General features: G+C 40.4%; 1 protein-coding gene and 2 pseudogenes across 2 annotated transcripts; 2 read left to right on the top strand and 1 right to left on the bottom strand.

The window, feature by feature from the left end:
* Positions 1 to 14,905: 14,905 nt before the first annotated feature.
* Positions 14,906 to 33,619, bottom strand: TM4SF18 (transmembrane 4 L six family member 18). 2 transcript variants are annotated; one of them, XM_046004001.1, is made up of 6 exons: positions 33,408 to 33,619; positions 33,126 to 33,320; positions 30,218 to 30,307; positions 21,666 to 21,808; positions 18,496 to 18,676; positions 14,906 to 17,664 (listed from the first exon to the last, which is right to left on the bottom strand). In XM_046004001.1, the coding sequence occupies exons 2-6, from the start codon at positions 33,300 to 33,302 to the stop codon at positions 17,650 to 17,652; spliced, it is 606 nt and encodes a 201-aa protein (XP_045859957.1). In that variant the 5' UTR covers positions 33,303 to 33,320; positions 33,408 to 33,619; the 3' UTR covers positions 14,906 to 17,649. The 2 variants fall into 2 exon arrangements, with proteins under 2 accessions (XP_045859957.1, XP_045859956.1); XM_046004000.1 differs by having other exon boundaries at positions 33,412 to 33,617.
* Positions 33,620 to 42,946: 9,327 nt separating this feature from the next.
* Positions 42,947 to 43,535, top strand: LOC123940721 (annotated as a pseudogene).
* Positions 43,536 to 66,021: 22,486 nt separating this feature from the next.
* On the top strand, positions 66,022 to 66,132 carry LOC123941023 (annotated as a pseudogene).
* The last annotated feature ends 5,957 nt before the right edge of the window (positions 66,133 to 72,089 follow it).

Genomic DNA, 72,089 nt, shown 5'->3' with positions numbered 1-72,089 from the left:
TCCTTTACTCTGTTTCCTTCTGTTATATTTGTGGCATTTCTGGGTCTCAGCGACCTGAAAACTGCTCCAACTACACTGGGTTCTGATTGCAGTCACCCAGCTTCTAAGAGCTTTAGATGTACCAACTCACAATCTGAACAACACCTCTACAATTCTTTAAATATTTATTTATTTTTAAATTTTTTTTTCACATTTGCTAATCTTTTAATCCTTGCATCTAAATTGCATTCCAACATTCACACAATACATTCACAGCCATCTCATCTCTCCCTCTGAGACACTATGAAAGGAAAGCACAATTATCACCCCCATTTTACATATGGGAAAACTGAGGCTAGAAAGAACTTCCTGAGGACAGTATTGGGAACAGAGTTGAAGCTAGAGTTAGTTCATTATATAAAATGCACAGTACAAATGTGATTTTTTTTTATAGTGTATAACAAAATGTGTCAACATTTAGAAGATCTACATAGCTCAGTGAACCATTATGTTCCGAATGAACACTGAATAACATAAAATCATGCATGGGTAAGTGATCCACTCAAATACAAGACAGATCAACGAGTTATAACATAACAGATTATGAGAAGTTCATTGATCTGTTTTCAAATTTCATATTGTAATTACCATCTAGGAACTGCACTTGTTGAGTTTGAGAGTAGTATCAATGATGAATTTCCATGACTCTCTGAAAAAGCTGTTATAGGGCTGATTCCTTTTCCAACTACCTATCTGTGTGAAGCTGGATTATTATTTTTCTTTTGGTGTACTTGAACATTTTTAAAAATATTTAAAAAAAATTTTTTATAAACATATAATGTATTATTAGCCCCAGGGTACAGGTCTGTGAATCACCAGGTTTACACACTTCACAGCACTCACCATAGCACATACCCTCCCCAATGTCCATAACCCCACCCCTCTCTCCCTACCCCTCTTCCCCCAGCAACCCTCAGTTTGTTTTGTGACATTAACAGTCTCTTATGGTTTGTCTTCCTCCCAATCCCATCTTGTTGCATTTATTCATTTCCTACCCCCCAAACCCCCCATGTTGCCTCACTACTTCCTCATATCAGGGAGATCATATGATAGTTGTTTTTCTCTGATTGACTTATTTCATAAGCATAATAACCTCTAGTACCATCCACATCATTGCAAATGGCAAGATTACATTTCTTTTGATGACTGCATTGTATTCCATTGTTTGTATATACCATCTCTTCTTTATCCATTCATCTGTTGATGGACATCTAGGTTCTTCCCATAGTTTGGCTATTGTGGACATTGCTGCTGTAAACATTCGGGTGCACGTGCCCCTTCAGATCACTACATTTGTATCTTTAGGGTAAACACCCAGTAGTGTAATTGCTGGGTCATAGGGTAGCTCTATTTTCAACTTTTTGAGGAACCTCCATGCTGTAGAGTTGTTGCACCAGCTTGCATTCCCACCAACAGTGTAGGAGGGTTCCCCTTTCTCCTCATCCTCGCCAGCATCTGTCATTTCCTGACTTGTTAAGTTTAGCCATTCTGACTGGTGTGAGGTAGTATCTCATTGTGGTTTTGATTTGTATTTCCCTGATGCAGAGTGATGTGGAGCACTTTTTCATGTGTCTGTTGGCCATCTGGATGTCTTCTTTGCAGAAATGTCTGTTCCTGCCCTCTGCCCATTTCTTGATTGGATTATTTGTTCTTTGGGTGTTGAGTTTCCTAAGCTCTTTATAGATTTTGGATACTAGCCCTTTATCTGATATGTTGTTTGCAAATACCTTCTCCCATTCTGTCAGTTGTCTTTTGGTTTTGTTGAGTGTTTCCTTTGCTCTGCAAAAGCTTTTGATCTTGATGAATTCCCAATAGTTCATTTTTGCCCTTGTTTCCCTTACCTTTGGCAATATTCCTAGCAAGAAGTTTCTGCAGCTGAGGTCAAAGAGGTTGCTGCCTGTGTTCTCCTCAAGGATTTTGATGGATTCATTTCTTACATTGAGGTCCATCCATTTTGAGTCTATTTCATGTGTGGCATAAGGAAATGGCCCAGTTTCATTTTTCTGCATATGGCTGTCCAATTTTCCCAACACCATTTGTTGAAGAGACTGTCTTTTTTCCACTGGATGTTCTTTCCTGCTTTGTCGAAGATTAGTTGACCATAGAGTTGAGGGTCTATTTCTGGGCTCTCTATTCTGTTCCATTGATCTATGTGTCTGTTTTTGTGCCAGTACCATGCTGTCTTGATGATGACAGCTTTGTAATAGAACTTGAAGTCTGGAATTGTGATGTCACCAACTTTGGTTTTCTTTTTCAATATTCCTCTGGCTATTCGAGGTCTTTTCTGGTTCCATACAAATTTTAGGATTATTTGTTCCATTTCTTTGAAAAAAATGGATGGAATTTTGATAGGGATTGCATTAAATGTGTAGATTGCTTTAGGTAGCATAGACATTTTCACAATATTTATTCTTCCAATCCAGGAGCATGGAACATTTTTCCATTTCTTTGTGTCTTCCTCAATTTCTTTCATGAGCACTTTATAGTTCTCTGAATACAGATCCTTTGCCTCTTTGGTTAGGTTTATTCCTAGGTATCTTATGGTTTTGGGTGCAACTGTAAATGGGATCGACTCCTTAATTTCTCTTTCTTCTGTCTTGTTATTGGTGTAGAGAAATGTAACTGATTTCTGTGCATTGATTTTATATCCTGGCACTTTACTGAATTCCTGTACAAGTTCTAACAGTTTTGGAGTGGAGTCTTTTGGGTTTTCCACATATAGTATCAAATCATCTACAAAGAGTGTTAGTTTGACTTCTTCTTTGCTGATTTGGATGCCTTTAATTTCTTTTTGTTGTCTGATTGCTGAGGCTAAGACTTCTAGTACTATGTTGAATAGCAGTGGTGGTAATGGATATCCCTGCCATGTTCCTGACCTTAGTGGAAAAGCTTTCAGTTTTTCTCCACTGAGAATGATATTTGCAGTGGGTTTTTCATAGATGGCTTTGATGATATTGAGGCATGTACCCTCTATCCCTACACTTTCCAGAGTTTTGATCAGGAAATGATGCTGTACTTTATCAAATGCTTTTTCAGCATCTATTGAGAATATCATATGGTTGTTGTTCTTTCTTTTATTAATGTATTGTATCACATTGATTGATTTGTGGAGGTTGAAACAACCCTGCAGCCCTGGAATAAATCCCACTTGGTCATGGTAAATAATCCTTTTTATGTACTGTTGGATCCTATTGGCTAGTATTTTGGTGAGAATCTTCGCATCTGTGTTCATCAAGGATATTGGTCTGTAATTCTCTTTTTTCATGGGATCCTTGTCTGGTTTTGGGATCAAGGTGATGCTGACCTCATAAAATGAGTTTGGAAGTTTTCCTTCCATTCTACTTTTTGGAACCGTTTCAGGAGAATAAGAATTAATTCTTCTTTAAATGTTTGGCAGATGGGGTGCCTGGGTGGCTCATGGGTTAAAGCCTCTACCTTCAGCTCAGGTCATGATCCCAGGGTTCTGGGATTGAGCCCCACATCAGGCTCTCTGCTCCATGGGGAGCCTGCTTCCTCCTCTTTCTCTCTGCCTGCCTCTCTGCCTACTTGTGATTTCTGTCTGTCAAATAAATAAATAAAATCTTTAAATATGTGGTAGAATTCCCCTGAGAAGCTGTCTAGCCCTGGGCTCTTGTTTGTTGAGAGATTTTTTGATGACTGCTTCAATCTCCTTACTGGTTATGGGTCTGTTCAGGTTTTCTATTTCTTCCTGGTTCAGTTGTGGTAGTTTATATGTCTTTAGGAATGCATCCATTTCTTTCAGATTGTCAAATATGCTGGCATAGGGTTGCTCATAGTATGTTCTTATAATTGTTTATATTTCTTTGGTGTTTGCTGTGATCTCTCCTCTTTCATTCATGATTTTATTTATTTGGGTCCTTTCTCTTTTCTTTTTGATAAGTCTGGCCAGGGATTTATCAATCCTATTGATTCTTTCAAAGAACCAGCTCCTAATTTTGTTGATTTGTTCTATTTTTTTTTTTGTTTCTATTTCATTGATTTCTGCTCTGATCTTTATTGTATCTCTTCTCCTGCTGGATTTAGACTTTCTTTGTTCTTTCTCCAGCTCCTTTAGGTGTACAGTTAGGTTGTGTATTTGAGACCTTTCTTGTTTCCTGAGAAAGGTTTGTATCACTATATATTTTCCTCTTAGGAGTGCCTTTGCTGTGTCCCACAGATTTTGAACTGTTGTGTTTTCATTATTTGTTTCCATGAATTTTTTCAATTCTTAATTTCCTGGTTGATCCATTCATTCTTTAGAAGGATGCTCTTTAGTTTCCATGTATTTGGATTTTTTTCAAATTTCCTCTTGTGATTGAGTTTTAACTTTAGAGCATTGTGGTCTGAAAATATGCACGGAATGATCCCAATCTTTTGATACCAGTTCAGACCTGATTTATGACCCCAGATGTGATCTATTCTGGAGAATGTTCCAGGTGCACTAGAGAAGAATGTGTATTCTGTTGCTTTGGAATGGAAGGTTCTGTATATATCTGTGATGTCCATCTGGTCCAGGGTGTCATTTAAAGCCTTTATTTCCTTTTTGATCTTTTGCTTGGATGATCTGTCCATTTCAGTGAGGGGAGTGTTAAAGTCCCCTACTATTATTGTATTATTGTTGATGTGTTTCTTTGATTTTGCTATTAATTGGTTTATGTAGTTGGCTGTTCCCATGTTAGGGGCATAGATATTTAAAATTGTTAGATCTTCTTGTTGGACAGACCCTTTGAGTATGATATAGTGTCCTTCCTCATCTCTTATTATAGTCTTTGTCTTAAAATCTAATTGATATGATATAAGGATTGCTACCCCAGTTTTCTTTTGATGTCCATTAGCATGGTAAATGACTTTCCACCCACTCACTTCAAATCTGGAGGTGTCGTTGGATCTAAAATGAGTTTCTTGTAGACAGCATATTGATGGGTTTTGCTTTTTTATCCATTCTGATACCCTGTGTCTTTTGATTGGGGCATTCCCATTTACATTCAGGGTAACTATTGAGGGATGTGTATTTAGTGCCATTGTATTGCCTGTAAGGTGACTGTTACTGTATATTGTCTCTGTGCCTTTCTGATCTACTACTTGTAGGCTCTCTCTTTGCTTAGAGGACCCCTTTCAATATTTCCTGTAGAGCTGGTTTGGTGTTTACAAATTCTTTCAGTTTTTGTTTGTCCTGGAAGCTTTTTATCTCTCCTTCTATTTTCAATGATAGCTTAGCTGGATATAGTATTCTTGGCTGCATGTTTCTCTCGTTTAGTACTCTGAATATATCATGCCAGTTCTTTCTGGCCTGCCAGGTCTCTGTGGATAAGTCTGTTGCCAATCTAATATTTTTACCATTGTATGTTACAGACTTCTTTTCCCGGGCTGCTTTCAGGATTTTCTCTTTGTCACTAAGACTTGTAAATTTTACTATTAGATGACGGGATGTGGACGCATTCATGTTGATTTTGAGGGGGGTTCTCTGCATCCTCGATTTTGATGCTTATTCCCTTTGCCATATTAGGGAAATTCTTTCCAATAATTCTCTCCAATATACCTTCTGCTCCCCTCTCTCCTTCTTCTTCTTCTGGAATCCCAATTATTCTAATGTTGTTTCGTCTTATGGTATCATTTATCTCTTGAATTCTCCCTCGTCGTCCAGTAGTTGTTTGTCTCTCTTTTGCTCAGCTTCTTTATTCTCTGTCATTTGGTCTTCTATATCACTAATTCTCTCTTCTGCCTCATTTATCCTAGCAGCAAGGGCCTCCATTTTTTATTGCACCTCATTAATAGCTTTTTTAGTTCAACTTGTTTCGATTTTAGTTCTTTAATTTCTGCAGAAAGGGCTTTTATTTCTCCAGACAGGGTTTCTCTGATATCTTCCGTGCCTTTTTTGAGCTAGCACCTTGAGAATTGCCATTCTGAACTCAGATCTGACATATTACAATGTCCATATTGATTAGGTCCCTGGCCTTCGGTACTGCCTCTTATTCTTTTTTTTTTTGTGGTGAGTTTTTCTGCCTTTTCATTTTATCCTGATAAGAATATATTAGGAGCGAATAAAATACTAAAAGGGTGGCAAAGACCCCAGTAAAATGTGCCTTAACCAAATCAGAGGAGACCCCAAATCGTGGGAGGGAGAAAGGGGGTAAAAAGAAGTTCAGGGAAAAAAAATTAAAGAGAGAGAAAAAAAAGAAAAAAGTAAAAAAGAAAAAAATATATATATACTAAACTGGTGACTAGAACAAGGTCACCCACTTAATTTTGGGAGTATTTTGGTCTCTTAGAAGAAACGACCTCCCAAAATTTTAAAGAATGAAAAACATATATAAGGGTAAACATGATGAAGGGATGGAATATGAATATAAAGATGAAAAAATATTTTTTTTAAATTTATAAAAAAGGGGTTGATAAGTTGGTTGGGAGAATAAAGAAAAAGAAAGTGGAGAGAATTTGCTCAGGCTGGAGACTAGAACAAAGCCCTGTGCTAGATTTAGGGTATATTTTGATCTATTAGAAGTTGTATCCCAAATATTTTTAGAAGAAAAAAGCCCTATGTGTATACAAAAAAATAAAGTTAGATACAATGAAGGATAAAATGTGACTATAATGAACTTTCAAAAAAGATTTTTTTAAATGTATTGTTAAGAAAAACTAGTTAAAAAACATTAAAAGAGGAAAGGGTAAAAGTTTAAAAAATTTAGCAGAAGGAAAAAATAAAATTAAAAAAAATTAATTAACTTTGCAAGACTAAAGAATCATGGGGAGAAAGTCATGAATTCCATGCTTTGCTTACTCCTCCTCTGGAATTCCTCTGTTCTCCTTGGTGAGTGAACTTGGTCATGGCTGGATTTCTCGTTGATCTTCTGGGAGAGGGGCCTGTTGTAGTGATTCTCAAGTGTCTTTGCCTGAGGTAGAATTGCACCACCCTTACCAGGGGCCAGGCTAAGTAATCGCTTGGGTTCGCTTTTGGGAGCTTTTGTTCCCTGAACGCTTTCTGTAGAGTTCCAGAGGATGGGAATGAAATGGTGGCCTCCCAATCTCTGGCCTGGAGGAGCCAAGAGCTTGGGGCCCCACTCCTCAGTGCACCCTTGGAGAAAAGCGCTCAATCACTCCCGTCTCCCTGGCCTCCGGCTGCGCTCTGAGCTCATCCAGCTTGTGACCAGCTTGTGACCTCTGTCTCTGGCACACAGCCCTGCCTGGAGTCTCCGAAACCCACAGATCCCTGAGCTCTTCCAGGGGAGTCTCCTCGGATCTTGTGGGATCCCCACTCACAGAGCAGTGACTTTGTTAGGGTCCATAATCAAAGGAGCGAGACTGATACAAAGCAAAGGTCAAGCAAAGTTTTATTTCATGCCAAGCATCGAGAATCAAACTGACTGGTCAGGGCCATCTCTTACAAAGAGGCGACCCTTCCCCACCTTACAGACTAGCTTTTATAGAGCAAAGGCCATGTGGTTGAGCCTGGCTACACACAGGTGGCCAATGAGATTACAATTTACCCTAGCCTATCACCTTGGCCAGAATTGGTACCCAAAAGGAGGGACCCACTCTCCCTGGTAGCTAGGGAGACAGTATGCGTGCTCCACTGATTGGATGTCTCCACCTGGCCTGACCTGCCCTTGTATCTGGGCTTTGCAAGTAAGTTCCTCTGGGAGGGGCAGGGTCAATCTAAATTTACTGCATAAACAACAAAATGGCTCCCTCTGGCTAAGGAGACCCTTACATTCCCCCCTTTTCTTTGGAGATTTGTCAAATCTTTGACTTTTCAGCCAGTTCTATGTTCTCCTGTTGGAAGGGGTTATATTGAGCATGTAAGACTAACATTTTTATCGCTCTAATTTTCTTTTGTTCAAATGACATTAGCGCATTTATAATGCAGGGGCCAAAAAGTAACGTTAATGCATGGTTGGCTGATGAGTTAGCCATTCACCACTTTGTATAGCCTTTTCCATTCTTCCTAATTCCGTTCATCTAATTTCCTACCTATACTTTACATAAACAGGTAACAATAGGAGCAATAATACACTAACGGGTAACAATAGGAGCAAAATAAACTCATAGTCTTTGGAGTCTTAGCTTTAGTTTACAGTCAGCAGGGTTCATTGACTGCAGCTTCCATCTCTGGGGGGCATCCTTGTCCTCGGCTCTTTTGACGTGACCTGTGTGAATCCAAGCCTTGATGTCTTCTACTTTTATTACCGTGGGGGTGGTCAGGATGACAGTAAATGGTCCCTTCCAGCAAGCCTCCAAGTTTCCCATTTGATGGTGGCATATCCAAACCAAGTCCCTGGGTTGGTAAGGATGTGGCTCCACCTCCGTCTCCATCCCATGTATGGAGCTTTTTTTAAGACAGACTGCAATGCCTGCAGTGAGTGGAGTACAGACTGATCAGTCATTTCTGCTATAGCAACCTCTTGTAGCTGAGGGCAGACCAGGGGGTGGGGAGGGGGGGTCTCCTGAACATTATTTCAAATGGGGTCACCTTGTTTAAGTAGGGTGTACACCGCACCCTGTGGAGGGCGAAAGGAAGGAGATCTACCCATCCACCGCCAGTCTCCAGAATTAGCTTTGTCAAGGTCTCTTTAAGAGTCCCATTCATCCTCTCTACTTGCCCGGAACTCTGAGGCCGGTAGGCACAATATAGTTTCCAATCAGTGCCCACAGCCTTGGCCAATGCCTGTCAGACTGAACTCACAAATTCAGGGCCATTGTCTGACCCGATTGTAAGAGGCAGCCCAAACCTAGGAATTATTTCTTCTAATAGCCTTTTGGTTACCACTCTTGCCATCTCATGTTTGGTGGAAAAAGCCTCTACCCAGCCTGAAAAGGTATCTACAAAAACTAACATATACTTGTGCCCATATTTTCCACATTTCATCTCTGTAAAATCTATTTCCCAATAAATTCCTGGTTCCTTATCTCTTTCTCTTTTCCCTCTTCTCATTCTAGTTCCTCCCATGTTAACTGCCTGGCATCGAGCACATCTATCAACTACATCCTGAACCATACACCCTAATTTAGAAACCTGGAACTGCTTGCCTATAAGCTCCTTGAGTTTGCATGTCCCCAGATGAGTACCCTGATGTATCTGGTCTACTAACTTCTTACCTAGTCTTCGAGGAAGAATTAACTTTCCTGTTTTAGTCTTAGCCCAGTCTCTTTCATAGTCCAATTTAGCCCATTTTTGTAAATACTTTAAATCTTCCTCTGAATAGTCCGGTTTTTCTGGTAGGGCTGGAGCTGGGAGTGTAACCAGCTCTTGCACTGTCTCTTGGGCTGCTTGCTTTGTGGCTTGATCTGCTAATTGGTTTCCTTTTGAAATCAGATCAGTCCCCGTTTGGTATCCCAGGCAATGCAAAATGACCACCTCTTTTTGGTCCCAAATAGCCTGGAGGAGAGCCAATTTTCCTTCTGCTATTAATAGGCCCCTTTCTTTATAAATAGCTCCATGTATATGGAGAGTAGCAAAGGCGTACCTGGGGTCCGTATATATGTTGGTGGTTTTACCTTTGGCCATCTGCAGTGCCTTAGTGAGTGCAATCAGCTCCACTTTCTGTGCTGAGATTCTGTGTGGCAGGGCTGCCGTCCAGAGTCCTGCTCAGAGGAAACTACCGCAGCCCCTGCATACCTCTTTCCATCGACCATGTAGCTACTCCCGTCTGTGAATAGAGTCATCTCCGCATACGGGAGGGGAATGTCTCTGAGGTCCAGCCTTATTCCTGTGACTTGGGTTAGAACCTCCATGCAGTCATGTGGGTGGTCAGCCAGCTCCTCTGGCAGCAGCGTGGCTGGATTTAGCGCCGCCGGGGGCTGGAAGGTCACTCCTGGCATTCATCATCCATTGGTCTGGTGGAGTCTGGAGAAGGCCCTCGATAGCGTGGGTGGTGGTCAAGATGAGATTTTGATCCAAAGTCAATTTACTTGCATCCTTGACCAGGAGGGCCATAGCAGCAATTATGCAGGCAAGGGGGGAACCCAGCCACTACTGGATCTAGTTTCTTGCTAAGATAGGCTACTGACCTTTGCCAAGGCCCCAGAGTCTGAGTCAAAACTCCTTTGGCCACCCCAGCTTTTTCATCCACATGCAAGTGGAAGGGCTTGGTAACATCTGGGATGGCCAATGCTAGGGCGCTCAGTAAGGCTGTTTGTAATTCCTGAAATGTTCCTTCTGCCTCAGCTGTCCACTCTATCATAGCGAGTCCCCCTTTTGCCAGTTCGTAGAGAGGTCGGGCAATCTCTGCAAACCGTAGTATCCACAGCCACTGTCCAAAGAAACTCCCTCACTTGTCGGGATGTGGTGGGGTGGGGGTATTGGGTGATCACCTGTTTCCTGGACTCAGACAGTGAACGCACTCCCTCATGAAGATCAAAGCCTAGAAAAGTGGTGTGGCTGTGACAGAGCTGTGCTTTCCTTGCTGACACCCAATACCCTTTTTCCTGCTTCCTGCAGAGTCTGTAAGAGAGCTCTAGTCCCCCCGCAAGCATGACTCATAGTCCTCAGTGGCTATTAGCAAGTCATCAACATACTGTAACAGAGTGACTCCTGGGCTGGAGGTTCTGTACTCACACAAATCCTCATGTAGGGCCTCGTTGAAGTTAGTAGCTGAGTTTTTGAATGCCTGGGAAGTCTTGTCCAGGTGAGCTGGCCTTGGAATCCTTCCTGTGGGTCGGACCACTCAAAAGCAAAGAGGGGCTGAGACTCCCTTGTTAAAGATATGCAGAAAAATGCATCCTTGAGATCTAAGATGATATAAAGAGTTCTTTTGGGGCCCAGAAGGGAGAGGGGGATATAGGGGTTAGGCCCCATTGGGTGGATATCTTCGACCCATTTATTAACTTCCGGCAAGTCCTGAACAGGCTGGTACTCCCCATTCTGGGCCTTTTTGACGGGCAGCCATGGCTGTTGCTTTTAATTGTACCACCACTGGAGGCTGTCCCTTGGCCAAGCCAGGGGGCTTCCCTTCTTCCCAGAATTGGGGAAACTCGACCTGTAGAGTTTGGAGAAGGCTCCCTTCTCTTGTCTCCTCTGGTTCTGAGACTGACTCGTCCATTTATGTCTTTCTGTGCCATTCACCCCTTGTACCCAGGCTTCCTCTCCAGATAGTTTTCCCAAGGGTTTCAATTGATTTCCCCTCCACTTCAATTTTACCCGAGGTTTGGGGAGGAGCTCCGAACCATGGTCCCTTCAGTCTCTCGAGGCCAGTGTGGCTGTCTTTCTTTCGGGGCACTCCCTGGCCTTTTTTCTTACAGTAAGCACACTGATCTGAATCTAAGTCTTCCCGCCTGCCTTCTCTGTGCTTAGGCTTTCCCTTCCATTTACCATCCCCTGCCTGCCTCATGTATGCCAAAACCTTCCTCCTGTGCATCCCTGTTGTTAAACACCTTTTCTGCTATTCCCACTAACTCAGTCAGATCCTTCAATTTCCTGAAGTTTCCTCCCTATATCTGGGGCTGGCTGACTGGCAAAAGCAAGATCGTCTAAACTAGCTATCGTGCAACTTCCCTGAAGTTTACCTCAAGTTGTCTAGCTTAGGTAAACAAACATTTACTTTTACATATCTGTAAGTTACAGATAACTTAAGAAAAAGTTTCCCTAGTCTGGAAGAGCAAACATTACAGAACCAGTAATGTTTAAAACAAGACAAAACATTAAAAGACACAACATTACAACTTTCTTCAGTTCATCTAGTCCCATGTTGCTAATTCTGGTTTAGTCTGAATGCAGCTTTTACTTCTGGAAATTCTTACCCATTTAAGTTCCAGGATTTCAACATATCAAATACCTGTATTTATTCTGAAAGTCTTCCCATATGAATTCCCTTTAAGGCATAAGTCATTTTACAAGAGAATTCTTAGAAGGCAAATTTATGAATCAAAACATGTTCACCAACAGATTTTAAAAGCACAAACCCAGTTCCAGCAACCAGCGCTCTAGCATTTTATCCCATCTGGTTAAGACCTAGATGTCCAACAAATTTAATTCCATTTGTCATCCAAGCAAACCTTTAAAGTTTCAGGTTACCAAAGACTCTGAAAGCTACTTTAACAATTACCCATTAAAACTCTGAGACAGACAATTAACCATCGCTTTTAGTCATCTCTTTGTTAGCAGATTTCACGGTCCACCTGGGCCCACTCCACTTTGAATGTTTACCTGAGACATGGGTGGGAAGATCCGGAGTGGGGGGTGTTAGGTCCAGGGGGTGCTTTCTTGTTTCCTGACAGTGAAGAACAGAACAAAGTGCCACCAGAAGGCAGAGAAAGGGTTCCCAGTTCTAGAGCTCATCAGCACCAACAGAAGAGCAGACGCCATGCTTTCCCGTCAACAAGGGGGAGGGGCTAAGCAGTCACCGTCGGGCCAGAGAAGACAAGAATTTCCCCGAAATAGAGGGAGTTTCGGCAGCTGCTTGGGAATATTCCTTAAAGTCTCTGTCTCGAGTTAGACTAACCACAGTTGGCTCCAGTTATAGCCATTAAAAGTCAGAGTCCCCTCACTCTCTGCTTGCCCCATTTCTTCAAACACAACAAACAACATAACAGACAACAAAAAGACAAGACAAAGGCAACTGCAGGCCCAGCGGTCCTTACCCAGAACCTGCCACCGGTGGGGACTTTCTTGATCTTCTGACCGCCCAGGGGGACTCCAACACCCTGACCGCCCAGGGGGACTCGAACCCCCTGACCACCCAGAGGGACTCAAAATCCCAGTGACCACCTAGGGGCACTCGAACCCCCTGACTGCCTAGGGGGACTCGAACCCCCTGGCAATCTACCAGTGGAGGGAAGGGGTATCCCTGCATGCACTCCAGCCCTGAGGAGCATGGCTGCATCCAGCTTCTCCCCGGTGGGCCCTACCCTGGAGCTCTGCAACAAGACAGACAGACAGGATCCTGAGATCTTACCTCCAGAGGCTTTTCCCAGAAATTCTGATGCTGGCTCAGTTCTTGTCGTTTGATTGGATGAGCTCCCAGTGTTAGGGTCCATAATCAAAGGAGCGAGACTGATACAAAGCAAAGGTCAAGCAAACCTTTATTTCACACCAAGCATCGAGAATCAAACTGACCAGTCAGGGCCATCTCTTACAAAGAGGTGACCCTTCCCCGTCTCACAGACTAGCTTTTAGAGAGCAAATGCCATGTGGTGAGCCTGGCTACACACAGGTGGCCAATGAGATTACAATTTACCCTAGCCTATCACCTTGGCCAGAATTGGCACCCAAAAGGAGGGACCCACTCTCCCTGGTAGCTAGGGTGACAGTATGCATGCTCCACTGATTGGATGTCTCCACCTGGCCTGACCTGCCCTTGTATCTAGGCTTTGCAAGTTAGTTCCTCTGGGAGGGGCAGGGTCAATCTAAATTTACTGCATAAACAACAAAATGGCTCCCTCCCGCTAAGTAGACCCTTACAACCTGTGCCATGGATCACAATAAGATAACCCAGAGTTGAGAGCTCACTCCTCAGTTCCATCTCTGTAGCCGGCTTCCCCACTCTAATACCTGGAAACTCTGTGACACTCAGACACCCCAATCCTTCTGTGACCCCGCAGGACCTGAGGCCACGCTGTCTGCACATGGGCTTCACCCCGACTTAGCCTCTGGAGCCATGTCCCTCAGTGGAGCAGACTTTTAAAAGTCCTGATTTTGTGCTCCGTTGCTCTGCCGCTTGCCAGGAGCTGGCCCCTCCCCCTGCAGTCTATCTTCCTGTCGCTTTGGATTCACTTCTCCGCTGGTCCTACCTTTCAGAAAGTGGTCAATTTTCTGTTTCTAGAATTGCTGCTCTTCTCTTCAATCTCCTGTTGGATTTGGAGGTGTTCGGAATGGTTTGATAAACTATCTAGCTGATCTCCTGCTACCTGATGTTGTCTCAGCCTGCTACTTTTCCACCATCTTGACTCCTCCTAAATATTTATTTTTTTTTAAGAAGGGGAGTGGGGGCAGAGAGAGGAGGAGAGAGGGAATCTTAAGGAGGCTCCACAATCACCCCTCCATGGAGGCAGATGTTGGGCTTGACCTGGGTTGGGGTGGGGAGGGCAACTGATCTCATGACCCTGAGATCATGACCTGAGCCAAAATCAAGTCAGCTGCACAACTGACAGAGCCACCCAGGTGCTCCACAACTCTATTATTACTCCTCTTTTTCAAATTCAGGAACTGAGGCACAGACACTGTAACTTGACCTGGATCGTACAGCTAATAAGGCAGAGTCCAGATCTGAATCTGAGCATTCTGACTCCAGAGTACATCTTTAAACCACTACATTATAGACTTATAAATCACATCCATGTGCCAAACACTGTTTTCTGATATATATATGCATATATATAATATGTAAATAAGATTATACAAATTAGTATATACTCATTAAATCTTCATGGATACTATAGATCAAAGAAACAACCAAAAAGAAAGATACTGAGGGGCTGAATGACAAAATTAACAACTTCACCACTGGACACTGTAGAATATTGCACCCAATATTTGGAAAAATATATACTTTTAAAGAACATAAAATATTTACAAATAGTAACCATTCAACATGATTAAAAAATGTTAAAAGTATCAGAATCATATAAACCACATTGTATAATCACAATACAATTAAGTTGGAAATCAATTTAAAAAAACCCCAAACTCACATATTTGGGAATTTTAAAGCACATTCAAGAACACATAGATGGGGGGCATCTGGGTGGCTCAGTGGGTTAAAGCCTCTGCTTTCGGCTCAGGTCATGATCCCAGTGTCCTGGGATCGAGCCCCACGTCGGGCTCTCTGCTCCGTGGAGAGCCTGCTTCCTCCTCTCTCTCTGCCTGCCTCTCTGCCTAGTTGTGATTTCTCTCTGTTGAATAAATAAAATATTTAAAAAAAAAAAAAAGAACACATAGATGGAAAAATAAAGAAAAGTAGAAAAATTTTAAACAACTAATAAAGAAAATACAACATTTCAACACTAGGGAGAGGCAACCAAGGTGTCACTTAAAGAAAAGGTGTATATAGTCTTAAATACTTATTTTAAGGAGAAAAAAAGAAAGTTTGAAAATTAATAAGCCAGGCATTCAATTTAAGAAGTTAGGAAAATTACAATGAGATAGAAGGAAGGGAAATAAGAAAGAAATAACAAATATAAAACCATAAATGCATAAAATAGAATTCATTCTCAATTAGAGTTAGCTAATTCTAACGTTCAGGCTCTCTTAGAATGAGAAAATGAAAAGAACAATAAAAAGGACTATCACACACTTACCTTCATGCTTAGTGCTTTCCTATATTAACATCCTTAAGCAGATTTTACAGAAAGGATGAGAGACTACTTCCTTTTAAATGGTATTTTTTTTCTCACTATTCAAGTAACACATTTTCAAATGAAAATTTGAAAATATAGAACAATGTAGGGAAAAGAAACACAAGTCACAATCCCACTATTAGGGGATAATTATTAACTACTAACATTTAGATATTGTTCTAGTCTTTTTTGGTCTGTATCTGAAGATTTGCTCGTGTCTACATGTAATCGTATTATTAAAAAATTGATCTCACAGTGCACACATAGATTTGTATACAGCCTTTTTTCCTTAAAACTGCATTAGCGGATGCTCTTTAAATAAAAAATGTGGGGTGATTCTGTTAATATTAAATATACTGATACAAATACTCTACTGTATTTGGCTGCAACCTGTTCTTAGACAATGTTGCCAATTCTGGGGTGGAGTTGTTCAGCCGACATCTACTCATGGTCCACTCGGTATGGTGCCATATCGAATCTAAACAAGACTGAGACAGTCTGAATGTGTCAGACAAACTGGTGGGGCTGACTTGTCAGAAGTCTGTTTACCAGAAGGTTAAGGAGTCATTGGGAGAACTAAGAAAAGTGAGTGATGAATATGACAAGTTTATGGGCTTGGTGGAGTAATCAGATACTCTCTGTATGTAAGCATCACTTCTCAGCCTTTAATTACTTTCCTGACAGCAATGATTGGGTTGATTCACTCCTGCCTTCCTTGAGATCAAATTCTCAAGCAAGAAGGACCACTAATCCCATTTTGCATGGTGTTTCACTCTTGGCTAAATCAGAGCTAGTTGGGTGATGATAGTTTGCCAGTGGCTTGGGTGCCCATCCCAGTTCTTCTAGCTGAGTCCAGACATTGAGGTCATCTGATATATAACATGACTTGCTTTCAAGACACTTATATCAGCAAAGTTTGCAGTCAGGGCAACTTCCTTTAAAGGAGAATGTGGGCAGAGTAGGCACCAAGGATAGAAGCATGTTTCTTCTTTCCCCAGGCTGCTGCCCAGCTTTGGCACAGAGCAGGTACTGACAGAGCATTGTTGACAGTGTTCATGGAGGAGAGCAATAGGGAAGTGGCAGAAGTGTTATGGTCCAGTGGGCCTATGGTGGAGACAGGTGTTCAGCATAGTAACCACGAAGGGCGGACAGGTCTGGCATGAATATCTAATGTTGAGTGTCTACCATACTTTGTGCTATGTCCTAAGGAGGATGGGAAAATATATAACATTGCTGCTGTTCTCAAGGAGGTCATGGTAACTATAGGGTACAGACAGAAAGTTTCTAAATGTTTCACTAAAAATTTTTTTTCTATTAGTGTAGGTATTGGTAACTCCCTATGACATAGGTCATATTGACTGGCCAATGGTCACTTTCTTTAACCCATTGAGCATGCCCTCGACTGCTCATTTATTTCAAGGCTACCTCTTGTAGCCCACCACACTCATCATCAGGAGTGAGAAAATAAGGCTAAAGGCTCAGTTAGATTATATAAATTTATATAATTTATTTTGTCTTTTTATCTCAGTACTTTCATTATTGAACACTGATTGAAGCATTATTTTAAGATGTTTATATATACTCAAGGTGGGAAAATGTGGAAAAGCATATATTTAAAGATTGGATAAAAGCAAGCATTTTTAATAGTAAAAATTATGAGTTTTAAAATATGTTTTAATTATAAAAATGATAATGAAAACTTGGGAAATAGAGAAAAGTAAGAAGGGTCGCCTATCATCCAGACAAATGACAGTTGACATTTTTCTGTAAATCCTTCTAGATTGAGTTTTCTTCCTAAATTTTGATTATTTGGTGTTTGTCTTAGATGGTTTGTTTATAATGTGAACATAAATTTGTAATCTGCTTTTTTAATTAACATATTCATAATCTTTAAAATATAATTTGTAATGACTGTGTAACATAATTTGTAGTGACTATAATATGACAACTAATGTATTACTCTTGACTTAATCTTTCCCTGAAAGTTAGACTTTCGGGTATTTCTAATTTTCTAGAATATTAAATAATATTGTATTATTTGTATTTGCATGAAGTTTTATCTTTTATTCTTCTTTTTTCCATAGTATAGATTATTGGGAATGGATTTGTTTGACCAAAGAGTATGGATATTTCTGAAGATCCTAACACATATTACTTAGAAGAAATTCCAGATATACGGTGACATAGCGGGCACTTCCAGTGAGGACTATAAATGTTATAAGAGGCTCAAAAAACACCAAACGGAGAAATCACCATCATTTGAATATTGACTTAAGGTCTATATAGTAGATATGAGACAGATAGATGGCATATCTTGATAATGGAAAATATTCTTCTTGTCATTCAAATGATTCCAGGCTATAAAAAAAGAAAAAGAAAGTGAATGAAGTAGTAAATTTGGCTTGATTAATGATCCATGACCCAGGTATCAACTTAAATTTGTAGTGCAAATATGATGAATTAGGAACATTTCTACTTGAAATTTCTAGGAAGGGTATATATTATTTGTTGTTAAATAAAATGCAAGCTAACTCGTTCGTGATTTCTCTTCACTCTGGACTTGCTGGGACTCTTGAAATTGCTTAGCAATTTTAGTCATAACTAAATTAACATCAGTATTTTAGCAGATGAAACATAAGTAGTTTAGAAGGGATAAAAACGTATTTCTCCACTTTAAAACGAACTACTAATGATTCAGTATAAAGCATGATTAATAGGTTAATGTAACAGCATTCAGAAGAGAAATTATTTCAATGGGATAACGTTGTGAGCCTTCAATTATCTTATGAACAGTGAAATTCTCAATAAATAGTAAGGCTTCTTTGTGCTTTGGGTTATTTCCACACAGAACACTACACTGTGGCTCATTCAAAACACTTGTGCAGTTTTCACCATTCAGGACTGAGTACAGATTTTACAATTACTCCATTGATTCAATCTACATAGGCAAGCCAACAGACACATTGGAGATATATATATATATATCTGTATATATATATATATATATATATATATATATATATATATATAAAATAGCTCTATATATAGAGAGAGAGCTTGAGTAAAGATGAGGGCAGGAGGGATGGAATGAAAAAGATGGGAGGCTCAAAACCTTTCAACCAGAGTCATTGGATCTTGGGTGGTGGGGGTAAAATGGAGGAGGTCCAGGTGCCACTGGTGGTCTGTTACCTGGATGATGACCGAATAGGTTCCACACAGTATCTTGGATAACTGAGTGACTACTCTGATGAGGCAAACAAGCACCTGAAGTCCACTGAGAGCTATGAGAATGGAAAATAAAATGATGTTCCACTCCACTACATGTGCGGGTTCCAGGCACTCAGTCCATATGCTGGAATCTGTAAGAAAACTGAGAGAGAGAAGGAATATAGTCAACAAGACACATGGCTAAGCCTAAATACTTGGTCCCAACAAGAGGGCTACAGATGTTTGTGTGTTTGGGAAATTAATATATATGACTGAAATACATAATATTATTCAATGTGAATTAAAACATTTAAAAAATCATTCAGATACATATATGGAGTATATAACATGCACAAAGCATTGGGCTATGCTTATTTTATTTTATTTATTTATTTGACAGACAGAGATCACAAGTAGGCAGAGAGGCAGGCAGAGAGAGGAGGAAGCAGGCTCCCTGCTGAGCAGAGTCCGATGAGGGGCTCAATCCCAGGACCCTGGGATCATGACCTGAGTCACCCAGGCGCCCCTATGCTTATTTTATTTTTTGAAGATTTTATTTATTTATTTAGGGGTTAATATGAATATTCGGTGAAAGGTGTGTGAGAATGCTTTGGAACCTGTAAAGCCCGATACAGATACAATTTCCTGTTACCATTTCCCTAGACCCACTCCATACATCCTCATACTCTGAACTCTGTCTCAGCCACCAGGGAAGCTAATCCCTTCGAGATCCTTACTCCAGATTTCCCAGTACACACTCTGCACAGATCAGCCAACACTTGGAAGCGAGATAACCTCCACGGTGTTGATTTTTCTCCTGGGCTGTGGCACTTATTTATTCTTTGTGTAAACCACAGAGTAGTAAATATACTAGCAGGGTCTGGAAAGAATGGAGATGCTATTTCTGATACTCCTTCCCTCCACAACCTCTTTATAGAGCTCTATCACAGCATTTACTTCCTTATATTGTAAGGCTGTCTAACCGGTATCTGTATATATTCGCTCACTAAGTTGTGTACTCTGAGAGCCCTACCATGATTTATACAGCCCAGAATAGCTAGGCCTGACACCTAAGGCTGTGCTTGGCACATTGCAAAGACCAACAAATGCTTGTTGAATGGACCAGATTCAGGATCCCCAGCAGTGGCCATATCTGTGACGGAGCCTATGGACTACCCAGCAGATGGAGGCATAAGAGATTATGCCTGGTAACGATGTTAATCATAAAATCCAGCTTATTTTAAGAATTTAGTAAATCTAATCTGTGCTTGCTTCCAGTTAATTGTCAATTCTGTGAGGTAGAAATGATTTACAGAGGCTCGGGGATATCCGTTTCAGGTCGTACAGTTTGGAAGTAGCAGATGGACGACGTGAACCCAGATGTGTATAAGCATCAAACGCCTGTGCTCTGAGGGCAGTGTTCACTCTAAAGCAGCCATCTTAGAACATTCTGTCAGGTCTGTGTGAGCTCCTAGAGGGAAGGAAAACTGTGCAATTTATCTTTGGTTCTCTAGCACCTAATTCAAGGCCTGGACAGAGTTGATGTTCAAGAAATAATTGTTGAATAAATGTACAAATGAAGACCTGATTTGTGAGACTTTAACATTAACACTTGTTCCACCCAGAATTGGCCAAGGCTTGGAAATTTCTCTAGGAGACCAGAGACTTCACTTCCCTTTATGGCTTCCAATGTTTTATCTCCAAACATTTGTCTGTAGCTGGAGTCAGGTGAATACAGATATTAAGAGAAACTTTCAAAAGTAATGAAGAGCAATGGAGGGGCATGTGGGCAGTCTGAGATCTTGCTCTGAAAGGGAAATCTTCTTTGATTTGGGGGTCAGGGATGTTCAGGGGGTGACGGCACAAAAAAATGATTTTTTGTACCCAGTGGGACCTTCTTCATTAACGTCTCCTTTCCTGAGTCCCTGAAGGGCTTCAAAATGCCTACGGTTATTTTCTAGGTTCTCCTGACCTATGAGAGAGCTCTGCTCACAGAATGTGGCACCTGGTGGAATATTCAGGACAAGGCAGCTATGGACACAGAAGCAGATTTGCAACCCAGGCCTAGCTGAGCACGTAAGACTTCAAGTTGATGTGGGCTTGAACAACAGAGCCGGTCACAGGACGCTGAGAAGAGACTTCCACTTCCCTAGGGAGTGGTCCAGACACTCCCTCCATTTATACCATTAGAATTCTGGGCATAGGACAGGACTGGGAAGGATCTGATGGACCTCGCCTGCATCTCTTTCTGGGCCCTGCGGCTTCTAGAGCTGTCTCTGCAGGTGCTGGCGGATACAATGCCAGTGCGAGGTGTTCTGTGATCTGGGACTGGGTTCCTCAACAGCTAACTGAATCACCAGCCCTCTAAGTTAAGGCTGCCTTCCTAGACTTCTCTTCAGTGCACACTAGATCTTTTCCTGGCTCCCTCACAAATGCCTGCGCCTGGTTATGCCCCCAGATCTCACCCTGTACTTGGCTGCTCATGCTGCCTGGTTCTATCTGTGCTGTCCCTGATGGTATACCATCCAAGGTCACTGAGATTCTCTTCCAGCCAAGCCCCTTCCCATCCGTAACAGACCACACTTCCAAACTGGCCACACAGCAAGACTGGGGTATTAGAACCATTCAATTCTCAGGCTCCAATAGCTGCCAGACCACAATAACTACAAAGCTTCGCTCTGAAATTCAGGAGAAACACAACTTTCATTTGGATATCTCCACATCAACCTCAAAATAGTGAATGCATATGACATTAGAAGACTGGCAGGGGTGCCTAGGTGGCTCAGCCGGTCGAGTGTCTGCCTTCTGCCCAGGTCATGGTCTCAGAGTCCTGGGATCCACCCCTGTGCTAGGCTCTCTGTTCAGTGGAGAGCCCGTTTTTCCCTCTGCCTGCTGCTCCCCCTGCTTGTGCTCTCTCTCTCTCTTGCTCTATTTCCAATAAATAAAAAAAATCTTGGGAAAAAAAAAAAGACTGCCCCCCCAAAAAAAAAGAAAGAGAGAAGAAAAAGCATCTAAACAGAGATCTATGTAGGCAGAAGTTGGTCTGAGTATTCCCACATGGAACCCCAAAGTGATCATGGAAAATGATCATGAGCATGAAGCCATGTGTTTCTGGCTTTCTGAGCCCCTTGATATGGAGAATTATTTCTTACCGTCCTGCAGTGCCTTCGAAGACGTACTCCCAGCCATCAAGAGTGCGGCAGTATGGACCCTGAACGAGGCCTAGAGCAGATATGACCAGGCAGTATCCAGAGAAAGCAATTCCAAGGGCAGAAAAGATCATTGACAGCAGTGTCTAAATTAAACATAGAAGAAGGAGGTCAGAAAAAAAAAAGAAGGAGGAGGAGGAGGAGGTGGAGGTCGGTGCCACAGAATGAGACAAGGGGATATTGTGGACAAATGATCATATAGGTACCTTCCCCTACTTGTCCAAACCTACTGCATGCAGTCTGTGTGAACGCCCACAGAAAAACAAACTTTTAATCCAAATCCATCTGATCTTTAAAATAAGTTTTAAAATGCCTTTTTGTGTGGAATTCCACAGAGGATACTAGTTAATTGACTACATTTCTTCCTTTCTTCTGGAATTTTGGTATCAAAATAATGATCAAAAATTAATGCAGGGAAGGGGTGTGACTGATCAATCTGTATTTACCAAAGACGTTATTTTCTAGGTCAGGTGGGTTCTCTAAGAATCAGAAGCTAGGACCTTGACTTTTCTCATGTGAAGATGATATGTGGATACATTCACTTACAGGAATATGAGGGGAAGCATCAGGTGTTAGCCTACATGGCCATATTTATGTTCAAGTGAGGAAGGGATTGATGGGGAGGAGGGTGTTTGCCTTGGAGGAGAGAGAACAAGCAGTGTTCACAGGCGGATGGGTACAAGCAGAATTATAAAGTAAGTAGATTCGTGTGATCTAAGAGAGGGTTCCTACAGAGCATTAGAGAGAAGTTTATGAAGACCAGATAGACATGTTTGCTAATGCTGGGGAAATGGAGTTGTTGGATACCACCCAGCCCTCGAGTTGCTTACAAAGTTAGTGCAACTTGGTACCTGCAGGCAGAAGGTGGCTTTGAATGCTGGTTCAAGGAGGGATGACTTCATCCTTCAGGACAAGTAGCTTTCCCCCTCCCCATAACCTTTTACTACATTCTTTTTCAAATCCACTGAAAAGTTGAACATATGGTATAGTATACTATAGTCAATGTATCTTTGTATACTTTTTATCTAGACTCACCTGTGAATATTTTATTATTTTTCCTTGCTCTCTCTCTGTGTATGTATATATCCATGCACATGTATTTATTTATTAACACATTTTTGTTGCCAAACCACTTGAAAGTAAGGTGTAGATACTGTGATATCTTGCTCCTAAACACATCAGAACATATCTCCCCAAAATAAAGATATTCTATTATTCTGCAACCATGTTTTACTTTTTTGTACAAGATCCAATGAGCATTTATGCAAAGGATTACATCTCTTTAATTTCCTTTGGTGTACATTAGTCTTACTGCCTCTTTGTTTTTTTAGAATATTAAATTGTTTTTGAACAATCCCAGCCAGTGGTCTTATAGAATGTCCCCCACATTTTGGCAAGAACACCTGATGGGCACGAGAACATTAGGGACCTCCCACTGTTATTTGTGAGGCTTTTGACCTTTTGGTTAATAACATGGTATTCTTCAGGTCTATAAACATACATTTTCCACTTTGCAATTAGTAAATAATTTGTGAGGTAATACTTTGAGACTGTGTGATATCTTATCCCCCAAAGACATTTCAACCGATGGGTTTACCATCCACTGGTGGCCCTCATATCCACTGATCACGGATTATCACAATGACTGGTTGCAGGGTGCTGCTTATCTCATTCTATCATTTCTTCTGCATTTATAACTTATTAATTTTCTGCACAGAAGAACTTCCATTTCGTTTCTCTCTTTCTCTCTTATTGTGTACTCATGGATTTTCTAATTCAATGTGTAATCATTCATAACTGCTATTATTCTCTTAGATGCTCTTTGGTCCAAATATGGCCAGCGAGACCATCCTGCCAAGACAATTCCTGTGCCCTTCGAGATACCCCTATCATTCCTTGAATACTTCCTTGCTTCCCGGCACAAAATGTACCAAGCCCATTTTGAATTTATAAAGAACCAGAATAGCTCTTTTTCCAACATGCCATGTACTTGGTTTTCGAACAAGGAACTGACATGAACCAACATATAATTTGGAAAGATAGCTCTGGCGGTGACGGCATGTCAGCTAGAAGTGAGAGAGCCCGAAATAAGGGTTCCATGTGGAGACTTCAACTTGCGGTGACAACAACATGTCCAAGAGGAAAAGACATTGGGGAAGAAATAAGTACCTGGAGATAGACTGAAAAAAGAAAATTCCAGAGTTTGGGACTGGAACACAAAGGACAGAAATAGGGATGCCAAGAAGGGTAATTTGCTTTGGGAGACAATTTAATTTAGTTTTAGAAATGTTGCTTTCAAGTGAGAGTAGAACAGCCAAGCTAGTTGACAATAAATTCAAAACTTGACACTAGAAAAACTGAGAACAACAAACCTGTGATTTTGGGGACAAAAAGTGATCTTACATTATATATATCTCAAATAATTTAACATTATTTTACTGACTATAACATTAATACATGCTCATTATGGAAAATCAGAAAAAAAAATATTTTAAAAACCTGGGGGCGCCTGGGCGGCTCAGTGGGTTAAAGGCTCTGCCTTCGGCTCAGGTCATGATCCCAGGGTCCTGGGATTGAGCGCCGCATCGGACTCTGCTCAACAGAGCCTGCTTCCTCCTCTCTGTCTGCCTTTCTGCCTACTTGTGATCTCTCTCTGTCAAATAAATAAATAAAATCTTTAAAAAAAATCTGAAGAAGAAAAGAACAGGTCTGGTTTTTTCCCTATTGGATATTAATTCACTGGCATCTTCACATATGATTAAAAGATCTTTCAAATTATATATCTCATATTGATTTTAATAGCATGTTGCCCCATCATGGGATGGGACAAGCTATATTTTTAACAGATTACTGTTCGTTACACTTCACAAAGAAAATTTACCTATGCACCAATGCCATCTTCCAAAAAGGAAGAAGGATGTTTCAAAAAGATTGAGCTCCTTGTTTACCAAATATGCTCTTAAGCAATTCACTGGAAAGATCAATGAAGAATTTTTTGATTTGGTGAAACTGGCAACCATAGCATAACAAATATATATTTGTGTACATATACAAATTACAGTGTAATGAGTGGATATAGTTGCACAATTGAACCTTGAAATAAATCAGGAATAAGAATCTCTCTGAATGGGGCGCCTGGCTGGCTCAGTGGGTTGAAGCCTCTGCCTTCAGCTCAGGTCATGATCTCAAGGTCCTGAGATTGAGCCCCACATTGGGCTCTCTGCTCAGCAGGGAGCCTGCTTCCTCCTCTCTCTCTCTCTCTCTCTGCCTGCCTCTCTGCCTACTTGTGATCTCTGTCTGTCAAATAAATAAACAAAATCATAAAAAAAAAAGAATCTCTCTGAGTTACAGTTTCATGTTCTATTAACTGTAAAAGAGGTAGATGATTATACTACTTCCATAACAGGGATATTTTAAAGATTAAAGGACACAATGGATATAAAAATTATTTCAAATTATAAATATAATCACAATATCATCTCTTATTCCAAGCGCCCCTATCTGGCCAGTAGTTGTTTTCCAGAGATAACAACCCACAGGATTTTGGCAGAAAATGAGACAACACAGAAGAATGAATAGCAAACAAGAAGTTAGTGAGGTTCAGGTCACCCCCAAAATATGGCACTTTAGCATACTGAATATCTTAAACTGAAGGAGCTTGAGAAAATGGCAGAAGCAGGATGGTCACTCTGACCCCTCCCAGCCCCTTCACCCTTTTTCTCTGAAAGAGCTCATAAAACTCTGGTGTGCAAGTTACCCACTCTGTACAAGGAGAAAAAGGAAGAGACAGGGGTCAAAAAAGCTGTGAAAACAAACCTCGTTAAACTAAACCTTATCTTCCTTTTTACTTCTCCAACATTGACCACCCCTAGCCCAAACACCTCACTCTTGCCAATTCTTTACAAATTTGTTGCTGTTTCTTGCTACTCTGGTCACTTCTTCAGGTCTTCATTCTCTCATTAAGGCCCCCATGTATGCATAAAATTCAATAAAATATATATCCTTTTCTATTGCTCACCTGTCTTTGTCAGTTTAATTTTCAGACTGAGCCAGCGACCCTAAGAGGGTTGGGTAAGACTTTTTTTCTGCTACAATATCTGGCACCCAACACGGGGCACCATTGCTTGGGGGACACCTTCCTTGGTGCAGGAGCTACAGTTAGAGATGCTGGATCTGTGAGAAAAGCCACAGAAGAATTCTTGCCATGTCAGTTTCTTGGATCTCTGCCTATTGGGGACTGGTCCAGGGTAGGTGGTAAGAGTCGTTTCCTTTTCAGATTCAGATTGGCGGGGAAAAAACGTTTGTAAAGATTAGTTCTTTGGACTGTGACTCTGGTTAAAATTTGGTTTTGAGTTATCCCTTGGTTATTGATCCTTTCCCTGCCAGGGACAGCTGTCGATTTCCTGTTTGTCTTTTATTTATTGTTCTGAGAATTTGGCTTTCTGCCTGTCAGCCATGCAAATGCCAGTTCTTGAAAGCAGCCAGTTGTCAGGCTGTGGTCCCCCCAAAATCTGCCATACAGAAATTTGGCCTGCACCCCACTGCAGCTAGCATCCCACCAACTGTAGCCAGCTTTCAGGAGGAGTTGTCTAAGTTTCTTTTGCTACCTTGGGGAGTGATTCTGGATCTTAGGAGGGCTGCATCTTTTGTACTCGCTTTGGGGACATCTCTTGCATCCCTGATTAAGTTTTGGTTTTGGTTTCGAGTCATTTGGTTTAAACATTTGAAATAATTTTTAAGGGGCTATATGGTCTGAAGTTGGCCAAATTAAAGGTTGATATTCACATCCTGATAGAAATTTTTAAAATTAAGTTCTTCTCTCCTGAGCTAAAATGGAGCTCTGTCCACAGAGGGAAAGAAAACATGTGGAAGGTTTTGTGAAATAATTATGAGAACATTACGAAGACACACCACTGTTAATCTAGAACCCAGAAATATTCAGACTTCCATCTTAGTTGGAAATCTTCTCCCAAATATAAAGAAGCAAATTGAAAATAGTGCAGTTAGATGGGTAGGTCAGGATCATTCGGGCTGTGATCCCCCTCTTTGAGGAATTAAAAAACAATTGCCTTTGTCTTACATTTTTATAAAATCTGTCAAAAGAGTTCTATCCTAATTGGCATAGAGGTAAACGAGTGCTCATATAAATTAAGTATTCTTAAATACAGAGACTAATCCAAAATAAATTTTTTAAGTTCACACAATCCGGGATAATCTTTGGTTAAATAAGGCTATTTTTAAAATTGTTGGGAAAAATAAAAAACAAGCATATCTTCAGAGTTGTCAGCATTAAACGTATCATAGTCATACAATTTTATTTCTACCTAGGATTAAAAGTCAAACAAATGTAGTATCTCTACTAGATCTTTAACAATATAAAACTATCAATTCAACCTAGAAACAAAGCAGACACTAAAAAATAAATTGCTGAATGTATGTCAAGCACAGCAATTGAGAGAAAGAGAGAAAAAGTATGTTTAACTTTTTGGATACTTTGTTTCTACAACATTTGATGCTTGCCCAATATATATGTCACAAAATTTGTTAACAAGAAAAATAACTTAAAATAATGGCTAACTTTGTCTATTGTGTCATGAAATTTGCATGAGTAATCTGCACATAGTTAAGAGCAAGCTCATTAAGTATATGGGTGATAAAAGTTTATAAGTGAATTTTTCAACAATGATTGTTTTATAAAATCCATTTATTTTAAAATACCTTCCAATATCTTTTTGTTAACTTGAAACCTTAAAGTAATACAAGTTGTACTAAGCAAAGTTAAATAATGGTAATTCATTGAATATGTAAGTCATTTCCAAATAAAATAAATTACTGAAACATTGATTAGTGAACATAACCCGATATTTGTCTCTCTTTCAAAGAGGGAGTAAAGATATTCAGGTCTGTTAGTAGATATGTTTTGTGCCACACTGAAAAATTGTACGATGAAGAAATTTATGCTTTAGAAATTATGAAATAGCATACTCAAGAATTTGCCAGTCAATGAGATGTTGATATCTATAACATTCCACAACTGCTTACTTCCTGGTTTTCACCAGAAATTAAAGTTTCTTTTTTTTTTTCAAGATTTTATTTACTTGTTTGACTCAGAGAGAGAGAGAGAGAGAACGAGAGAAGGAACACAAACAGGGGAAGTGGGAGAGGGAGAAGCAGGATCCCCTCTGAGCAGAGAGCCTGATGTGGGGCTCGATCCCAGGACCCTGGGACCATGACCTGAGTCCAAGACAGATAATGACTGAGCCATCCAGGCACCCCCAGAAATTAAAGTTTCTAAGAGTTAAGAATTCTAATTAATATATGTAATTAAAACTACTAAAAAAGGGGGGGGTGCCTGGGTGGCTCAGTGGGTTAACCCTCTGCCTTTGGCTCAGGTCATGATCTCAGAGTCCTGGGATGGAACCCCACATCCCACTCTCTGCTCAGCAGGGATCCTACTCCCCCTCCTCTGCCCCATCTGCCTCTGTGCCAACTTGTGATCTCTCTCTGTCAAATAAATAAATAAAATCTTGAAAAAAAAAAGACTACTGAAAAAAAAGTAAACTACTAGAAATAAGAAGGGAACAACTCTGCATACAAGAAAAAAAGGGAGGCATTTTGGTTAAAAAAAAAAGGTATGAATTACAGAGATGTGTTTTTGTTGAGGGAAAAGGAAACTTTCTGGGGAAACTTTTGTCCTCTGTCAAGTGAGTCTTGGTTGACCTCAATTTCCATTACAGAGCTTCTGCTGTGCCAAACCTGGGCAGACTCACATTTAGCCTTCAAGATGAGCTTTATTTAATTTTAATGAGACTTAATTGCCACCATGTTGTAAAATGCTCCATATTTTTACTTCCTGCTGAAAACTGAGAAACACTGCCCATTTTGTCATGATAACAATTGGCTGGACTTGAGCAGATCCCTCTCTTCCTTAAACAGAAATTGAACTCTAATGCTTATCAGGCTCAGTTCTTTCATTTCCATCAGGGGGTTGGCTCCTGGGGCATATAAACTGGGACTCCTATTCTAGAGTCCTACCTTGAAAGAACCAACCAGGGAATCCAGAGAATTCCCTCTCCTGTCCTCCTGCTTTTCCCATTGAGATGCCAGCCATTTCCTTTGATCTGATTGTAAGACGCCATCCAGACTCCACTCTGCAGCGTCCATTTATGCCGGAGATGCTGATAGTGAATCAAGGCAAATTGAACACATTTATTTTTATTATGAACCCAGTGGCACATACGGTTGTTTTCTAGAGATTCCCTGAGTATCAGAAGTTAATGTCTACCGGAATCTATTGTTTCACCTAGGCAGTTTTGAAAGCTTTCCATAAGTATAATACCGGCAGTTACTGGAGGCAAATACATACACCCACAACGCACATGCGCATGTAGGTGCACAGAGCGTCTTTTAATTCTTCAGATCTTCTCCACCAGGAGCATAGTTCTAAATTTAACAGCTAATTAAGTCTTCCAACGCCATCTGTCATAAAGCTGGACATGTCATCTCGGCTGCCCATTTAAATCTGGTTGCCCCTTGGACCAACTAGCTCAGGGTGTCTGGGGGTGGAATTCCAGCTCCAAACTCTCAGATGATTCCAATCTGCAGCCCCAGTGGGTAGCCACGGCGGCCAGCCACGGCAGCCACAGCAGGGCTGCAAGACATGCCTACCAGGCCTCTGGGAAATTCCTTTTAGTTAATACATCACACAATCTCTCTGAGTCAGGGATAATTCATATAAGTATGAGTAACAATGATCTAATTCACTGGGTAAGTGTGAAAAAAATGTGCTATGCAAATATGATTAAAAGATGATGACCCTGAGGAGGAGAAGGATAATGATGGAAATGTAGGAGCCCAGCACCTGCCTGCTGAGCACAGGTTTAGAAAATTTGGTTGTATTATTCTCTGTTGATTCTATTTAAATTATTTTTGAAGCCCCGTTAAAAAAATATATATATTGTGTATATCCAACACATGGACAAATCTAATCATTATGCTGACTGACAGAAGGCAGATACAAAAGACAAATTCTGCATAATTCTATTTACAGAGAATACAAGCTAATCTATAATGACATAAAGCAGATCAAAGACGAATGTTTTAGGGGTGATAGGAATGTTCTGTGTCTTGATCGTGATGGTGGTTGCTTGGGTGTATTTGGCTGTCAAAACTCATGAAATTGTATAATTTTAATGGATGCCATTTATTGAATGTAAATCAGACCTCAATAAATTTGAAAAGGGAAAAAAGTAAACTCATATTATTTTCTAACTCCATGTGTCTTTAAACCCTGAACTTCTGGAAGAACATCAACAGGACAAACGTGGAGGAAAGACAGGAAACAAAATGGAAGATTTTTTTTTTTAGTAAACTCTTAGGCTCTGAGTTGAAAGGGTCATGGAGAGGGGACAACAGTGTGAATATTTTCTCATTTCTGAGTGAGAGGAAAGGAAGCAGAGCCTGCTCAGCCATCCTCAAGGTACTATTGCTCTTACCATGTATTTTTTGCTGCAGTTTTCACTCTGGCAACATTTATAGTTGTTATCATTCTCCAATGCAAGAAGAACTGTTGCTACTATAAGCATCTGTAGTAGATGAAGAGATGAAGAGAGGAAATATCAGAAATGGAATACTAGTCATAATCAGAGCACAGTGATTCTGAGCAGGGACTGTGGGGGCAAGTGGACCTGGGTTCAAAACCCAGAGATGCCATTTTCTAGCTTCATCAGCTTGAGAGTCTTTCCCTATAAAGTGATGTTGGGAACTCACCTCATTGGGTGGTTAGGAGGTCATGTCTGTAAAATTTTGAACATAGTGCTTGATTTATAGTAAGTGATTGTTAAATGTTAGAGCTATTATTGGCATAGTTATCAGTCATCAAAAACTAATGATTAAGCAGTAAATGGTATAGACATGGGAATACCACCCCGCAGCAAACCTGCATTTCTCACTGACTCAGTTGCAGAGGTCAAAGGAAAATCATTCACCAGACTTTGATGTTTGCCAGCCTCTCTCCATTTACTGCTCTCTGGGAATGCAAGTGAGAGGTACAGTTAATCGGAATTACATGTCTTAATTCAAAGTAAAGCCAGTTTGTTTTGCTCAAGCATTCAAATCATCTCAGGTTCAGATTTTCAAGTGTGTTTTGTCTCTATCCAGCCAACAGACTGGGAGAATTCAATGTATTCTACTTCTTTTTCTTTGTATCCTAAGCAAAGTGCTCAAGTTCTGTAAAGAACATGGGTTTCTTTTCTGTTATAGTTCCTTGTTTGGGCAGGTATGGACCATGAGTTGCTTCTGACAAATTCTCCACCTATCCTTTACTCCCAGTGTTCTGGACTGAATCCTGAAGCAGATTTCATTGTTGTTTTACTATGTATAGTCAACATTTCCAGTTTCCAAATTCATCAGCTTTCGCTTGTCTACTTATTTATTTATCTACATCCCTCTTCTTTCTCTTAAAAATATTTGATGTAGTAACAATCATGTTTTGCAGGGATTCCCCGACAATGGAAAATAGAGAACTGGTTCTTTTCTAAGTTTTATATTTTACACAGAATATAAGCCAGAGTCTTTTATTCTCCTCCTTTCAACACCATTAATAATCACAGATTTTAGTAGATTCTGATTTAGTCTCATTAATGCGTTGCAACCCTTCTATTGATTCCAGTGACATACTGAGGGAAACAATGACGAGAGAAGGCATAGTACACCAGGTACAGTAACTAGCTTCATTACAGTACTAGTGGGAAATAATTAGACCTAGACCCTAGAGTCCTGTGTCAAAAGAGAAATACAGGCATCGCTCGTGTTGAAAAAGAAACTGCTTTCTTTTTTTCATTGTGAAATTATAACTGGAATACAGGGCTCAAGCATAATGGAGGAACATTACCCCAAATCCCACCACCCGCACATGTTTTTATGTATATACTCCCAGGGTATTACCACATGTGTATATTTTGCATTGTTGTAATTGTAACTTATTCACAATTTTTTGTATCATTTCTTTTTTGCTTAACACAAAATAATATGCATTTTGCATGTTACTGCATCTTCATAATTATCATTTTCAACTCCATAGGAGGTGAATGTTCCACAATTTATTTGACCAATTCTATGCTAGGGAGCTCCTACAAATTACTTACTATTATAAATGCTGCTGCCATAAATATCTGTGTATGTGTATCTTTCCTTTTTATGGATTATTTCCTCAGAATGAATTTTCAGGTTTAGGATTACTGAGTCAAAAGATATAAGCATTTTCATGGATATTAATACAGCATATTGAAATCTTCTCCAAAAGGTTTGCATTCACTTACAGTACAATCACCAAACATTCATTACGTACCTCTCTATCACATAGCAACTTCAATAGCGTTGATTATCAGTACTTTAAAGTTAACTAACTTCATGTGCAAAATAGTAACCAAAGGAAAACTGCTTTTCATCATAGTTATTCAAATATTATAATAATTAAGCACCCATGAAGATGTAAAGATAAATTGTAATCCATTGTCTTTTATGTCTTTGGTGATATAGTAAGCTTATAGTACACAATGTGCTATTTTTAGAAATGATATGATCAGGAAAAATGTTTTTTCCTCTGGCTTGTCAACATGATTTACTATCAGCTTGTTTTTAAAGAGCACAAATTCATCAGGAAAACAGTCTTGGATTCTTACTGTAAGTAATTAGATCTTGTTTCAAAAATACCCCCATTATGAGGGGTATAATATCAGACTATTTAATTATGATCTGGCCCATTCTTCTACAAGTATTTATAATCACAATATTCGTTGGCTATCTAATACATATCAGCCTCCATCCTGGGCACTTCCTTCATCAGATTTTGTTGAATCCCACAATTACCCTAAAAAGTAAATGCCATCACCAGATGAGAACCCTGAGGCTCAAAGACATTGAGTCATCTGATCAAGGTCTCATGGTACAAATGGCAGAGCTTGTATTTGAACACAAATTTGTCTGAATCTCCCAATCTCTGCTTTTCCCATGTGGTCTCGCTATCTCTCCAGTCTAGAGAAATCACGAGGGCAGATAGAAACTATTCTGGAAAATAGCTCTGCCACTGGACATTAAACAGCTTAAACCAACACACAGGGTTCGTGAGGACATAATATTTCGACCGGCTGGCACCCCACAGAGTTTCATTAGGTCTAATTTCCTGCACTGCTGAAGTCACATAAATCAACAGCTTACCGAAGACAAAGCTACCCTCCCAAACCCTCATGGACTACCTGCCTCTCTACCCCAACCCATCTTCCAAATCCCAAACCCAGGATTAGTCCAGTGATTTTTCCATTACTCATTATTTCTGCTAGAAACAAGACAAAGCTTAGTAAAAAACACTCCCTCTGCAACCCAAGTCTCCGAAGTCACACTTACCATGATACCTGAGAAACAGATTCCTTCAAAATACCACACGTAGTTGGTGAGTTTATTGCTGGATGCATAGGAAGTTTGCCCATTTGGGAAATACAATAATATGTTCACAATTATGCTCCAAAGTGCAAGCGGAATCAGCAGACCACTTAGGCAGCCTCCACATTTCCGAGACCCCATTTCACCCCTGCTCAGAACCTGCAGGAGATTTCAAGAGTGTAGAATTACATAAAGCCTAATTTGCTTCTACCTGTCCCCCCCCCTTTTTTTTTCTTTTGAGATTACCTACCACGTTCTGGGTCAGAGCCCTTCACCTCATATTCATGAGAAGCCCAGGGCTCGGACAGAACTGCAGCCCACAATCTCTGGTGAGAAATAGTGGTTTACTGTTTGGAGAACAATAGACAATGATCCAGGGCTGAAGAGCTGAGCTGGTCTTCATCCTGTGCCAAAGGAATGCGGTGTTTTTACTGCATTTTAAAATAAGTCATTTTCCTCTGGATTACAGCATGAAAGCCTTAACCCTGAGCATATTTTAAAGAAGGAAGTTGGGGCGGGGGTGGGGTTGGAATCAAATATGGCAAATTTTATCCACCGGCGTAACAGGGGGGTTAAAGAGGAAAATACCAAGGGAATTTATGCTAGAACAGACTGTGTGGTGTGTTGACTTTATGTGTCTGCCCTTCCTTCAAGGTTCTTTATTTTGTGCTCACTATTCACCAAGCTTTGTTCCAACTGCGGGGGGCACAAAAAGGACAAAGACAGGGACAGGCTGGTGGGGGGAGAAAAACAAGACTTCCCTGTGGGTGAGTTTACTATCTAGGGACAACTTTCCTTCCAAGAGTTCATCTCTGCTATTTCCACCTCTCTGAAAAATAATAACAGGAAGAAATTCGCATCTCTCTTGCTGCTTAGGAAAATGGGGAAAAGAATTTGGGTAATTTGGTTAAGACTTTTTGAGTAAGAAGTTTGAAACAAGGATTTAAGAATTATTGCTTCCAAATGATTGCCCTGAATCGAAAGAGCCACAGAGCCTCTCCAATTAGGATGATATGAGGAAAGGATTAAGGCAAGGCATCCTTACCCTGCCTGTTTTTTTTTTTTTAAGCTTTAATTAATTTATTTATTTGAGAGAGTGTGTGCATAGGTGGAGTGGGAGTGAGGGGCAGAGAGAGAGGGAAAAGCAGACTCCCTGCTAAACTCAGGGCTTGATCCCAGGACACAGAGATCATGACCTGAGCTGAAGGCAGCCACTTAACTGATTGAAACACCCAGGTGCTGCCCCCCTTTTTAAAGATTTTATTTATTTATTCGAGAGAGATTGAGAGAAAGAGAGAGTAAAATGACACTATTATGTTAAAGATGATGTGGACAACAGTGATAAGGAATGCAAGGGTTGCCTGACTGTGTTGCCATCCCTTTCTATTGGGAAGATCAGAACCCAACTCAATTTAACTTTCTTAAGTCTCAACTTTCTCATCTGTGAAATGGAAATTTTTTAAAAAATGATACTTTTCCTAAAAGAATAATGTGAGGGTTAACCAAGATTATGTGTGCAAACCACAATGTCAGGTGACATAGAAGGAGTAGGCAATAATTGGGAAACATTGTTAACAATAAAAAGAGCAGTTATAGGGACACAATTGTCAAAATAGTACAAAGAATAGAAGTAATGTCTGTTTATTTCCTTCTCTTGATACCCAAAGAGTTCAGTGGCATGAGCTCTTAAAATCTTGATCCCAGAAGTATTTACATTAGTTTGTTAGTATCCTCCAGAAAGTATTAATATTCTATAATATATATACTTTTAATTCAAGGGAATAAAAACTTATTTTATGTGAATAATGTTAAATTATATTATATTCATATTTTTTTTCCAAGAAATTGAGATCCTTGGATCTGCTTTTGGATTCAAACAATCAAACTTGGAAACTAACAGTCTTATTCTATGATGGGTTCCAAAGGAATTTCTTGGCACCCCTGGTGACTATGATTTTTTTCCCTAATGTTTTTGAGCAAAGTGCATCACAAAGTTTGGTCATTAGATTTTTTTTCTCGAGGGACAGAGAAGCAAACTAAAATCATATTTACCAGAACCCTTTGGATGATAGGGAGAGTAACAGTTTTGACTGAATATTTATTAAGCACCTCCTATGTGCCAGGCACTTTATTCTAAGTGCTGGGGAGAGACAGATCCATGAAGGAGACAGTCCAAAATGCTTGTCCTTATAAAGCTTATATTCTATTGTGGGGAGACTAATAATTAAAAATATGTATGTATAGCTTGTCAGGTAGTGATAAGTATGGCTAAAATAAATCAAGAAAAGGGCAACTAGGAGTGCTTAGAGAATGTTGATGGAGACATCATTTCAAAGAGGGTGGTCAGGAAAGACCTTAAACAGAAGATGACATCTGAGTAAAGATCTGAAGAAAGTGGAGAGTGCAAGCCATGTAGGGAACTCAGGGGAGAAACGTTCCAGGCAGAGAGAATGGCAAGTGTACAAAAGCCCTGGGTCGAAGTGAATCCTGGCGAGGACCACTGTGGCTGGAGCCAAGCGAAGGAGGGGAAAAGTAGTAACATCTGAGATTAGTTTTGAGTAGGAAAGTGACTTGTTTTTGTGAATTGGTTGGAAAGGATCTGGTTTAAAGAAAGGAGATGAGTTCTAAAGTCATTTCAACAATCCATGGCTCAGACCATGACAGTAGTAGCTGAGATGGTAAGAAAAGGCTGCCTTCTGTGTGTGTGCGTTTTTAAGATTTTATTTTATTTTACATAATCTCTACACCCAGTGTGGGGCTCAAACTCACAACCTGGAGGTCAAAGGTCACATGCTCTACTGACTGAGCTGGCCAGGCACTTTAAGACAGAATCAAAAGTATTTGGTAACAGATTGGATTGAATATAAGAGAAAGAGAGGCAAAGATGACTACATGGTTCATAGCCCAAGCAACAGGAAGAAAGAAGTTGTCATTAACTAAAATGAGCAAAACAGCAGGTTGAACAGGTTTGGGAGGGGGAAGATAAAGTGGTAAGTTTCAGACATTCTAAGTTTTGAGACACCTATTAAAATCTAAGTGATGCCAATTAGGTAGTTGGATATGCAAATATGAAGTTCAGGGGAGAAGTCTTGGGTAGAGTATATAAGAGTTGTCAGCATTTAAATAGTATTTAAAACCATGAAACACTATGAGAATAAGAGTGTAGACAGAAAAGAGGCCAAGTACTAAATCCTGGGAAGTCCAATGAATTGCATTTGGAGACATGATGGGAAGCCAGGAAAGGAGCCTGAGAAGTGGCCAGTGAGTCAGAAGAAAAACCAGAAGCCTATCCTAGAAGTTGAATTTCTAGCTGAGGAGGAAGTAACCAACTGAGTCAAATGTTGCCTATAGAGCGAGTAATATGGGAGGATTGAGAGTTGGCTATTGGGTTTAGCAACATGGAAGTCACCAATGACCTTGATAGAGAAACTGGTTGGAGAGCTAGACATGGAAGGCTCACTTTAGTGGGTTCAAAAGAGAATGGAAAGAGAGGAGAGGAGCTCTTTTGGAGAGTTTTACTGTAAAAAAGAGCAGGAAAATGAAGCTGTAGCAAAGTAGAAGTCAAGAGAAAAACTTTAATGGGAAAAATTGTAGTATGTCTGTACAATGATGGGACTGTTCTTGTAGAGAGTAGGGGAGGGGAGGTGGGGATTGATAATGCAAGACAGAGAGAGGGGAGAATTACCGGAACCTGTCCTCATTTACATGAGAAGGGATGGGAGTATGTGCACAGAAGGAGGAGCTTGTCTTAGGTACAGCATGGGCCCCTCAGTCCTTGGCACAGAAAGAAGGCAGAACAGACAAGATTGGATTTGTTTTCTCAGTGAAACAGAGAGAAGGTTGATCAGCCAAGAATGAGAATGGAGGGGGAGACTGTTAAAGGTTTGGAGAGAGAGGGAAAGGTATGAAACAGTTGCCTAGGATGGTGAATGGTTGGGATCAATGTGGATTGTTAGGAGACACTGAGGGCCCATTGAGGTCATGAACAAACAGTGAACTTAGGCAGGATGACTGAGTGTTTTTCCTGGTGAAGTGCAGGTGCAGAGGTGTGGGCAGAATAGTAAGGAAGCTGCAATCACCAGGACTGGGACTTTCCCAGGAAAGTACCATGAAGAGAGAGCACAAGTATATCAAGAATATATGTAAGAGGGGGTACCTGGGTGGCTCAGTGGGTTAAGCCTCTGCCTTCGGCTTAGGTCATGATCTTAGGGTCCTGGGATGAAGCCCCTCATAGGATTCTCTGGTCAGCAGGGAGCTTGCTTCCCCCCTTCTCTCCTTCTCTCCCTTCTCTCCTTCTCTCTTCTCTCCCCTTCTCTCCCCCTTCTCTCTTCTCTCCTTCTCTCCCCCTTCTCTCTTCTCTCCTTTCTCTCCCTTCTCTCCTTCTCCCTTCTCTCTCCTTCTCTCCCCCTTCTCTCCCCTTCTCTCCCCCTTCTCTCCTTCTCTCCCTTCTCTCTCTCTGCCTGCCTTTCTGCCTACTTGTGATCTCTGTCAAAAAAAAAAAAAATAAAAATAAAAGAATATATGTAAGAGGGTGATTATAATAATAGACCATGGAATGCAGTGTGAAAAAGGCAAGTAAGGACATGAGAGAATGTGAGGAGAGTGCAAAAGAGGTTGCATTTGAAGATTGTGTGTCCCAGTGTGGTTGAAAAGTTACTGGTTTGGGGTAGCAGAAAGACAAAGAGCTGGAAAGATAGGCTTTAGTGATTGAGAAGTGGGATGCTGGAATTTAATATTAAAATGTTTCAGAAATTGGGGTGCCTGGGTGGCTCAGGTCATGATCCCAGGGTCCTGGGATCGAGCCCCACATCAGGCTCCCTGCTCAAAAGAGAGCCTGCTTCTCCCTCTCCCTCTGCCTGCTGCTCTGCCTACGTGTACTCTCTGTCTCTGTGTCAAATAAATAAAAACTTTAAAAAAAAGTTTCAGAAATTGATGAAGACAAAATCTAAAGGTGTATTATGGGCTGAACTACATTCCCTCAAAATTCATTATGTTAAAGCACTAATCCTTATAACCTTAGAATGTGACATATTTAAAGTGGTAATTAAGTTAAAATGGGGCTGGTAGGGTGGGCCCTAATCCAATGTGACTGGTGTCCTTATAAGAAGAAATTTGAACACACAGAGAGATACCAAGTGCACCCGGTGCACAGAGAAAAGGCTGAGAAAGTAAGTACAAGAAAGTAGCTCTCTGTCAGCCAAGGAAAAAGGTCTCAAGAGAAACCAAACCTGCCGACATCTTGATCTTGGACCTCAAGCTTCTATTACTTTAAGAAAATAAATTTCTGTTGTTTAAGCCCCCTAGTTTGTAGTATTTTGTCATAGTAGTCCCCATAGACTAACAAGGTATGACCATGAAAGTGAGAGGTGAGGTAGGATGTGAGGCCAGAGGATGGAAAAAGAAATTGAGAGGGTTTAGTTGAGATTTTACAAATTTTTTTATTGCTGATACTTTGTACTTTGAAGAAGGGTGACTAAATACTTTTTGTTAAAGTTTACAGAGAGTGGAATCGTTGAGGATTTTCCATCTTCTATCAACACTATGGCTTCTAGTAAATTTCAATACCACTGAGATGAGCAGTCATTCCCAACCTGGGTGTCCCTCAAAGTAATCATGATGAATTGACATGTAATACTCACTAGATGTCTTTTTCATGCTAGAAACTGTGCTAGAAGATTTCACATATATTAAAACAAAAAATGAGTTCAATGACATTAAGGTGAAAGCATTATTAATCTCATTTTGCATTTGGAAAAAAATTAACATAAGAAAAAAAGTTTTTCAACTTGCCCAAGAACTTGGAGTTAAATCCAAGACTTTTATATTCTTTGGACTCTTCAACTGCCCTTGCCTGATACACTTCCATGTATTAATCCCTTCCTCTTCATTGCAAATAGGTTTTGGATGTGGATATTCTGATGCCTGGGTAGTGGCTGCCTACAATGTTATTTTGAAGACATACTGGTAACCAGATAGGTTAACGAGATAGATAAGTGCTGTCTGCTGTGGACATAGGGTCAGGGAAAGGCAGCATGCATTGCTAATACTCCCCAGTCTTAGTTGACCCCAGAAAGATGTCTCTAGTGATGATTTTATGTCACAGGTAGTTATGAAGACTTGAGGTACAGGACAAATTGCCATTTGGAAAACCATTCAGTAAGGGTGATGGTGACAAAAGTAATGAAGAGGATATGACAGACTGGAAAACCTGATAAAACTGTGGAAAGGGGAGTTGAGTAATGACCTTATTTTGGTGATCCCGTTAATGAAAACATCTAATGAAGTCTCCCCAGACAAGGAAAAAAAAATTATTTGATTTCATTTCTAAGAAAACTCTTTTTTAACCTGCCTCCTGAAAAAAAAAAAATATGTATGCTCATAAAGTAGATTACTGAAGCCACTTGTCTCCAGTAAATTCCCAGTTTTCTTGCCAATGAATTCTTACTAAATCAGGATTTTCTTGCTGGTCCTCCAGAAACCAGGGAGAGTCACTGGGCTGCTGTGCTTACTGGCCATTTCTGGCCTTGGCTTCCTGTTCTAAACAGCAGAGCTGAGGAAATCCGCAGGATGCTTGCTACCAGGGGACAAGATGACTCAGGAGGAAACACTCCACCTAAAATAGTCTTGCTGTGCAGCCCCTGAGTCACTTTGGAATCAAAGTAAATGTGTGATCCTGGAATTAATCCCACAGGTGATGGGAAGTGGAGAAGAAGGAAGTATCTGGAAGAAGTTTATTCAAAAGAAAAGTCTGCCACAGAAATGAAAATTTAACTGCAGAAAAGGCTACTATTCAGGGAGAAATTTCATCCTAGATGTTCAAAGTATACGAATTGCGATTTTCTCCCATGACCATGGGCATAAAGTTGTTGTCAAGGCCCAATCTAGCAACCTACTGGAAGTGGATATTTCCTTAAAAACATGCTAGGAAAGCAGCACTAGACAGCTGTGTAAACAGAAATGGGCCATTGGGCTACAATAGCCTTGATTTTTGTCTTTATAATTCTTTCTCAGAAATTATCTGGCCAAAACATTTATGGTGCTGCTAGATGCTACGTTTATCTTGAATTCATGGTAAACATCTAGTGTTTCATCTACTGAAAGAGGGGAAGGAGTATCCAACTCAGATTCAAAGCTCTCCAAGCAATATTCTGTATTTGGTATGGCCCCTCAAACCTTTGTCTTACCTTCCCTTTTCGCTCCTCATCCTGGTTCTGGTCCTCACAATCTACTTATTTATTGCAACTCTTCCCAATGAGCGCCCAAAGAACTGAACTGTAGTCTATCACTTATTCTTTAAGTGTGTATTGAGAAATTACCATCTAGCAGGAAGACAAAGAACACCCCACCCATTTTTTCCCCCTCAAGATGCTCGGAATCTAATGGTGGAAAGGAAAAGTTCAACAACAGGTTTGTAATACAAAGTTGTCAAATCTCCCAATAGATTTAAACATGGGCTTCTTGAAATTACAGCAAGGCAGGGAACTTGAATGGAGCTAGGGGCTCACAGGAGATTTCTTGGAATGGCAGGGACACAATTGAGTCATCAAGATGAAGAAGCTGGCAGCTGGACAAATGCAGACTCAGTCAAAGTTAAACATTCACATGGTAGAGAAATGCCATGTGTGAAGCTTGATTGGATCCTGGCTTGCAAAACAACAAGGTGAAATATATTTTGAGGACAATAGCAAAAACTATTACTACAAAGAGTATTAGACAATATAAGAAGGTGTTTGAATTTATTTAAGGTAAAATAATGATGTAATTATGAAGGAGGTTCTAATTTTTAGGAGATACGTACACTTAAAATGTATTTAGCAAATGATTTAGTAAACATCTGAAATCTGAAATGGTTTAGCAAAAGGAGGAGGAGGAGGAAAAGGAGAAGAGTATGGGAAGGATTTTCCTACAAAGGGGCACATGGAACATTCCGGGGTGATGGGGAAATATTTCATATACCATTTTTATCATGGTGGTAGCTACATAGCTGCAGACATTTATCAAAGCTATGCACCTACAAAGGGTGAATTTCACTGTATAGAAATTGGATATCTCAGTGAGTATACCTCACTTCAAACAAAAGGAAAGAAAAAAGGATAACAGGACATGAGAACTGAATGCATAGAGAATAGGAGAAGGAAAAGTGAAAGATGTTTTGGTAATCAAGAAAACAGATATGCTAATACAAGTGGAAATGTCAGAGGATAGTACCAGGATATAGTCAGTTAACTGCTGCAAGAATAAAATGAGCAATCAAGTTATAACCAGGAGTAATTAAAAATGTATTAAAGTATTTTCATCTAGTTTTATGTTACTACTTTAGCAGCCAACTTGGAACAAGTATGAGGAAAATGTAATTAACTTTAAAAAGTGTATAATGGATTCCCAAGGAGAAATTTATGTTCTAGGGACATAAAAAGTGTGTGTGAGTGTGTGTGTGTGCGTGCATGGGTATTCCTATCTCAAAATATTTGATGATAGAGGCACCTGCCTGGGTCACTGTGTTAAGTGTCTGCCTTTGGCTCAGGTCATGATCCCAGGGTGCTGGGATCAAGCCCCACATTGGGCTCTCTGCTCAGTGGGAAGCCTGCTTCTCCCTCTCCCACTCCCTCTGCTTGTGTTCTCTCTCTCGCTATCTCTCTCTGTCAAATAAATAAAAAAAATTTTTTTAAAAAAATCTGATGATAATCTTCTTTGGGTTATGTTTTTCACTGATCTTACATGGTTTTTAAGAGTTTATTTAGGGGCACCTAGGTGGCTCAGTGGGATAAGTCTCTGCCTTTGACGCAGGTCATGATCTCAGGGTCCTGGAATCGAGCCCTACATTGGGCTCTCTGCCCAGTGGGGAGCCTGCTTCTCCCTCTCTCTCTGCCTGCTGCTCTGCTTACTTGATCTCTCTATATCTCTGTGTCCGATAAATAAATAAAATCTTTTTTAAAAATTAAAAATGAAAGTTTATTTATTTGAGTGAGAGAGAGAGAGAGAGCTAGTGGTGGGGAGGAGCAGAGGGAGAGGGACAAACAGACTCTGCTGAACACAGAGCCTGACATGGGGTTCAATCCCATGACCCTGAGATCATGACCTGAGTCAAAATCAACAATCTGAGGCTTAACCAACAGAGCCAACCAGGCACCCCTAATTTTACATGTTTTTTTAAATGATTAAAACATATGCAAAATGCTTTCTTGATTTTAATTATTAAAAAAACACTATTTTTTAAAATGAAGCATGCATATAATATGGTGGAAGCAGTAAGCCTGGAGATAGTTTGGAGAGAATTTAGGAAGGTAGAATCTTTTCCAGGAAGTGATTTTTCAGATAAGATAGGCTTATACATGGGCATATGGACCTCTCAAATAAGAATACTATTATAGTATTTGTGGGAAGAAAAGAGTAGAAATAATCTAATTTTCCATTAATAAGAAACTGATAAATAAGGGATGGTATGTCTATGCAATGGAATATTATGCAACTGTTAAAAATGAGAAAATCTATGTGTGCTAGTATGCAAAAATGGTTGAATTATTTAAAAAAAAACATTGTACAGAGATCTCTCTCTCTCTCATATACACACACACACTGAACAGCCAAAGACTATCTCTGAAAGACTATGACCAGAAGCTGTTTCATCTGTCAAGATGATATTACACAATAATTTGAACAGTGAAGAGTAGTTGGTGGCTGCTGGACACTGGCTGGGCTGCCACCCACTTCAAGGCTGGGACTGCTGGCCACGTAGGATCCATGCCCCTGGGCCCAGGCCTGCCCGGCTCCACAGCCTGGCCGCCATGCCTCACATTCATGCCAGCACCATGAACCTAGCCGCCAGGGCATGGCGCCATTTCCTCCCCAGGAAGAGCTGGCTGCTCACCCTGGTCTTCCAGCTCTCGCGGGTCTACTTCCTTCTTAGCACCTTCAAGCAGGATGAGAGAGGCAGTGAGAGATCCAGACCAGGTTCAAGGCCATGAGCAGCCCATCCCATGGAAAGTGCAATTTCAGCTGGGCAATAGCAGGCCAGCCTGGCCACCAGTGCTGGAACTCCATTCAAGGGAAGCCCTTTCAGATACATTTGTGAAAGGGGGGATTTGCCAAGTGAATGGTCGCTGGAATGTCAATGTCCCTGGCACAAAGCAGTACCACTGTGAAGACTGCTTGCCCCACAGCTGCTGCAGCACTTCCAAGTACTGCGTGCCCTGCTGCCTGCAGCCCAGCAAGCAACTTCTCCTGGCACGCTTCCTCACCTGGGCAGCCGTGCTTTTCCAGAACCTTTTAATGGCCGTTGAAGATCACTTTGAATTGTATTTGGCCAGATGCAGGACCTCGTCCCAGGTTCCCAGGGAGTTGATGCTGACTGCTGACTTGATCTGTTCATCATGACAGGGTAAAAGAAAAAAGTTAAATTATAGGAGTATCCAGCCTTATCCCCACCCACCACGCACTTGAAGGACTCAGCACCATTTAGTAATGAGTTGAATGGTGGCTGCACAAAAAGGACACATTCATGTCCCGACCCCTTGGAACCTGTAAATATGAGGCTACTTAGACAAAGTGTCTTTGCAGATGCAATTAAGTTCAGGATCTTAAAATGAGGTCACCTTGGATTATCTGGGTGGGCCTTAAATCCAATGACGATCTGAATCGTCACTGAATCGTAAATCTGAAACACACAGAGGAGGTACGCACAGAGGAAGGCCTTTGGAGACAAGCAGCCACAAACCCAAGGATGCTGACAGCCACCAGGAGCCTGAAGAGGCAAAGAACAAAGTCTCCCCAGAGCTCTGGAAGGAGTACAGCCCTACCAAACCTTGACTTTGGACTTCTGGCCTCCAGAGATATGAGAGAATAAATTCCTGTTGTGCTAAGCTGTGAAGTTTGTGGCAATTTGTTTTGGTAAGCCTGGAAAACTAATAGACTTTTTTTTTTTTTTTGCATTAATGGAAAAGGGGCCAAGTTTAAAAAAAAAAAAAAAAGGATACTGGAGAAGTCAGTAGGATTTATTTATTTATTTATTTATTTATTTATTTATTTTATTTTTTAAGATTCTATTTAGAATCTTAGAGCAGGCAGAGGGAAAAGCAGGCTTTTCTCCGACCAAGGAGACCAAAATGGGACTCGACCATGACCACAGCCGAAGGTAGATGCCCAACAGACAGAGCCACACAGGCATCCCAAAGTTAGTAGGATTTAAATAGCAAGGTGGTTAAAGGGATAAACGGATCCTTATGAGCCTACTGAGGATTGAAGGGATGACTCATTCAGGTAGCTCAATCAGTTTAAAATGTTTTCTCTAAGACTTTTCGTTTTTATGGGGAGTAGGTGTGTGTGTGTGCAGGGAATGGAAAAGTGTAGCATGGTTGATCGACTTTCCTTTAATCTTATCTCCTTGATGGCCCCTACTGAACCCAGTCATAAGGTTAGTCCTGGCTTTTTATGTGCCTTGACAATATGGATAAAACCAGATTCTTGCCAGCTTTGAGACTCCAGAAAAGTAATATCTCATGTGGTAGGGCAACTCTATATTTACTGGAACTCCAGAGAGGAACACACATTCCTATGGTCAAAAATGACCCATGAAAACCCTTGGAGAGACATCAAATTGGAGACTGTTTTGTTTTCTCTGTCAGTCCAGTGCAACCAGGTAGCCAACAATGTTGGGGAAGATTGTTGATTGTTCGGTTGAGCACCAGATGAAGAAGTTAGCCAGCTTTTAGAGGCCCTATTATGTGAAAACACTAGATATTTAAGCACTGGACTCATGCTTGGGGCAGAGAGGCACTTAGGACCAGAAGAGACTGAATGGACTCCAGTTCCACGCTGGGAGAATGGCAGGTGAAATCTTGCTTTGCACTTAATATTGATTTGTCCTGTTTTTTCTCTCATTAGTATACTATTATTGTTATTTTTACTATTCCGCTGAGTGCTTATAGTTGAATTTGTGTAACACAATTGCATACATTATAAGACTACCATATAACAGAAGTTTTTCTTGAAACTACTTGCTTTTCAATATGAGAGTTACACCCTCCTCACTGCTAAAACAAGACTTTAGGGAAATCAGAGAGTTTTCATCTCTGATCCTCTCTGAGAATAAAATTTAGCCAGCTGAGCTGTCCGTGTGGCTCTTCCAAGGGATTGCCTCTTCTAGCCAAGTTAGGTCTTGCCCACAGTGATCTGGAAGCCAAAATTCTGAAAAAAATCACAAAATCATTCCTGAAAAAAAAGTGGCTATTTATAAGAAATTTACTTAGTGAGAATAGGAAACTCTGAAGAATACCTTAGGGCTGAGAAAGAGTATCCAAGAAAGAAATGAACTTGAAAGGTGGAAGCTCAGTCTAGACCCAGATCTTCTTAGAGAGGGAGAAGACACCTCTCCACCATGATGTAATATTTTGCTGGTTTGCCTCAAGTCAGAGCTGGTTCACAGTTGACAGGTAAGGAATGACAAGCTGGAAATACCTCTAGCGAAGAACCAGTAGTCTGAGACTGGTGAGAAAGAAATCACTCGCTGGAGGGTGCTAATGGAATTCTCTGGGGAACTGCCATGGAGAGTGCTATTGAACTTGATGGGAAGCTGGCTGGGCCACTGTGGTCACAGTGGAAACCTGCCAGGAATTGCTTACAGGAGTGTTGCAGAGCTGGCCCAGGAGAAGCCAGCTGAGCCCCCACCATCAATGGGTTTCCACATACCTGCCTAGCACCACAGGCACAAGAACAGAAAGCCCATCAGAACAGGGAAGAGAAGCCCATCTTTCCTCCAAAGTTCCACCAGTGTCCTCTCCTGGGAAAGCTGAATACTGTGGCTGGGGGGCAAGGAAAGATGCTTAATTTTTCAGAAGCAGAGAAATGAAGAGGAGATGGGGGTGCTGGAAGGCAATAAATTCCTAAATGCCACAGCTGGTAACTGTGGTATCTGGGGAGAAAAACTGGTTGATGAGGCTCTGATGCGAGAGAGAAACTCACTTTTCACTGTAAATCTTTGTATAGCTTGATTTGGGGGAGGGACATGAGAAATTTCTTTAATGCATTATCCTGAGTTTCATACTATAAAATACTAATGCTGTTGATGATAGTGATATGCCAGCCATTGTTCTAAATGCTTTAACTATGTTAACTCACATAATCTTTCTAGTTACTTATGATTAGACCCAATTTTTCTACCTGAAGAAACTGAGGCACAAAGAGATTAAGTAACTTTCCCAAGATTAGCTGCCAAGTGACTGAGCTAGTAACTGGTAATCTGGTTGCAAAATCTGTGTTCTTAACCACTACACTATATTAACTTCTGACATTTTTCAATGTTTACTGTGACATGAAACATAGTGAACAAGTGAGGTGGTAATTAATACTGCTCTTCAGACAGTTCCCAATTTCTTATTCCCCTTGGGGGTGAGTTGGGTCATATGATTAAAGAGTTACATGTGTAATTTCTAATCAGGCATTTTATTATTTGAAAGAGACCTTCCAGCTCTCTTTCTCCTCTTGCACCAGACTGTGTTGACTGTGATAGGTAGAAAGCATGAGCAAGAAATAAACCTTTGATAGAATTTCTAAGACCTTGATATTTTTGCTGATGATTCTTACTGAAGCAAAAATCTAGCTTATTTTTATTAATATAAATGATGTGTTTCTGATTACAAAACATGTGTTTTATAAAATGCCAAGTAAGATATATCACTTATTCTAAATTTTTTTTATTTTTAGTTAATATTTTAAAAGATTATTTATTTGAAAGAGAGAGACAAGAGTGAAGAGCAATGGGGCGGTGGGGAGGGCAGAGAGAGAGGGAGAAGGAGGCTCCCTGCTGAGCGGGGAGCCCTGTGTGGGGCTTGATACCAGGACCCTGGGAATATGACCTGAGCCAAAAGTAGACACTTAACCAAATGGCACCCTAATTTTAAAAGTTATTATTGGAATTTTGAACTTAAGAAAAATTGAAAAAATGAGAATTATACAAATATCACTCTTCTTCGGCTAGACTCATCAATTGTTCATATTTTACTCCCTTTGCTTTATGTTTCTCACATGCCTTTTTTTCCTGAATCATTTATAAGAAAGTTGCAGACATCATGAAACTTCATTGGAAAAACTTCAGTGGGCATCTTTTTTTTTTTTTAAGAATTTTATGTATTTATTTGAGAGAGAGAGAGCACACAAGCTGGGAAGGGGGCAGAGGGAGAGGAGGTAATCCCAAGCAGACTCCATGCACTGAGTGCAGACCTGACTCAGTGCTTGATCTCATGACCCCGAGATCATGACCTGAGCCGAAATCAAGAGTGAACTGACTGAGCCACCCAGGCACCCCTCAATAAGCATCTTCTAAGATCAAGAACATTCTACATGACCACTGTGAAAATCTTGGTTCCTAATAGCATTCACATATTTACTTCTTGCTGCATTCTACAAAACTGTATACATAAAATAGCTTTAGAACCACAATTTTAATATTAATACCAATCATAAATCTATGAAGTGGACTTTAAGCATTTGTAGTCTCCCTTTTCCTTTAGAATTAAGAACATCAAGGATGTGAAATCATTGTACAGTGTATAATACAGAACAGAGTAATTCAAATAACTTTGAGCATAGTCCTCTGTACATCCTTAGTGAGGTATATTCTGAGGACATAAAGAGACTGCCAAGAAATCTTGATAATAACTTGATAGAGATTCATTTGCTTCTTTTTATATTTGATTCTAGTTTTGATTTTTAAAAATCTTTTAATTTATTATTTTATTAATTGCTTTATGGTGACTTTTACTTGGTTCTAAAGCAGAACAATATAAAAAAGCATATTCAAAGAAGTGCCACTCATTTCCCTTTCCTTCATTCTCTTCCCACCAACTCCAGAAGCCGATATTAACAATTGTCTTTGTTTTATCCTTCTTGTGTTCCCTTTTTCCCCCAATACACACACATATTTTATATACTATATATAATATATAATACATATTCTTATGTTCTCTTATTTTTTACACTTAATTTTTTTCCACTTAATAATATCCTGGAAATCACTCCATATCAGTTTATAGAAATATTTCATATGTTTTGCTGTGACTCTATAGTACTCCATCATATAGCTGTACTGCAGTTTAATTTATTAGTGGCTGTTTGGGTTGTCTCTACTCTCTTACAATTAGAAGTAATATTGTAATGAAGAATATTGTACATGCATTCTTTCATATTTGTGGAGGTTTACTTTCAAGGTAGTTTCTAAAAGTGGTTTTCCTGGGTAAATACATAATTATTATTGTTACATACCGTCCAATTTCCTTCATCAGGGATTGCATCATTTTGTATTCCTACTGGCATTGTATGACTGCTTATTTCCCCAACAGCCTCACCGACAGAGTATATTGCCAAGCTTTTGAATTATTGTCAGTCTGATAGGTGAGAAATGATATCCCTGTATATTTTTAATTTGCATAGTTTTTATTTTATTATGAATATATTTCAACATCTTTTTGCATGTATTTTTTAAAGATTGTATTTATTTATTTATTTGACAGAGGTCACAAGTAGGCAGGGTAGGGGGGAAGCAGGCTCACTGCTGAGCAGAGAGCCCGATGTAGGGCTTGATCCCAGGACCCTGGGATCATGACCTGAGCTGAAGGCAGAGGCTTTAACCCACTGAGCCACCCAGGTGCCCCTCTTTTCACATATTTAAGAGTCAACTCTAAGGGTGCCTGGGTGGCAGTCAGTTGAGCATCTGACTTTTGGTTTGGGCTCAGGTCCTAATCTTAGGGTTGTGGAATAGAGCCCCCCATTGGGCTCTGTGCCCAGCATGGAGTCTGCTTGAATTTCCCCTCTTCTCCCTCTGTGCCTTCCTACAAGGCTGGAACACTCTCCCTCTCTCTCTCTCTCAAATAAATAAATAAACCTTAAAACAAACAACAACAAAAAAAGAGGAGGTTGAGTTAAGATGAGACAGGAGGAGGGGGACCCTAATTTTGTCTCATTCCTAGAATACAACTAGGTATCAAATCATTCGGAACACCTGAGAAATCAATCAGAGATCTGAGAAAAGAAATGCTGCAAGTCTACAAGTAGAAAAGTGATCACAATCACTTTTGGAAGGTAGGAGGTATAGATATAAGATGTCTGAATTAGAATTTAAAACAATTTTAAAGATACTAGCTGGGCTTGGAAAAAGCATAGAAAACCTAAAGAAAACCTTACTGTAGAGATAAAAGAACTAAAATCTAGTCAGACTGAAATTTAAAATGCTATTTCTGAGGTGCAGTCCTAAGTGGAGGCCAGATAGATGAGGATGAAAAAAGCAGAGGAGTGCATCAATGATATAGAAGATAAAATGATGGAAAATAAGTGAGCTGAAAAGAAGATAGAAAACTACTAGATCATGAAGGGAGACTTAGAGAACTCAGCAATTCCCTAAAGGGAAATAATATCCATATTATAGGGGGTCCCAGAAGATGAGGAGTGGGAGGAAGACACAGAAGATTTATTTGAACAAATTGTATCTGAGAACTTTCCTAATCTGGGGAAGGCAATAGACATTCAAGTCCAGGAGGCACAGATATCTACCCCTTCTGCTAAAATTAACAAAATTAGGTCAACTCCTCAATATATTAGAGTAAAGCATGCAAATTTCAAAGATAAACAGGAAATACTGAAAGCAGATCAGGACAAGAGGTCCTTAACCTACAAGGATAGACACAAAAGGCTGGCAGCAGAACTGTTCACAGGGACATGGCAGGCCAGAAAGGACTGGCATGATATATATAAAATATGGGAAAAATATGCGGCCAAGAATGCTTTATCGCAAGGCTGTAACTCAGAATAGGAGGAGAGATAAAAAGTTTCCAGGACAAACAAAAACTAAAGGAATTTGTGAACACTGAATCAGCTCTGCAAGAAATATTAAAAGGGATTCTTTGAGTGAAGAGAGAACTCCAAATTTAAAAAGACCAGAAACAAACAGAAACATTCTGCGGAAACAGCAACTTTACAGGTAATGCAATGGCACTAAATTCTTATCTTTCAATAATTACTGTCAATGTAAGTGGACTAAATTCTCAAATCAAAAAACAGAGGGTGGGGCGCCTGGGTGGCTCAGTGGGTTAAAGCCTTTGCCTTCCACTCAGGTCATTATCCCAGGGTCCTGGGATCGAGCCCCACATCAGGCTCTCTGCTCAGCAGGGAGCCTGCTTCCCCCTCTCTCTCTGCCTGCCTCTCTGCACACTTGTGATCTCTGTCAAATAAATAAAATAAAAAAAATCTTTAAAAAAAAAACAGAGGGCATCAGAATGGATTAAAACAACAGCAACAACAACAAAAAAAACAAAAACAAAACAAGACCCATTGATATGCTGCTTGTAAGAGACTCATTTTAAACCCAAAGACACTTCCAGGTTGAAAGTGAGGGGTGGAGAACCATTTATCATGCTGATGGACATTAAAAAAAAAAAAAAAAGCTGTAGTGGCCATCCTTCTATCAAACACACTAAAAGAAATGAATAAATTCCTAGAAACACACAAACTACAAAAACTAAGACAGGAAGAAATTTTAAAAACCTAAATAGACTTATAACCAGCAAAGATATTGAATCGGTAATCAAAAATCTCCCAATAAACCAGAGTCCAGGGCTGGATGGCTTCCCAGGAGAATTCTACTGAACACCTAAAGAAGAATTAATACCTATTCTTCTTAAATTGTTCCAAAAAATAGAAATGGAAGGAAAACTTCCAAACTCATTCTATAAGGCCAGCATTACCTTGATCCCAAAACCAGACAAAGACCCAACCAAAAAGGAGAATTTCAGACCAATATTCCTGATGAACATGGATGCAAAAAACCTCACCAAGATAACTAATAGGATCCAACAGTACATTAAAAGGATTACTCACCATGACCAAGTGGGATTTATTCTTGGGCTGCAAGGGTGATTGAACATCTGCAAATAAACCAATGTGATACATCACATTAATAAAAGAAAGGATAAGAAATATGCTCCTCTCAATAGATACAGAAAAAGCATTTGACAAAATACAGTATCTTTTCTTGATTAAAACCCTCCACCGTGTACTGATAGAAGGAACATAACTCTGTATCATAAAAGCCACATATAAAATATCCATAGCAAAGATCATCCACAAAGGGGAAAAACTGAGAGCTTTCCCCCTAAGGTCAGGAACATGACAAGGATGTCCACCCTCACCACTGTTGTTTAAGACAGTACTAGAAGTACTAGCCTCAGCCATCAGACAACAAAAGAAATAAAAAGCATCCAAATCAATAAAGAAGAAGTCAAGCTTTCGCTCTTCACAGATGACATGATACTTGATGTAGAAAGCCCAAAAGACTCCACCAAAAAATTGCTAGAACTGATACAGGAATTCAGCAGGGTTTCAGGATATAAAATCAATGCACAGAAGTCAGTTGCATTTCTATACACTAACAAAAAGAAGAAGAAAGAGATATCAAGGAAATGATACCATTTAAAATTTCACCAAAAAACCATAAGATACCTAGGAAAAAACCTAACCAAGGAGGCAAAGGGTCTGGACTCAGAAAACTATAGAATACTCTTGAAATAAATTGAGGAAGACACAAAGAAATGGAAAAATGTTCCACGCTCATGGGTTGGAAGAACAAATATTGTTTAAATATCTATGCTACCCAAAGTAATTTACACATTCAGTAGAATCACTATCAAAATACCACAGACATTTTTCACAGTGCTGGAACAAACAACCCTAAAATTTATATGCAACCAGAAAAGACCCCTACTATCCAGAGGACTGTCGAAAAAGAAAACCAAAGCTGGTGGCATCGTAATTCTGGACTTCAAACTCTATTACAAAGCTGTAATCATCAAGACTGTATGGTACTGCAGAAAAACAGCCACATGGATCGGTGGAACAGAATAGAGAGCACAGAAATGGACCCTCAACTCTATGGTCAACTAATCTTCAACAAAGCAGGAAAGAATGTCCAGTGGAAGAAAGACTGTCTCTTCAACAAATAGCATAGGGAAAATTGGACAGCCACATGCAAAGAATGAAACTGGACCACTATCTTACACCATACACAAAAATAAACTCAAAATTGTTGAAAGACCTAAATGTGAGACAGGAATCCATCATATCCTAGAGGAGAACACAGGCAGCAACCTCTTTGACCTCAGCCACAGCAAATTCTTGCCAGACACATCTCCAAAGACAAAAAAAAAAAAAAAAAAAAAAAAAAAAAATCGAGCTTGGGACTTCATCAAGATAAAAAGCTTTTGCACAGCCAAGGAAATATTCAACAAAACTAAAAGGCAACTGACAGAATGGGAGAAGATATTTGCAAATGAATTATCAGATAAAGGGCTAGTACCCAAAAATCTATAAAGAACTTATCAAACTCAACACCCAAAACACAAAAATCCACTCAAGATATGGGAAGAAGACACAAACAGGATATTTCTCCAAAGAAGACATACAAATGGCCAACAGACACATTAAAAAATGCTCAAAATCATGAGACATCAGGCAAACACAAAGCCAAATCACAATACCTCATACCAGTCAGAATGACTAGTTAACATGTCAGGAAAAAACAGATGTTGCGAAGATGTGGAGAAAGGGGAACCCTCTTACACTGTTGGTGGGAATGCAAACTGATGCAGCCACTCTGGTTAACAGTGTGCAGGTTCCTCAAAAAGTTGAAAATAGAACTACCCTATGACCCAGAAATTGCATTACCATGTATTTACCCAAAGGATACAAACAGTTATTTGAAAGAGCACATGCATTCCCAATGTTTATAGCAGCAATGTCCACAATAGCCAAACTATGGAAAGAGCTGAGATGTCCATCAACAGATGAATGGATAAAAAAGATGTGGTATATACATGCAATAGAATATTACTGAGCCATAAAAAAGAATGAAATCTTGCCATTTGCACTGACATGGATAGAAGTAGAGCGTATTAGGTTAAGGGAAATAAGTTAGTCAAATACCATATGATTTCACTCATATGTAGAATTTATGAAACAAAATAGATGAAAAGGGGGAAAAGAAGGAAAAACAAAATAAGAAGGAAACAGAAGGGGAGGTAAACTATAAGAAAATTTTAACCATAAGAAACAAACTGAGGGGAAGTGGGTGATGGGAAGTGGTAACTGGGTGATGGGTGTGAAAGAGGGCACTTAATGTAATGAGCACTGGGTGATAATTATATACAACTGATAAATCACTGAATTCTACTCCTAAAAGTAATAATACAGTGTATGTTAACCAAAGTGAATTTACATAAAAAAAATTTTTTTAAGTCAGCTGTATATCTCTTTCTTGGATTATCTGTTTATGATTTTGTCCACTTTTCTCTCAGGTCTTGAATTTTATTCTTTTTTTATTTTTTAGGCACTCTTTATGTATTAAAGAGATGAGCCCCAACATAAATTGCAAATATTTTCCACCAATTTGTCATTTGGCTTTTGACTTTTCTTGTGATGTCATATACCTTGCCAAAAAATTTATTTTTATGTAGTCAAATTTATCAAGACTTTCTGTTGTTGCTTTGGGATCTTGTTTTACAGCTTTAAGAAGTTCTTGCCAAACTCAGTTATGTTTTCTTAGTACTTTCGTGCCTTTTTTTTGCATTTAGATTACTGATGCATTTGAAATTTATTCTGATCTATGCTATGAGATAAAGATTTAATTTGTCTTTTTTTTGAAATGGCTATCCAGTTGTCCTTACACCACTTTTTTTTTAAGAGTTAATATTTTTTCCTAGTGATGATCTTTATTATTTACTGAATTTCCATATACATTTGGGTCTATTTTGGAATGTCTAGTCTGTTCCATTGGTCTGTGTCTTTATTCATGCTATATCTTTTAAAATCATATGCAAATATTACTCCCCTATTCTTGAAAAATTATTTTTAAAAAGAGTGTAGTGTCAATGGGACTTGGTAACTAGCTGAATATGTAAGTTGAAATAGAGGAAAGTGCCCTGGCTACCCTCAAACTTCTTTCCTATTTGCCTTGGGTAGTGGAGCAAGGTTGTTTGCCAATAGGTGTTGGGGAGAGGATGTACGAAGCGAGTATCACGAAGATGGAAGCCTTGGATCACAGCAAGTATATGCACAGGAAGTGGAAACCAGGAAAAGGACTGAGAATGAATGTTTGAAGAGATGTATATTAGTTTCCTAAGCCTGCCATAATTACCACAAACTGGGTGGCTTAAAATAAGAGAAATTTAATGTTTCACAATTTGGGAAAATAGAGGTCTGAATTCAAGATGCCAGCAAGTTTGGTTCATTGGATGTTCTGAGGGCCACCCTGTTTCATGCCTATATCCCAGCTTTGGTAGTTGTGACAATCCTTGGCATTCCTTGGCTTACACTGTCTCACACCAGTCTTGGCTCTGTCATGCCATGGCTTTCATCTGTCTGTGTGTCTTCACATGGGCTTCTTACAAGAATACCCATCCTTGGGTTTAGAGTCTACTCTAATCCATCTAACTATTTGACTTATTACACCAGTGAAGACCCTATTTCCAAATAAGGTCATATTTGGAGGTTTGGAACAGATATGAATTTGGGGAACACTATTCAAATATTCACTATTTAAGATGGAAGAAAATCAAGAGGTGGAGGTAACATGGAAATCGAGGGAATACTGTTTCAAGGTTCAATAGGTACAGTGTTTTGGGAAGATCTAGTGAAACATGCCCAGAGAGTCATGTTGCTTGGTATCCTGTTGCCCTCCACTATCCAGTCACTCTACAACTGAAAGCTGCCTTTCAGTTGTCCAGACTGTAGTGTGTCCAGCCCCAAGTCCCATACTTGCTATTCCCACTGCTGAACCCTATCTCCACCTGTTTTGGCTGGTGGGGGCCACCTCATCCTTCAGGTCTCACTTTGGAGCCCCACAGGGCAAGCTTCATGTCCATCTTAGACAAGTGTATATCTTGTGCCTCTCCCTGTGCTTAGCACATGGTAGATTCTTGAAAAATGTATATTGAACAAATATACATACTTTTAAGTAAATGACACTGTTCAGAGCATGTTACTCAACAAATTTCTTTTTTGTTATTACCATAAATTGCAATTTTTTCTTGTTAACAATTAAATCAAACAGCTTACCTCCTGGTACAGATTTACCTAGCAATATTCGAAGTGCTGCTCTAATCGTCCTCGGAAAATGGACTCTGAAATTGGGCATTTCATTGTTAATTTCTCATCACATCACTAAGATGTAGCTCAAAGTTAATTTTTACTCCTATAGTTTGTCTATACCAATGTAACTTAGAGTAAATTACAGATGCTAAAACACTGAGTTTAAAAGTGTATATTATTTCACGTTTATATGGTGTTTACTGTGTTCCAGTTACTGTTTTAAGCATTTTACCAATATTAACTCATTTCATCCTCATAACAATGTAATGATGTAGTTATACTATCACCTCCATCTAATGGAGGAGGAAACTGGGGCACAGAAAGGTTAAACTACTTGTCTGAAGTCACACAGTTGGTAAAAATTGAAGTTGGGATTCAAATTGGGCAAAGTAATTCTAGATGGACTCTGTGCTATAGGTTGCCTCTCAACATACTTTAAATCTGTCCTTACATGGGCAGTTGCCTTGTTCATATAACTTTTTTCTGCAGCATGTGATGAAGAGACAAGCCTACAGATTTCTCCAGTGGTCCTTATCTACCAATTCCACGTCTGTACCCAGCTGCCACAACACGGCTCACATGGTTCTGGAAGAACATACAAGAATGTACACGTGCGAGGCAGCCTAAGTCAGATTTTGAAAGGTGTTAACATAACCTGATTGAGCCCAAATTGGAGTCACTCATGCTGAGCCTCATGTCAGCAAACCAGATCTTTTTTTTTTATTCGTTTATTTGTTTATTTACAGCATAACAGTGTTCATTGTTTTGGCATCACACCCAGTGCTCCATGCAGTATGTGCCCTCCCTATTACCCACCACCTGGTTCCTCAACCTCCCCCCCCCCCCCGCGCCCTTCAAAACCCTCTGGTTGTTTTTCAGAGTCCATAGTCTCTCATGGTTCATCTCCCTTTCCAGTTTCCCTCAACTCCCTCTCCTCTCCATCTCCCCATGTCCTCCATGTTATTTGTTATGCTACACAAATAAGTGAGACCATATGATACTTGACTCTCTCTGCTTGACTTATTTCGCTCAGCATAATTTCTTCCAGTCCCATCCATGTTGCTACAAAAGTTGGGTATTCATCCTTTCTGATGGAGGCATAATACTCCATTGTGTATATGTACCACATCTTCCTTATCCATTCATTCGTTGAAGGGCATCTTGGTTCTTTCCACAGTTTGGCGACCGTAGCCATTGCTGCAATAAACATTGGGGTACAGATGGCCCTTCTTTTCACGACATCTGTATCTTTGGGGTAAATACCCAGCAGTGCAATTGCAGGGTCATAGGGAAGCTCTATTCTTAATTTCTTCAGGAGTCTCCATACTGTTCTCCAAAGTGGCTGCACTAACTTGCATTCCCACCAACAGTGTAAGAGGGTTCCCCTTTCTCCACATCCTCTCCAGCACACGTTGTTTCCTGTCTTGCTAATTTTGGCCATTCTAACTGGTGTCAGGTGGTATCTCAATGTTGTTTTAATTTGAATCTCCCTGATGGCTAGTGATGATGAACATTTTTTCATGTGTCTGATAGCCATTTGTATGTCTTCGTTGGAGAAGTGTCTGTTCATATCTTCTGCCCATTTTTCGATATGATTATCTGTTTTGTGTGTGTTGAGTTTGAGAAGTTCTTTATAGATCCTGGATATCAACCTTTTGTCTGTACTGTCATTTGCAAATATCTTCTCCCATTCCGTGGGTTGCCTTTTTGTTTTGTTGACTGTTTCCTTTGCTGTGCAGAAACTTTTGATCTTGATGAAGTCCCAAAAGTTCATTTTTGCTTTTGTTTCCTTGGCCTTTGGAGCCATATCTTGAAAGAAGTTGCTGTGACTGATATCGAAGAGGTTACTGCCTATGTTCTCCTCTAGGATTCTGATAGATTCCTGTCTCACGTTGAGGTCTTTTATCCATTTCGAGTTTATCTTTGTGTACGGTGTAAGAGAATGGTCAAGTTTCATTCTTCTACATATCGCTGTCCAGTTTTCCCAGCACCATTTATTGAAGAGACTGTCTTTTTTCCATTGAATATTTTTTCCTGTTTTGTCGAAGATTATTTCACCATAGAGTTGAGGGTCCATATCTGGGCTCTCCACTCTATTCCACTGGTCTATGTGTCTGTTTTTATGCCAGTACAACGCCGTCTTGGTGATCACAGCTTTGTAGTAAAGCTTGAAATCAGGTAACGTGATGCCACCAGTTTTGTTTTTGTTTTTCAACATTTCCTTAGCAATTCGGGGTCTCTTCTGATTCCATACAAATTTTAGGATTATTTGCTCCAGCTCTTTGAAAAATACTGGTGGAATTTTGATCGGAATGGCACTAAAAGTATAGATTGCTCTAGGCAGTATAGACATTTTAACAATGTTTATTCTTCCAATCCAAGAGCATGGAACAGTCTTCCATCTTTTTGTGTCTTCTTCAATTTCTTTCATGAGTGTTCTGTAGTTCCTCGAGTACAGGTCCTTTACCTCTTTGGTTAGGTTTATTCCCAGGTATCTTATGGTTCTTGGTGCTATAGTAAATGGAATCGATTCTCTAATTTCCCTTTCTGTATTTTCATTGTTAGTGTATAAGAAAGCCACTGATTTCTGTACATTGACTTTGTATCCTGCCACGTTACTGAATTGCTGTATGAGTTCTAGTAGTTTGGGGGTGGAGTCTTTGGGGTTTTCCATATAAAGAATCATGTCATCTGCAAAGAGAGAGAGAGCAAACCAGATCTTTTAACTAAATTTCTATGCTCAGCTCTCCCAGGAAAGGAAGGGCCATGTCAACCAATCAGTGCTTGCCTGCTCAGCACAGGCTACCTGACCCAGCTCCAAGGCTTCCCTTTGCTAGAAGGAAGGTAGCCTTGCAATAACCAATCTGCTTTTAGCCAGTATAACTTCTTGTACCTGCTCACTTTGGTCTATAAACCCTCTCAAATTGTACAACTATTTGGGGCTTCTTTTTATTTGCTAGCTTGAATGCAGCCAGATTCATGAATCTTTGCATAGTTAGTAAGATCCTTAAAATTTATTCAGTTGAATTTTTTTTTTAACAAATATAAATGTTCTCTAAATTCTCCATAACCTGAAAGGAAATAATTCAGCCAAAACAAACCAACCAATCAACCAAAAAAACAAGAAAATCCATCATTTATATTTCTAATTTACATTACTAATTAGAACCCTTAATTTGAGTTCCAGTAACTTTTTATTCTCCATAAAATTGCATGGATCCAGATGCTTTATATTTGCATATATTAACTTTAAAAACGAAATTGTCAGTTATCTTACCAGCAAAAATGGGTTTATTTGGGAATAGCAGAGAATTTTGATTCAGGACATACAAGCTATGCCAAAACCTTAGGCAAGTTCAGAGAACAAAGGATAGGAATGTTCTTTTATTTATTTATTTTTAAGATTTTTAAGATTTTATTTTTAAGATTTTATTTATTTTTAAGATTTTTTTATTTTAAGATATTGGTATAGACAGAGATCACAAGTAGGCAGAGAGGCAGGCAGAGAGAGAGGGGGAAGCAGGCTCCCTTCTGAGCAGAGAGCCCAATGCGGGCCCAGGACCCTGGGATCATGACCTGAGCGGAAGACAGAGGCTTTAACCCACTGAGCCACCCAGGAGCCCTGAGGAATGTTCTTTTATATAGTGAAGTGGGGGGTATGGTAGAGGCTATTATAAACAAAAATCCCATTGGAGTAAATTGGGAGTTCAAAGTATAGTGGCTTCTCATTGGCTGAGTTATGACAGTCTGTGGTTGGCCTTGTGCTGGGTAGGAGAAAATCTTTCTTCCTACTGGAGTTGTAAAGTATAGACTTCTTCCTATTGAGAATGCAAAGGCTGCAGCCAGTGGTTTGGTGTGAGAGCTCCACCTTCTGGCCTCTGACTCCATTTTGAATTATGTTTCCTTTATTCAGTTCCACACATAACGAAAACTCATTACAGTAATTATTTTTCCACAAAAAAGGAACCATCTTACCCTGTAGGCCCACATCCTAGATGGTGTTTTTAAAAAGGTTTATGATGATAAATTATTGAATAGGACAGGAAATAGAGTTAACTGCTGTATTGCTTTTGGAACTGCTTAGAAAATGGTCTCAACCATCACAATTTGGTACAAGGTGTTTGAAAACTTAGCTCCGGACAGCAAAAATGATACAAAATAACAGTCTACTTTCAAAAAATGCAATGTCTAATCTCTACCAGGTATTTTATTTTATTCATATAGTATTTTATGATTTACAAAGTGCTTTACTTCATAACGCATTGACGTAAGAACAGGACTATGGGTCATGCAGGAAGAACATTCTCATCTCCCTAAATACACACATAACAAAACTGAGATGGGGCAGACAGAATGATCTGCCAATAGTTTCTTGACTGGCCTATGGTGGAGCTGTCCTTAGAAGCCACCTTTCTAACTCCAGCTGTTCCAAACATCCCATGACTGCTAGCAGAGCGACAGGTCCTGGCACTGTAGCAACTAACAAATGCCTTGTGGGGTTAGAAGTACAGGTGCCCCCATCAATTTTTAGCACCAGGTCGTGAAGAGACTCCCTCCTCCCACTAGAAGTTTCCAGGACAGCTTCTAGCTCAAAATGCAGATATATAAGGGGAAAGTCATCAGTAAGTGCCTTGGTTGCCTGTGACCCAAGGACAGATCTTACTCTCCATATTCAGTTAGACCAGTGGGTCTCAACCTTGGCTGCACATTAATTCATGATTAAAAATCCTGAAGCCCAAAGCATACTCCAGACCAAATGCATCAGTTCTGGGGTTGAAGTCTAGGTATCAGCTTTAAGACTCTCCAGGTGATTCTGATATATATAGCAAAGGTCAAGATCCAGAAAATTAGAGAAATATGGTAAATCTCATCTGATCTAAATTATCAGCTCTTTACTAAATGGATCAATTCTTGATTTGAACATAACGAAAATGCACTGATGATCTGATTAGTCTACAAATTTTTTATTTATTATCATTTTTAAAATAAATCTTAACTTAGAGAGCAATCCTGCTCAGCATTGTACTTTGCTAAATTATCTAATTTAAACCTCTCCTGAGGTAGGTATTCTCTCCAATTCACAGGCAAGGAAGCTGGGGCACGTGGAGCTTAGTAACAATATGCAAGATTACACAGCTGCTAAGTGTATTGGGATTTAAACCCAAGTACCCTTGACTCCAACACTCAACACACAACTTCTGAGCAGCCCTGCCTGCATATAATTATTGATTTTATGGGCTGGTTCTGTGCTTGGTTGTTGGCATTCGTTTGTGCCTTATGCCCCTCAAAATCAGCGCTGGCAACGGAGACTGGTTCAGATCTTCCTCCTCTCTGCTCTTATAGCATCTTGCGATTCTCTCCAGCAGGAAGGCTCCTTGAGGAAGATGCCGCGTTCTGTTCTATATCATTCTATCTTCCATGACCGGAACAATGCTGACATAGTAGGGCTCACACACTACCTATTGTTTGAATGAATGACACTCTAAGCCACGTGGACTACATACATTTGACTAGTTTACATGGTCATATTCCCAATACATTTATAAATACATGCTTTGAGGAACCAATACTATGGTGTTCAGCTGTAAGTCAAATGGAAGTTTATCAAAATCAACTAGAAGTTCCTCGTAGGTAGCATGAGTAAGTTTTCCAGGAGATTCTTAAAACATAAAACAGTTCCATATAATACTGTAGACATTTGAGCTGAAAGGTACCTTAGAGAAAAATGAAATGGCCCCAGTGTTACCTCATTTGAAATTCAGAAATTGGATCCTTCCATTCTTCCCTCTTCCTTCTTTTCAAAAAACACGTTGGCACACCATGGAGTGAAAGAGGAAACAAAACAATGCTTGTGTTCAGTGGTCTGGAGTGCAATTCTCAGGGGCTCCAGCAAACTTGAAAAAGGCAAAAAGATGTAGTTACAGATCTTCAGAAAATCTATAAAGTCTACAACATTTATTTTTAGAATGCATTTAATTAGAGTAAACTTCTCCCAAAACTCAAAGTACCAATTCCAAACAAAATCGCTGTCGCCCCACTGAGCCTAGTAACAACAAAAAGGTCAGTCTTCCTCTTGACTTGCCCCCTCTCCCATCTTCTTTTGGGCTTACACTGGCCCTGGAACCTTCAATCCCAGTGCTGTCTTTACTTCCCTTGGCCATATGGTGTCACTGTTGAAGACCAGTTGGTTCACGTTCAACTTCTTCCTCTGCTGAGAGAAGCCCTAAGCATGACCAGGTCTGAAGGGGCCACAAGGGCTCTCCATGGGCAGTGCCTGCCTCCACCACGGGGCTCTGTCAAAGGCCCCTGTGTGGCTTTCCTTTCAAACTAGCTTTCTTAATCTCTACACTCACAGCTGGCTCCTGAAGCTCTGAGTCGAAATGGGTTCCACTGTTTACAGAATTCTCTCCATCGTTTCTCTCCAGTGATCCCCAAGAGGTGGGGAGGCAGCATTATTTCCACCACCCATCCCCCACCCCACTCAACTCCCCAAACCTAAAGGGCCTCTCTATATCATCTTCCCCTGGACAACCTAGGCTACTCACCCCTTACTTACTTGTCTTCTATGGTTTAAATTGGTTTGTATCCTTTTAAGGGAAAACTCCCCCCAAGAAGTCCACAAAGCTATCGCCTACCCTGGCCCATAAGGAAAAGTAACTCGCACTTCTCTCACTAAAGAAGTGAAGAGAGGGTGCCTGCGTGACTCGGTGGGTTAGGCCACTGACCATGGACTCAGGTCATGACCTCAGGGTGGTGGGATCATGCTTTGACCCCATTGGGTTCCTCACTAAGCCTGAGGTCCACTTGAGATTCTCTGCTCCTTTCCATACCCACAGATGCTCTGTCTTTATCTGTCTCAAATAATAAGATCAATAAATAAAATCTCTAAAAGAAGTAAAGAGATACAAGAGAAGATTAACTCACAAGGCTAAGATAAAATAAGACCAAATATATTATCATTCTATCATTTGTATCGTTCAGTGAAGTTACAGGTGTGTATTATAATACCTTTGTGATATATCCAACCCCCTCAGAGGTGTTTTATCCTTTCAATTCTCCCCTCTTTCAGCCCTGTGCATGTTTTTACCATAATCTGCTTACATATGCTTTGGTCTAATGTCATGTCCATTGAGAAGGGAGTGAACTTAATCAAGTCAGGGGCAGAGCTGGGACTCAGGGCCCCAACTCCCAGCCCAGCTGTCTTTCTGCAACACTACCCTGACCCTCCATTTCTGGGAAGACTACCAGGCTGGGAAGGCCAAGGAATAACCTAGCAGCTAGATAGGAGATAGGACTGAGTCAAAGTGAATGGTCAAGGGAGATGCGTCAATATTTGCCCCCACCACTGAACACAGGTCTTTCTCCAAGAACTGCTGGATTCAAGCTTCAGCTGGTCTTTAGAGGCACCTCACTCTGCTCTCTACTTTCCATGTCCCTCTCTCCATGGTGGGTGCAAAGTACCCCAGTGTGGGTTTCCCATAAAATCTACTTATGAAGAAGTCAGTATCCATCTTATCAGGTCATATCATCCCCAGGCATGGTTGGATCAGCCAGGAAACACGTAGGTCTAGGCTCAAGAGATAGGAATCCTTGCTTATCAACCAAAGGAACATATAGGAATGCAACCCCACAAGCTTACAAGTAGTTAATCAGCACTACCCTAAAGATATAATCACTAGATATACATAATGAAATTTCTAATGTATAGAAGAAAGATATTTTTCAGATTCCAAGTTTCTTCTCATAGAATAGACCTCCAGGGTACCAGATGTTAAGTAACACCACTAGCATGACCTCATAGGCCTCCAATCAACAGTGTCCACCTTCTCAGGAGATCCCTGGCACCATTTCCTCCTGAGCCTCTGACTAACAGCACCCACTTTCTCAGGGGGCCCCTCTCCAAATTTTGCCCTTAAAAACCCCCACTTGCCAGTCTTTGGGGAGTTCAGGACTTTTGAGCATTAACTCCCCATTCTTCTGAGTGATGCCATACCAATAAATAGCCTATCTTTCTTCATTGCAAAAACTCTGTGTCAGTTGTTTATTGGCTTGCTACAGATGGGGTGGACTACCTTTCCTTTGGTTTGGTTAGAATAGCAACCACGTATTATTGTTCTGGCCACCTGGAATCCCTTTTTTCTTTCTTTTCTTTCCTCTAGCATTCTGTGCATTCTTGGCGTGTTTGGCCCATCCCAGCCATCCCTAACTACCTACTGGTGTAAACACATGGCCTATGCCCAGACAGTCAAAATATCCCAACTTGGAGGCCATAGCACATCGGTCTTGTGACCCAAGAAAGGCAATTGGGGCGCATGCCTGGATTTTATTTATGGACATTGGGATAAACGAGCTCTCATTCCTCTGGTTCACTAATCTAAGATGATAAATCATTTGATTAAGGAATTATTTCTCTCAATGTATTGTGCTCATGCACGGCCATATGGAAGAAACTCATCTGCAATGAAAGAAATGAAGCCAACACACTAGGGGGTGCAGAGGAATGGGAGAGAAAGTGAGAGTAAGAGAACAAAGTGTATAGACAACACTGTTTGAGGCCTGGAGCCCCTCGAACTCATTGACATCAGTGTTGAGTTTCTGTCACATCTAACTAAGAAAGATCTTTCTGATATATTGACTGTCTTGGATCATTTTTTTTTTCTGTGTGGTATGATAAGAAGTATATTTGGTGATTGTCCCTAATTCCACGCAGAGGGCTCCTAAAACCCTTGGAATTTTCTGAGGGATGGGAGTGACTTCTGTTATTTATAATGAACCTCTTTCCACCACACCTGAGTTTATTATGGTAATGAGGTGACTTACGATGAGGCCTCTACATAGCATCAGGATGGGGCTGGTCACCAAAAAGACCAAGTGATTAGAGGTTGGGAACTTTTATTTTTTATTTTGATTTTTTTAAAGATTTTATTTATTTATTTGACAGACAGAGGTTACAAGTAGGCAAGAGAGGCAGGCAGGGAGAGAGAGGAGGAAGCAGGCTCTCTGAGGAGCAGAGAGCCTGATGTGGGGCTCGATCCCAGGACCCTGGGATCATGACCTGAGCCGAAAGCAGAGGCTTTAGCCCACTGAGCCACCCAGGCGCCCCGAGGATGGGAACTTTTAGTCCCACTCACTGATCTTCAGGAAGTAGAAAGGGAGCTAGAGATTAAACTTCATAGAAACTCTTGAACAACAGACTTGGTGAGCCTCCAGGTTGGTGAACATCAAGATGCTACGAGGCTGGTGTGCCCAGAGAGCACATGGAAGTTTTGTGTATACTCCCTATACCTTGCCCTATGTATCTCCCCCCGCTATCTTTCCTGAGTTATATCTTAATAACAAACTGACAAACGTAAGTGTTTTCCTGAGTCCTATGAGCCATTCTAGCAAATTAGCCTATGAGGGAGGGGAGGTTATGAGAACCCGTGAAGTCTGAGAAACCAGGAGTTGAGACTAGTGTCTGAAGTGAGGGCAGTCTTATGGGACTGAACTTTAAATCTATGGAATCTGACACTAACACCAGGTAATTAGTATCAAAATTAAATTGAATTGTTGGACACCTATTGGGTGTGCAGAGTATTGGAAAATTGGTTGCTGGTGTTGGAAAACACCCTATACTTTGTCACAATATACGAATGCTGGGTTGCATTTGTTTGAAACTCTACTTTTATAAAAAGAATAGCACCACCACTGTGTGCTGGGGGCAGGGGTGTGAATGTGTCAAATCCCCAGCCATCATATTTGCATTGTCTGCCTTCCTAAAACACACACTGGACACATAGTGAACCTTCTCACACTCCTTTAAATGGGTAACAATCCTATGCCCGAAGTCCTCCACATGCCCCTTCCTACAGAACCCACAACTTTCTCCCTTTTCTCCAAAAGTAACCACTATCCTGACTTTACAGCGGTCACTTCCTTACTTTTCTTCATAGTTTTATCATCCAAGGGCATCCCTAAACTCTATTATCTAGTTTTGCTTTGTATGTGAAGGGGGGATGGGAGACTATGACTGTTGGAATATGTTGTACAACAAAGGAAAGAATTTTACAATGAACAGTCATCCTCAAACTTCTCAGGGCAGTGGTCCTCAAAGTTGAGTAAGCACCAGAATCACTTGGAGGTTTATTAAAACACAGATGGCTCGCTGGGCTCCACTCTCATGTAGGCTGATTCTGTGGACCTGAAGTGAAGACTGAGAATTTGCATTTCAAGCCAGATCCCAAGTGATGATGCTGGACCAGGACCACACTTTCAGAATGAGACTTAGGGTATGTGAGGATATATCCAGGGCTGCTCTCAATTCATCTTGAATAGCTAAGCTTCTTACTTCCCAAAATACTTTGGAAATCGGGATTTGATGGCTCCAGAATTTTACAATCATTTCTTTATTCTTTTCACTATGCTGGCAGATGACATTTGCTTAGCCAGTTTCCTTGTACCCAAACAAAAGAGCCTAGGTCTAAGCGCCTGTGAGCCCTTGTATTTAGACCATCATCTGGTGCCAAAACACTGCTCTATAAAAGTCAGAAGCCCTAAAGGTGGGTGAGTTCTTCTGGGTAACTGGCCTCTAGAGTTTGGATGCATTTCTTTCAAAAGAGAGATTAGTAGCATCCTAAGATTCTCCATCTTGCACAGAATTCAGAAGGAAAGCTCTCCATCCCCAACCATACAGAATCTTCTCTTCAACATCCTTTTACTCTCATTGCATTTGCCACTCCAGCTAGACTGCCATATGAGCTTTGCGCAGTGGCAGTATCGTAGCCAATGAGGTTTATCCGAGGCGCGATTATTGCTAATAGACTGCTGTATGAATTCAAAGTATGAGTTTTGGTGGTGGTATAAACCTAAAGGAAGACTCAGTCTCTTCCAACAGAATTTATATCCCATAAAAAGAAGAGTGCTACACAAGACAGAAAACTAATGTTTATTTCTGACTTTCTTTTCATCACTCAGTATGTTGGGTGCTATTCGAGTCAGTCTCCAGGATGGCATCCGGTAATCCTTACCCTCCTATCTTGTCCCAGTGTTGGTCTGTGTGACCAGTAGAATATGGCAGAAGAGACAGTAGGTAACTTTCAAGATTAGGCATAAAAGCCTACAGCTTCCATCTTTCCATCTTGGGCCTTCTCTCTCTTTCTTTCTCTCTCTCTCTCTGTCACACACACACACACACACACACACACACACACACACACACACACACATACACACACATCACCAACTCTAGAATCAGCCAGATGCTTGTCCGAAGCCGCTCAAGAGGGAGGGCTACATTGCAGAGACAAGAGCCTCCAGCCAGCAGACCCATGAGTGGTCTTAAAAGTGGATCCTCCATTTCTAGTCAAGCCTCAGACCACGGTGGACTCAGTTCACTTTGTAGCCTCATGAGCAACCCTGACCTAGAACCTGAGTTAAACTGCTCCTGAATTCCTGGCTGCAGAAACTCTGAGGGGGGGGGGGGGGGAGAAAAAGGTTTATTGCTTTAAGCTGCTAAGTTTTGGGGTAATCTATTATGCAGTGTTAAATAATAAACACAGGTGCCTTTTCCTAATTTACCCCTATTAACTCTCAAACAACCCCAAGAGACAGTTACTGCTGTATTTCACTGAATCGAAGATATTCGAAGACATCCCTTGCAAGGTGTTCTATGAACCATTAAGAAATGAAATAAATGCTGCTTAATGTTGCATTTATGAAACAAATGCTATGTGACATGCCTTCAGTTGTAAGATGCACTCCAATTTCCATGTGCTACAATGTGATAAAAGCGGGCACCTCAGAACTGATGGAATGTGTTACCTGCATTTTGCAGCAAAGATTTCTGTTCACACCCAGGAGAAATGAAAGCTTGCTTTTTCATCCCCATTCTTCAGCTCCGTGTGCAGTAACCACTTAATATGTTTTGAATAGAGAGGTCAACGGTCCGAATGGACATAATCTGACCTTTCGGGCCACGCTGGACTCAGCATGGATCTTGTTTTTCAATGTAGATCAATAAGGGAAAATTTTAAAGATGTAAATTCTCCTAATTCTCCTTTCAGCCAAAGGAAGGCTCCCCTCTCAGCGCTGGCCTCTACATTGCCTCTTTAACTAAAGTGCAGATACACTTGTTTGTGGCTCTTTAAAATCAGCCCCAGCTGGCCCCAGGTCCAGAACAGCTGACATCAAGTGTCTGTTCTCGCATACATTATCTGAGCCAGACAGCATCATTCCCACTTGACATAGAAGGGGAGAGAAGCTGAGAGACATTAAGAAACTTGCTTACAATCATAAAACACGAAAGTGACAAATACTGGATGGAGTTCTACCAAGCGGTTCTCACCACCATTCCTCCCACATCAGCAAGCCTTCTCTGAAGCACGGAGTCGGGCCTCGTCTACTGGCCTTAAACGGTATTCACAGCAAAGTGGAAAAGGCAGCCAATGCCTGTAAGAGTTTTCAGTGACTTCTAAAATGCCTTTTTGATGAATAGTCTACTGTCTTTCATCTTGGGAACACCGAGTGTTTCATCAACATTATCTCATTAGTCCTCATAGCAGCAGACTTTTCAAATAAATGAGTTAATGTTTGCAGAAAGTCCTTGAGATCTAAAGACTAGAAGTGCTGTATGAAGGTACAGCATTGTCCTAAAGCCTAAACAGCTGCCAGAGTCTCTTGAGAGTCTGTTGGAGAGCTAGCCTATGAAAATGGTGGACTTTTCAAGTCATGGAGATAGAAGCAGGACTGGAGAGGCAGATCCAGCATAGCCGATCCTGGTTTGGAGATGGAGTAAATCTACAAAGCAGAGATACCTGAGGGGATTTCATTGGCAATCTGGTCAATTATTGATGCCCTCTTGAAGGGCTGAGAAGGATCTTGGGCCATGTCTAGGCTCCTTGGGAGAGAGTTTGGGAATGGTGAGTGATGTCTGCTATGGAAGCAGAACTAGTGAATTTGGAGCATACGTTCCAGAAATTTGCCTTTCTTCCTACAGATCAGTGAGCAACTTTACTATAATCATTTATTAGTTCTAGGAGGGTCCTTTGTTGTTGTTGATTCTTTTGGATTTCCTGCAGAGACAGTCATGTCATCTGTGAACAAAAACAGCTTATTTCTTCTTTCCTGATCTGTATATCTTTTATATCATTTTCTGGTTTTACCACATTAGCTAAGACTTCCAGCATGACGTTGAGAGAAGTGGTGACAAGGGATATCCTTGCTTTGTTCTTGATTTTAGCAGGAAAGACTAGTTAGTCACTTAAGATGTTAGCTAGAGATTTTTGTAGATGTTCTTTATCAAGTTGAGGAAATTCCCTCTATTCCTAGTTTGATAAGGGTTTTTTTTTTCTTTTAATCATGAATGGGTGTTGGATTTTGTCCATCTATTGATATGAGTATGTGATTTTTTTCTTTTTTAGTCTGTTTATGTGGTAGATTACATTAATTGATTTTTTAAATGTTGAACCAGCCTTGCATTCATGAGATTAATCCCACTTAGCTGTGATATATAATTCTTTTTTATACATTGTTGGATTTGATTTGCTAATATATTATTGAGAAAGCTTACATCTATGTTCATGAGAGATATTGGGGTATAGTTACCAAGTGATTTATCAGGCAGCCAGAGTTGAGCTCCTGTTCTAAGGGTCGAAAGAAGAAATAATATGCAAAATTCCTCACATGTTGGGTGGCTACTGAATCCCAGAGCTCTGGATTTGGGTGAGGAAGAGAACAATGAAGCAAGAATTAATGAGAGTGATAATAGCATGGAACTACTATTCTAATCTCTTTAGTCATAGACAAAATAACAGTCATCTGACACAAAACTTTATAGCTTATCATGATTTCATATAGGCTCTAATTTGGCCATCCAAATCCTGATAGGCAGTTGGAGATGACATTAGCATCTCCATTTTACAAATTAGAAAATTGAGGCTCAGAGAGAAAAACTGATTTGCCCAAGTTTAACAGCCATAACCCAAAACTCTGTATTCCTGAGCAAAACCCAGCACCTTTTTTTGTTTAAAGATTTTATTTATTTATTTGACAGACAGAGATCACAAGTAGGCAGAAAGGCAGGCCAAGAGAGAGAGAGAGGAGGAAACAGACTCCCTGCTAAGCAGAAAGCCTGATGTGGGGCTCGATCTCAGGACCCTGGGATCATGACCTGAGCTGAAGGCAGAGGCTTTAACCCACTGAGCCACTCAGGCACCCCAACCCAGCACCCTTTTGGTACGGTTCTTCAACTATTCAGATTTCCGTGGATCTTCAGTCACTCAAATATGCTTATTATTTGATAAAATTTCAGATAAGGATCCAGTTGTCGTTTAATTCCCTGTGGCATTAAAGGGGGAATGACTTCCAAAGCAAAAAGAAAGAATCCTCAAAAAGGCACATAGAACCGCTCACTTCTGGTCTGTGGAAACCATTTAGTTTAGTTTGCTTTACCCTCAGAAGCAGAGGTGATGGGAAAGTAAGAGGTGTGGAGCCAAGAAAAGTGTGGTGCTCAGGGAAGGTCAAAGGAGCCTCTGCAGCCCTACTCATCCTTTCTCTCCACTCTTGGGTGCTGTCCTCACACCCGGCACACCTACAAACCGTCAAACCCTGATGTTACCATCTATATATGGGAGCCCTGAAGATATAAACATGAATACTTCTCTCATTATACAAGATGAGACTCACCGTTGCCTCTAGTGTGACGCCTCCCTGGGCCAAAGAAACGCCTAATTGCTCACAGGGCACCCTGACCCTCTAGCCGGGAGTGCTAGAGCCTGAATCGTCCAACTTGTCTTTGCAGAAACTTGTTACTAACATGTCATTTTGTTTCTGTCTCTTTCCAACCTCAAGCTTTGCCTGCCTCACATCAATGGCATGTCCTTGCTCCCTATACCTCTATACCCATGCCCAAGAGGGCTCATGCACAAAGGCAGAGGGAAGTTGCTTCTCAATCTTTCTACACACACCAGGATCCACGCTCACATACAAGCGCACCCCATGATAAACACACTGGGACTGGAGTTGGTGGGAGAGCTGGCTTGATGCTGAACTATGGAGGGATGAAACGCCTTATAATTAAGGGATGAAATGCCTTATAATGAAATTCTACTCTCTTTCCCACACAGAGAGGTCTCCCACTTGGAGACCAAGACAGCTACAGTAGAAACACTCTTCCCCAAGATTGTAACATTGGCAATCAGGACTCCCCACAAAACCTAGGGAACTGGGGCCCTTGAAGGGCATATAATATTCTCTTAGAGAATCAGAGTAAGATCCAGAAGGGTGGTAACCCTGCATGACTTTTCAAGAACAGCAAACATACATAAAATACATCCATTTCTGTCCATTGAACAGACAGCAGATGATTATACTGAGAAATGCTTTCTTTCAGCCTAAGTTCCTGTTAATCAATGAAAATCTCCTCTGGGGACACCTGGATGGCTCAGTTCGTTAAGCGTCTGCCTTTGGCTTAGATCATGATTCCAGTGTCCTGGGATTGAGCCCCAGGTAGGGCTCCCGGCTCAGTGGACAGCCTGCCTCTCCCTCTGCCTGCTGCTCCCCCTGCTCATGTTCTCTCTCTTTCTCTCTCTCTGACAGATAAATAAATAAATAAAATCTTAAAAAAAGAAAGGAAGAAAGAAAATCTCCTCTAACCTCTATCCTCTATTGTCACTTCGCAAGTATGTCATGTTCCCACATCTGCGCTTTTCTTCTTATCTGCTATTTACTTTCTTTCCAAAGCTGTAGCCCTAGGCTCTGGGAGATAAACAATTTGGGAAGTTTTGAGTGAAACAGGTTTTACAACAAGAATTCTCAGAGCTTATGCAATGTTAATGGGTGTGGTGACTCTTCAGGAAGATTTGTGTGCACTATTTCCCAGACATGTTCAAAGAGGTCTCATAGGGCACCTATTTAGTTCAGAAGATGCTGATCAAGTCCCAGGACAGACACTGCTATCTCTTCCTCTGTTATGGGTTGACTTGTATCCCCTCCAAAAAGATATATTGAAGTCACAATACTTAATACCTCAGAATGCGACCTTACAGTGGTAATTAAGCTAAAATGAGGTTATTAGGGTGGGCCCTGATGCAATTCAACTAGTGTCCTTCTAAAAATGGGAAATTTGGACACAGAGATGGATATGCACAGAGAGAAGCCTATGTGAAGAGATAAAGGGAGAGGTTGTCCTTTTACAAGCTGAGGAGCCCCCTGAGACTTCCAGAAGCTAGGTGAGGAAAGGTCTGAAACAGATCCTTTCCTAGTACCTTCCGTGGGGGCATGGCCCTGCTGACACCTCCATGTTGAACTTCTGGCCTTTAGAACTGGGAAATAAATGTCTCGCTTTGAGCTACCCAGTGTGGGGTACTTTGTTACAGCAGCCCTAGGAAACTAATATATCCCCTAGCATCCATTCTTCTAGCTGGAGAGTAGGTAAACCAGGTTCATTTTTTTTCTCTCCTATTCATTAAATTTTTTTTTCTAATTTCTATGATAAGCTTAAAAGCAACAAAAATACCCATTCTTCTCCTCTTCTATTGTAATGGAAATATTCATTTTTAGTTAGGCAAATGGCCAGCTAGACTAGAGCTCACAAAGTCTTTCAATAGAGGTCTAGGTAGTAAATATTTTAGGTCTTGTGGAACAGATGTTTACTTTCACAACAGCCCATTCTGCCATAGCAGCAGGAAGGAAATCATAGAAAATATGTCAACAAATGAGCATGGCTGTGCTTTCATAAAACGTTATTTACAAAAACAGGCAGCAGACCCGATTCGCTAACCCCCGATCATTGAGCACCTGATGTCTACTGGTCATTATTCTAGATGC

Source organism: Meles meles, chromosome 4, assembly GCF_922984935.1.
Source record: "Meles meles chromosome 4, mMelMel3.1 paternal haplotype, whole genome shotgun sequence".
Lineage (NCBI taxonomy): Eukaryota > Metazoa > Chordata > Mammalia > Carnivora > Mustelidae > Meles > Meles meles.
The sequence above is the reverse complement of the archived record's forward strand: the minus strand, read 5'-3'. Positions and strand labels throughout refer to the sequence as shown.

Bases quoted from the DNA above. Each gene is read 5' to 3' on its own strand.
- TM4SF18 (XM_046004001.1), bottom strand. From the start codon at position 33,302: ATGGGGTCTCGGAAATGTGGAGGCTGCCTAAGTGGTCTGCTGATTCCG. The intron at 30,308-33,125 runs GTAAGTGTGACT...CATCTACTACAG, and splicing joins TCTGTTTCTCAGGTATCATG to ATGCTTATAGTAGCAACAGT. The intron at 21,809-30,217 runs GTAAGAGCAATA...TGTTTAATTTAG, and splicing joins ACTGCAGCAAAAAATACATG to ACACTGCTGTCAATGATCTT.